The sequence below is a fragment of the Tamandua tetradactyla genome, chromosome 7, assembly GCF_023851605.1.
Source record: "Tamandua tetradactyla isolate mTamTet1 chromosome 7, mTamTet1.pri, whole genome shotgun sequence".
Lineage (NCBI taxonomy): Eukaryota > Metazoa > Chordata > Mammalia > Pilosa > Myrmecophagidae > Tamandua > Tamandua tetradactyla.
Genome location: NC_135333.1, coordinates 143,446,881 through 143,518,969, shown reverse-complemented (window position 1 = coordinate 143,518,969; position 72,089 = coordinate 143,446,881). Strand labels below are relative to the sequence as shown.

The 72,089-nt window shown below is 34.1% G+C and overlaps 2 pseudogenes; both read right to left on the bottom strand.

Moving 5' to 3' along the window:
• Positions 1–5,653, bottom strand: part of LOC143690699 (heat shock factor 2-binding protein pseudogene) — a 6,942-nt pseudogene extending 1,289 nt beyond the window's left edge.
• Positions 5,654–21,921: 16,268 nt separating this feature from the next.
• Positions 21,922–48,326, bottom strand: LOC143690698 (monocyte to macrophage differentiation factor pseudogene; annotated as a pseudogene).
• Positions 48,327–72,089: the final 23,763 nt, after the last annotated feature.

Genomic DNA, 72,089 nt, shown 5'->3' with positions numbered 1-72,089 from the left:
TAACTTAAAGGATAAAAAAAGAAAGAGGGAAAAGAATATATAGAGCTGACACATAAAATAAAAATGATAAGATAGTGGATTCAAAAAACACCTTTTCAGTAGTAGCTTTGAATATTAATGGACTAAATTTACCAATTAAAAGATACAGATTGGCAGAATGGATTAAGAAATACAATCCAGCTATATGCTGCTTTTAAGAGACTCATTTTAGACACAAGGATATAGATAGATTGAAAGTGAAAGGATGGAAAAAGATTTTCCATGCAAATTGTAACCGAAAGAAAGCAGGAGTAGCTATAATAACATCAGACAAATTAGAATTTAAATGTAAAGACATTATAAGAGACAAAGAAAGACACTATATATTAAAGGGATAATTCACCAAGAAGATATAACAAACAAATATATATGCTCCTGATCAAGGAGCTCCAAAGTACATGAGACAGACATTGGCAAAACTGAAAGGAGCAATAGATGCTTCATCAATAATAGTAGGAGACTTCATTACACCACACTCCTCTGTAGATAAAACAGCCAGACAGAAGAAAAATAAGGAAACAGAGAAGTTAAACAACTTGATAAGTGAATTAGACCTAAAAGACGTACAGATCATTGCACCCCAACACACAAGGATACACATTCTTCTCTTGTGCTTATGGAACATTCCCCAGGATAGATCACATACTGGGGCACAAAACAGATCTTTATAAATTTTAAAACTTTGAAATTATTCAAAGCATTTTCTCTCAACACAATGGAATGAAGCTGGACCTCAGTAACCACCAGAGAATGAGAACATTCACAAATATATGAAGATTAAATAACACAATCTTAAACAACCAATGGGTCAAAGAAGAAATTGCTAGAGAAATCAGTGCTATCTGGAGATGAATGAAAATGAGAACATGATTTATCATAACTTATGGGAAGCAGCAAAGGCTGTGCTGAGAGGGAAATACATTGCCCTAAACATCTATATTAAAAAATAAGAAAGAACAAAAATCAAAGACTTAGTTGCTCACCTGCAGGAACTTGAGAAATAACTGCAAACCAATCCCAAAGCAAATAGAAGAAGAGAAATAAAAAAAATTCAAGCATAGTTACCTGAATGGGAAAACAAAAGAACAATAGAAAGAATCAATAAGACCAAAAGTTGGTTCTTTGAGAAAATCAATAAACTTTATGGCCACTAGCAAGACTGACAAAGAAAAAAAAAGAGAGAGGATGCAAATAAGCAAAATGAGAATTGAGAATGGGTGTGTTACCACAAACCCTGAAGCAATAAAAGCAATCATAAGAAGATACCATGGAAACTATAGTGAGAAACTCACTTGACTGTGCCTATTTGCACTTACTCCCCACCCTTGAGTCTAGTAGTGTCTGGTCAGCCCAGTTCCTGTATGTCAGGATGCTGTGGACTAGAATTTGTGAAATCCCTTGCCACATTGGGAACAGGGTGACATGGCACAGTTCTGATACATTTGTTGCTCAATAAAATTGGACATCTTGATCCCACAGCCTTGCCCCATTCCATACAGGAACCCATGGTGCCTGGAGTACCATTGTTTGCAATACTAGTGGTCAGTAAGAGGGAGGGATAATATGTTATGAGATATTTGGGGTTTTCTTTTACCTTTTAATTTCATTTTCTGGAATAATGCAAATGTATTAAATATGATCCTGCTGGTGAATACAAAAAAAAAAAAGAAGATACCATGAACATCTGCATGCCAACAAACTAGACAACTTAGATGAAATGGACAAATTCCTGGAAACACACAAAGAAGCTACACTGATTCAGAAAGAAATAGAAGATCCCAACAAACAAAGAGATTGCATCAATCATCAAAAATCTTCCTACAAGGCCCATGGGTTGTTCAGTGGTTAGCATGCCTGCCTTCCATGAAGGAGACCTGGATTTGATTACCAGGTCATGATCTGCCCCCACCCCAAAAGAAAAAATTCCTATAAAGAAAGCCCAGGGCCAGATGGGATCACAGGGGAATTTTATCAAACATTCCTGAAAGAATTAACACCAATCCTGCTCAAACTTTTCCAAACAATTGAGGAAGAAGGAACTCTACCTAACTCATTTTATGATGCTAATGTTGTTTTTTTGTTTGTTTGTTTGTTTTTTTTTTTGGCATGGGCAGGTGTTGGAATCAAACCCAGGTCTCTGGCATGGTAGGTGAGAACTCTGCTGCTGAGCCACCGTGGCCTACCCCCCCCACCTTTTTTTTTCTAATATCGTTTTAATACCCTATTGGATAAAGATGCCATAAGAAAGGAAGACTGTAGGCCAATCTCCCTAATGAATTTAAATGAAAAAATTCTCAACAAAATAATAGCAAATCGATCCAATTACACATTTAAAGAATTATACACTATGACCAAATGGGGTTTGTATCAGGAATACAAGGATGGTTCAACACAAGATGTAATACAGCATATTAACAAGTTGAAAGGGAAAGAGCATCATCTCGATTGATGCTGAAAAAGCATTTGACAAAATTCAGCATCCTTTTCTGATAAAAATACTCCAAAAGATAAGAATCAATATGGAAACAACCTCAATAGAACAAAGGGAATATATGAAAAACTGACAGCCATCATCATACTCAATGGAGAAAGACAGAAAGATTTCCCCCTAAGATCAGGAATGAGACAAGGATGCCCATTGTTACCACAATTATTCAACATTTGTTAGAAGTTCTAGCTAGAGCACTCAGGCAGGACAAAGAAATAAAAGTCATCTAAATTGGAAAGGAAGAAGTAAAACTTCCATTATTTGCAGATGACATGATACTATACCTGGAAAATCCTGAGAAATCTACAGCAAAATTACTTGAACTAATAAACAAATTTAGCAAGGTGGTGGGATATCAAATTAATGTGCAAAAATCAGTAATGTTTCTATGCACAAGCAATGACATAACTATGAAGTCAATTAAGGAAAAAAATTCATTCAAAATAACAACTAGAAGAATCAAGTACTTAGGAATGAACTTAACTAGGGATGTAAAGGTCTTGTACACAGAAAATGACATAACATTGCTAAGAGAAATCAAAGAAGATCTAAATAGGTGGAAAGACATTCCCTGCTCATGAATATGAAGACTTGTATAGCTTAATGCAATACCTGGATACATCCTAGAGTATATTAAGCACGTAATCAAAAAGTAATGGCAAAGTCCTTTGAGGGATGGGAGAAAAAACATAGAACTCTTAAACTTTACCATCAGGAAATCACCAATACTGTGTCAAACCATAGGGACACCCAAGTGAATAGGCCACTTCCTTGATCTTGAGGCTTACTCTCATGATGCTTATGTAGGTAGCAAAGAAGCTTAGCCTACCTATAGGTATGCCTAAGTTACTTCTGGAGGACCTCTTTTTGTTGCTCAGATGTGGCCTCACTCTCACTAAGCCCAACTCTGCAAGCGAAATTCATTGTCCTCCCCGCTATGTGGGTCATGACACGCAGGGGTGAAAATCTCCCTGTAAGATAGGACATCTGAAATAAAAATGAGAAAAAAAGTACATAGAGATAAGAATGGAAAAATTTGAGCAGCATCTCTGGGAATTGAATGATAACATGGAACTCAAAACATACATGAAATGGGTTTCCCGGAAGGAAAAGAGAAGGGAGAAGAGGCAGAAAGTATATTCAAGGAAATAATGGCAAAAAATATTCCCAAGTCTTATCTCCCTGATGACATAGGAGATGAATCCCAGGGATGAATCCACTCCTGGTACCATGGAATCAACAATTCCCAAAACGGGGAAAAGAAGTGTAACTAATGAAGTAGCAGTGGCAAAGAGAATTCAGATCGAGTTGAGAGGCTACTCTGGAGGTTGTTCTTGCACAAGCTTCTGTTAGACCTTGCTACCTATCATTACCTGCCAACCTCCAACCAGGACCATTCCAGCCAATCCTAAAGAACACCTAGGGCAATATATAAGATTCTACACTGCTGTCAGAACTATAAATTGGTACAAACTCTTTGGAACTTTAGTAACAAGGAGTAAAATTGAAAATATTCTTACTGTGTGGCTGAACATTTCCGATCCCAGATTTCCCCTGCTACCCTTTAGAAGTTTTCTTAGCTGGATAATTTTCTATTAATACTGTTGCACATGTGCATCAGGATGCTTGTATAGGAATACCACGTATAGGAAGTGAAATCTAAAGGTATATGAAAGGTATACCAACAGAAGAATAGACAAATATTTATGTTACATTCATAATCTTCATTCAACGAAATACTCTATAGTAATAAAATTGAATGGTTCACAGCTGCATATCATTATCCATGAATCTCATAAACATAATATTGAGTGAATAAAAATTATAGAATGCAAACAATAAAATAAATTCATATTTATAAATTCATATAAATATATATAAATTTTCATATGAATTTTTCATATAAATTCATATATGAAATTTTGAAATTTTTCATATAAATTTCAAACACTTGCCAAATTAACTATAGATTTTGTAGATACATAAAATTGTAGATACATAAAATTTTGTAGCTACATAAAATACTATAGATTTTGTAGATACATAAAATTGACATGAAAATATAAAGAAAAACAGAGGAAGAATAATTTTAAAAAATTCCAGATAATGGTTCCTTCAGTGGAGGGAGAGGAATCCAGAAGGTATGTATCTTTGACCTGGGTAGGAGATCCCATAGTCTATTAATAATTTTTTTATAAAATGTATCATTATGTATGTGTGTGTTAAAATGACTTTAGCTTAAGACATATGTTGTGAATTAAATTTTTAAAAATTTAACCTGATATTAAATTGTGATATCTCTTATATGCTTGAGTTTGTAAATTAAAGTTCCTATGCCAAGCACATCTGTTTTGAACTTCTGCAAGTTCAAAACATCATTGGAGCACATAAAGATTCATTTTGTGACATATAATTTGAGCTAAAATCTTTTATATGATCTGAGATTTTTAATAAAAAGCACTTGGTTTCAGTTTTTTTGAGAAATAGTGGTGTTTTTGCCAATGTAATTAAAAGTAGTTTAAATCTGATGACTGAGTATTTTTAGTTTCTCTTCAGATGAGATAACTTATCTGAAGTGGAAGTCTTCTTCCACAATTTGTAATTTCAGTTTTCCTTAGAGCAGCTATATCCCATATTCGCTGAATCCTTTCCAATGGGCAGATTCAGAAGAGTATTGATAAGACACATAGAGTACGAAGCAGTGCTAGGTAGCGATTAAGTGTTTTGGTAATGGGTGGTGGTGATGATAGCACAACATTGTAAACGTAGAAACAGTACTGAACTGTATATCTGAATGTGATTAAAAGAAGAAATGTTAGATTGTATATATGGTAACAGAATAAAAATCTTTAGAAAATCCATGGAACTACACTACACAGTGAATGGTAAGTTAAACCATGGACTATAGTTAACAGTACAATTATACAAATGTGCTATCATCAAATGTAACGAATGTTCCACACCAGTTCACATTGTTAGCTATAGGGAAGTGAATGGGAACCTGTATTATGTGCATGATTGTTCTGTAATTTTCACCCTAGGATTATTCTTTCTAATCTCACCACCATCCACCCTACTAAAAAACGTGAAAGTTCCTTTTACGTACACCGTCAATGCAACCGTCATGTTAATCACCTGTGTTCTAATACCTCCTCTTCTAATTGACACTTCCATTTTCACGGCCTTCATCTATTTAAAGCATGATGAATGAGCCATGTTCCTGCTCAATTATCTATTGATGATGATGTGCTTGTAGAAGATACTTGATATTGTCTTATCATAGATGGTCCCCTTTCTGCAATTACTGTTTGGATGCTAAATATTTTAAATAAGTAGGTAGTGAGTTTTTTATCTGCTACCTCTTTTTTTCTCCTTGTTTAATTAGAAGTGAAGCAGAAAATCATTGATCTAACTTGAGAGACATGTCTTAGACATTTTCAAACTTTCAGACTATTTAAGATTTAATTAATCTCCTTTTGGAATATTGCAACATAACTATTAAGCCTGTCCTATAAGCTGCCTTATATTTTTACTAATAAATGAGGACTTTTCATGGTTTTAGTAAGAATAGAGTGATTTAATGAAGAAGAGAATTTCCCCCTCACACACAAAAACTTGCAAGCTAAAACATTCAAACATATCTATGCATCAATGATTTTTGTGCTGTAAATGATATTTCTCTGTGAATATTCTTTGATTAATTTTATCTCCAAAAATAAATAATACAGTGGAAATATCCCTTTTCAAGATATCTGTTTTCATTCATAATAATTTGCTTTATAAATCTAAATAATTTTAAAAAAAAGAAAAAATTCTAATGAAAATAATGAATTCAGTTGTTATTGCTTCCTATAGCTAAAAATCACATTTCAGCTGCCTGATTTATATTAAAACCCTTTCCAATATAATTTTAAATGTATATTACTGTGCTTTTTAACTAGATTATTATTTTAAAATTTCTAACTGTTCTTTTATATTCACTTGCTCCAGTATTTTTCCCAATAATTTACTATGGAAGAATAATTTTCTCAGATGTAATATTTTTCCAAAGATTTTAAATAATTACTTAGGCAACCATAAACTGGATTATAAAATTAAGGTTATAAGTGATATGCATATGTGGTTAAATTGATATTTATGTGTTCTTTTATACATTCATCTAATTTGTTTCTACTTTCTAGAGGAATCTGTAAACATTATTATAGTATCTATGATTTGATTTTACACTGTTTTCACAGACATTTAAGGAAAATCCAAGTTGACACTACTTCCTTACAATGTCAACAGGGTGTAATTCCCTGAGACATATTTTTATGATATATAAGTTCATTGTTTCCTAGACTAACAGGAGCAGCTGCAGTCACCAAGGGAATGGTGTTTTTTTCAAAGTGCTCCCCTCTATGCTTACACATCACTCCACTCTTGATGTGACTGTAACTTCATTAACCTTGATTTGTTAATGAAGCAACAAAATTTGAAAGTGGACAACAGATTGCCAAATGTAAGCAATAGCAGGCTTGATAAACCTGAAATTCAAACTGTTGCAAAGAGGGAGCTCTCGGCCTTAGAACTGTAAACTAGCAACTTATTAAATTAAATTCCCCCTTTTAAAAGCCATTCTGTTTCTGGTATATTGCATTCCGGCAGCTAGCAAACTAGTAACAGTGACATCTAATTTTTCTAATTTCCTGGTGCTGGACAAATGCTCACCACTCATACATCCCACCCCTTGCCCCAGCTGAGGAGTGGATAGTTATTCTCTGGAGAAGTTGAGCCACAGTAATTTGGAATCAGGGAGAGAATAATACTGAAAACAGAAAGGTTTTTTTAAATGTGAGAAACTTGGGCATTTTTCTTCAGTCAGTCTCTGAAAACAGGGTTAACTAGGTGTTCACCAGCCCTCTCGTTCCCCTGCTCCTGTCTGCCTACTTTGGCAAAAGAACGGAAGGTTCCTCTCGGTGAAATTGAACAGTCCTGGAAAGCAGTTACTGAGACATTTCAGACAACAGCCCATCGAGCACTCTATAGGAAAGGCCACTAGTTGACAAACCTACTTAGGCATGTGGTTTGCAAGAAGGGTTCATGCCTTTCTCTTACATATGAGGGAGGACCCAAGAATTACCATGTAATTAAAGAAATTCTGTAACAGTAATATATGAAATAAAAATTGCAAAAATATTTGCAGAGCGGTGGTGGCTCGCTCAGTGGCAGAGTTCTCTACTGCCATGCGGGAGACCCAGGTTCATTTCCCAGTGCCTGCCCATGGGAGAAAAACAAACAAGCAAGCACAGGAAGCTGTAGAAGTAGAAGGGGGGGGGACATTGACATATAATTCATTTTTTAAAAATCGTATTTTAACAAATATATATCCCAATATTTCTGACACTTTTATTCAGGGACTAAAAAAAAAAACAAAAGCCTTTTTGGAATCTATACAGTATTTCACAAATTTTAGTATTTATCCTACTGATATAATAGATTTTTATTAGGGGATATTAAAGCCTGTATATACTTTTTAAATTTTAGATTCTTTTGTATCTTTTTATATCTTTAATATCCTTCTTCCTTTCACCCAAATTGCTTTTTACATTTCAAATTCGTATTTGTATATAATTCCATTTTGGCTCTCAGTTCCTATGAAATAGGAACATGGGAAAAGGGGCTAAGTCTTTTTAAGTCATAGTGACATTCTTTTCCTAAATTTTCTTTAGCTTCTTATAGTAAATCATTTTCATAGTCTGCATTTCCTCTAAGCCTTCAAAGGTGTGGCTTCCTTCCCTTGAAATATTTCTTCAAAACATGTTCTGTTTTATTTTTGTTTCTCCATTTGTTCTTAATACTCCCAATGAGGTAGGGATTAAGCCAGTTCAGTACATCTGATCACTCAGGTTGTACTGATCACTCTTTGCTCAAGTATTTTTTCCCTCCCTGAAAGATAGTTTCATCTGCCTAATGTTGCTTCCAATGAAACGGAGCTTGAAGGATATTAAAGAATGACGAGAAAGAAAGAATGAAAGAAAGAAAGAAAGACATGGGTTCAGGGGGTCTGAAGCTTAACTTTTACAGACAACAGACTTCATACAATTTTATTCTTAACCAGATCCTGGTTATATACTGCAGAATGACAAAAGGCGTGCGTGCATTTCCTGAGGGAACAAAGTTCTCATCTCTCAGTGTTCTTCCTTCATACTTAAAATAACCATTTGGGGTAAACAAACATTCTCTCATAAATCAGATAACGTAAAGCAGCTTACTGCCGCCACCACCCTAATGCCATCTACTCCCTAGTAGTTCCGCAGGTCTTATATTAATCCTATCTGCTACAGTCTAAGACTTCAATCTGGACATCAGGATGTTCATAGGTATTGTTCAGTTATCTGAAGCATTCTTCTAGAAAGTTGTGCTGCTTTTAGATGAGATGGCTACTTAGGAACAATGCCCAACAGTATCTGAGCTACGCACATCAATTACTTGGCAATACAACAACCCCTGATAGACACTGCTTTTATTTTTGTCACATTTCTTTTTTGGGGGGAGGGGAGGAGAGCCTCCATAACTTTCAGGTTGAAGTGTAGCAGCCCACTTTTGTCTGCTTTCTCAGCTGGGAGGTACAATTTCTGATCAGACACAGAAAGAGGTATTGATATAATAGAAGAGTTCTGTAACTTCTGATAAACTTTCAACCATGGAGTACAGAGGTGAAGACCAGTTCAATCTTATTTTCTTTCTTCCTTTTTTATTTTTAATTGCATAAAGCATCTCGAATGAGAGCACGATCTGCAGAGGCTCATTCTCTAGGATATCCAAATGAATGGATTAACACAGTTCAGATTTATTCCATGCCATTCTAGGCAGGTAAGTCACTTCTCACAAATTTAGAACTGAATAATAGCATGCTTTGGAGAGACCCAGGTAATTTACACTCATTTAATAATGCACATTTGAATAAAAGAGAGCTGCAATATTCCAAAAACGGAAGTAGTGGGATAGCAGAGGTCCTAGCTGTGAAGAGGAGATCATTTCAAATGTTATCATAATTATACGGGTGAGAGATAATAAAGGATTTAACTAAAGATTGGAAATATGAATAATAAAATGAGATAGATTCCAAAGGCTTTGGGGGTAGATTTGTCATGAATCTGAGATTAAGTTTGGCAGATGAGGGAAAAGGAGAGAATGATTTCTAGCTTGGCTCATGATAGATGATCATGAACAAAATGAGAATCAGTATGTGGTATATTGGAAAGATAATTTGTTTCTAATATTAGATTGGCCTCAACAAACTGTATGACCTTATACAATTCTATGTAAGACTTGAGCCTGTTTCGTCATCCAGTTTACCTCAAGTTCCTTTTGCGCAGTAAAGATCTAGTAATCTTAAAGTCAATTAATCACCTTCACATGATCTCTTCCAAATCTTGATAATAGGCATTGATTAAGCATACACTTGTGATCATTATAGCCCTTAGAATTGAGAGAAACACAAATTTAAGAAATTACATAATATAATGAAAATAGGAGGAAAATATGTACCTGCTATAATAAGTAATATGAAATAGTAATAATATAAAATAATAGTCTTAATTGTCAAAAAGTACTGTGTGATATAAACAGTCTATATTATAGTGGTTTAATAAGAAAGGAACAATTATATGAAAAGTCATATTTTTCAAAAATGTTATTTGATGACTTATGTGAAAAACTGCCCAAAAGGAGCCAATTGTGAACAGATTATTTAAGAGATACAATCTATATCTATAGATATAAATCTATATAAGAGATATATAGAACAACTTCCAAAAGCAAACTTTCTAAGTTTGATCCCTGGTAAAGAGAATAGCCAAATTTAAATTCAAGGCTGTCGGATTCTAAAATTCACGCACTTTATACTGCATCTTTGCACACTTTGGCATTATATTGCTTTCACTGGTAAGAAACACTGTTGATGTGTTACTTAGAGCAAAACAAATACACTGACCTTATTTTTGAGATTATATGCAACTATTATTTCAGACCAACTAAAATATTATTCCTATCATTATTTTCATTAAAGTTCTTGAAACAAAGACTAATCATTAAAAAAAAAAAATGACCGGTTGAAATGTATTTTACAAGAATTGAGGTTTGCTGCCATCTAGTGATCATTTGATTGTTGTTCTTCCTCTTCCTCATGTTTCAGAAAAAGTCAGGGAAATTAAAAATTTTTGTTTGCAAAGTGGGCTAACAAAGCTACTGAATAAGCTAACATAGATTAGTTGTGTATTTATAAATTCCATACAATTTGATGGCAGGGAAAATCTATTTTCTAAAATAATAATGAAAGAAAGATACAAATGAAAACTTCTATTATGGTTGAAATTTCAAAAGTGGAATCTGTCAGTTTACATTAAAAAAAAAACCATAACAAAGCCCTTTAGTAAAGCCTCTATACCTTTTATTTTATGGTTTATAGTTTTTTTGCCTTATTATTTGAAATGATAATTCTTTCTAATTTACATCTGGTCTCAATTTGGGGAGATTATATTTTAGGAAAAGCCGTATCTTTCAACCCAGGCTGGAAGTAAGAAGAAGAGTGGTGAGCAGTTGACTGGAGCAGGGTGGTTTCTCCTGAGGGTCACAGGGAGTGGAAGAAGCAGCATGGAGAGTGGGGTAACAAACCAGATTTGCTATTCCTATCACAGTATTCTGGGGAAACCCAATATATTACTAGGGCTAATTTAAGGAAGAATATAATGATAATCAAATAGTAGGGTACTCGAGGCATTGAAGTTTGGCATGGTATACAAACTCAACATACAGGATTTGAATTCCAAAAAATCATATCTAAAATACTCTTGACATATTAGATGGTGATTCTGGTTAACTGGGACCCTTACCTGAGCGTAGAGTTCTGTAGGCATAAGGGCACTCAGCATAGCCAACAAATAATAATGATGATGGTAATTCACCAGTTCTGTTCTAAATACATTCATTTACTCATTCAAAACACTGAATTTACTGAGAACATAGGAAATATCAAACTTCTCCTTGCCTTTGAAGTTTCTGGCAGAGAAAGCCATCTATAATTATTTATTGAATATGCCAAATGAGGAAGGTGTAAGAAAGAGGCAGCTTGTTTTGCTTTGTTTTCTTCTTTTACCTCCTACCTCTGTCTACTACTCACTCTTCTGGATCTCCATTACCCATCCCATAGCAGCATTTCAGGCAAATCTGTAACATTCTGGTAACTTTGGGTATCAGAACAGTTTCATTACCAGGTTTAAAATTCATCCTAATCTAGGTTAAAATCTTACTCTCTCACCTGGGCACAGGGATGAACAGAAGGGACAAAAGTTTTGCAATATATATATATATTGCTCTCCTTACTTGATATTCTTCTTCATATGACTTCTTCAGTCAAATCAGAAAAAAGGATGATAGAAGTTAAGGTAAATGGCCTTTGCATTTATCTTGTCCAGTTTATTGTCTGCTGTGATGTGGCAAACACTCAAATGATGACTTTCTATCAGGGCAAATTCTGGATATTTCAGAAGCTCCCATTCCATATTCTGTTACATATAAAAACATTTTTTTAAAGTTGTGACTTTAAACATTTAATATCTTTTGCACCCTCTTGAGTATAAGCTCCATGGGGACAGGGTGTGTGTTATTTGTCACTGTTACACTCTCAGCACCAGTATAGTGCTCTGTTTGAATATTCCAATATCTGGAGAATCATCTTCCTACGGAAAAAGGCTTTAAATGAAAGAGAAGGAAAAAGGGCTCTAATTCAGGTCTAAGCAAACTGGGGACAGTTAAACTAGAAAACTAGAAAAACATGAGTTTATGCTCATGCTTTTATACATGGCTGCTTATGGATTTTATTTGGTGAGCTGATAGATCAAGTCTGCATTCCATTCTCCATTTTCGCATGGAGCTTCTTCGGCAAGACATTTCCTGGAAGGCGGCAAAGGAAGCTTCCTGGAAAACCTAGAAAGTCCACCTCTATGGTTTCCCAAGGAATAAGAACCTCCAAATCAAAATTCATTACTGCACTCAATTTTAAATTCAAGAAGTCTTATAAGACTCCATTAAAATTCTTTCTTCATCTCTTTTATTTACTTCTTCTCTCTTGTCTATTTAATTTGTCTCTCTAACTTTTGAGTGGCTTTCTTTAAAGGGCAGAAAGCATGGCTGCAGTGTCTAAGGGGAAAAATCAACATATTAACACATTTTCATATTTTGATTACAGAAATCACTATTCTTCTAATACTCACACAGCTTCAAAACTTCATAATTACCACTAAACATCCCTGCATTGCTTCCATATGTAATTAGCATTACAACCTTCTTTATTCTTACAGGTGTCCTTAACTTTCCATTCCAACTAACAGCATCCTAATTCAAGGCTATTCTATTCTTCCCCTGACTTCTTACTTTGCCTTCCACCTCCACAGCTTTTTCTCTTTCCCTATATTGATATTAAAATTAAAAGTATTAAAAATCTTCTAATCATAGAAGTCTTTCATTTGCGGCTTCTTTGCAATAAGTGTATATGGTCATTATTAAGAAGAGAGAGGTGAAGGAGGGGTGTATATGGGAAAAATAAAATAAATTTTTAAAATTAAAAGGAAAAGAAAGAAACTAGCATTTGAAAGGAGAAAAAAAGAATTGACTTTTTGCAAAAGAAAAAAGCAGGATATAATATTTGACCTTTGAATTACATGAGTTTCATTATAAATGAATTTATTAATTTCTAGCCTTCAGAAACTTAATATAATCAGAAGAAAAATGTTATATTTAAAGTCAATTGATATTGGAATAAAATTTCCATGAAAAGAATAAAGGCAAAGTATTATTGAATCTTGGAGAAAATCTTTACTTATAAATACATATTCCAATTTGGCCACATCTTCTGTACAGTTATTTGGTGATAGATGCCTGTGCTTGATAAGCCAAGAATGGAAACAGAACTGTTTTTTTTTTTTTTTTACAGCTGCTGAAGTGATGAAAACACAAAGGAGAAAGGGATCAATTTCACTAAAGTTTAAACTACTAACTTAGTACTTTCATGGTTATTATTAATATTTTCGATCTATATGTTTCTGTGCGTGATTTACCCCCATTGTCTTCAATAAGGTGAATTGCTTTTTAATGACGTATCATTAGGTAATACCTGAACTAGTTACCATAAAATATACATCTAATGATTAGAACTAATGTGCCAGCTGAACAGCATCAATATTAGTTGACATTATCAGCTGAAAAGAATGACTTTGCTATCTAGATGCTCTTTATGTATTTATAAAAAGAGAATCTTCTTAAAGTGTAACAACAGATTCCTTTAAACAGAGTTTGGTTTTAGTTTTACTAGAGTGAAAATACTTGCCCCTCAAGACTTTCAGACAGTGTCCCAGCTGAAAAGATATTTACTGGAGGGGGGCTGGAGTTGGGGACGATGAATTAAAGTCCAACAGCTCAAATCAGGGACTAGACTGACTTTGGGCAAGGAGCTAGGTATGATCTTGGGTTTGATTTTAGTTGGATCGAGTTTTCTTTAGGAAGGTGTCAAACTATATTCATCTTTGCTTTCTTCAGAAATGTATTTACACATTGTTTGGTGTGTTCCAATATATTCATTTTGACAAATTTATATAAAGTCCTTATAATAACTCAATGAATACAGTGAAAGTTGGTGGGACACCTAAGAATCATTCTCATTTCTGGAAATAGGACATGGAATAAAAGGAATAAGTTTGATATGAATTATTATTATAATTATCTTGTTGGAAGAATTTGTAGACCATGTAGTCTTTTTTGTAATGGATAATTTTTTTTAATTCATAGCCATCTAGTCTTTGAACCTCTGACTACATTTGGAGAATTCCTTACTTTAAGATATTGTTAGGGAACAAAAATACCATCTTTTTATCGAAGAAAAAAAAAAATCCTAGCTACTCATGATTCCAGTTTCTCCCACAGCAGACTTCGACTCCGTAGCTTGTGAACAGGCAGCTTCTTTGTTGACTTGTTGGGTTAGTAGGAAAATATGTCAGGCAACATCTGTGAAAGCAGAAGTGTCTTAGTGCTTGAAGGAATTTTCTTCAACATACACATTCTTCAACTATATTTTGTGTATTGATCATGGAGATTAATCCCAAATTTGGTTCTTTTGTCTTTCCAGTGATTCTATAAGCTACCTGATCTTTTATTTTTTTCCAAATAAACTCACTTCCTGCCTCTTCTTTTTTCTTTTTTTTTTCTTTTTTCATGGGCAGGCACCGGGAATCGAACCCAGGTCCTCGGGCATGGCAGGCAAGAATTCTTACCTGCTGAGCCACCGTGGCCTGCCTGTCTTCCTGCCTTTTCAATTGCCATTTTTGCTAATTGTAGCCAAAATCCTGACCATCTCCAATTGCATACTATACTTCACTGTGAGTTCCCCTTTGGGAAATTGTAGTCAATATAATTTTTATATGTCTTTGTTTCTCCATTTAATCATAAATTGCATGAGCCAGAGCCCTTTTCTTGTATCTTCTTTGGAACATGCATAGTATTTAGCAAAATATCTTCCTAATATGGTTGATTTAATGAATGTCATTATGTAGAAAAAAACATAGGACTGAGAGATACTGAAATAAAACCCCACTCTGCTGAATACTGTACCTTGCATAAGTCACAGTATTTCTGGGTCACAGATTCTTCATATATAAAATAAATTGTTGGATAAGATTTATGGTCCTAGCAATCAGCCTATCTGTCTTAGCCTAATTTTTCTGTAGATCTTAAACTCTTTATAATGATATTCCTATACAAGGTTTCAGGAATAGGTGTGCATAAAATAAATATGCAGCTCAAATTGAGTTCATGTTTGTTGTTTCTCCGATCGTGTCTGAGGACTGATTAAACAGATGCTAAAATAACCTCAGCTCAGGAGGAGAGAGACTGAGTGTCCCTGTTCCAGGACAATACCAATTCCACTGCATTGTTCCTCCTTTTGTTATCTCTATTTTTCCAGTTCCTCCTGACAACTAACGCCTCAACAACTGTACCAACTTAGGATCTTCCAGATCTTACTTTCCTTTAAGTTTTCATCTGTCTCAGATCCTAGCTCTTACTTCCAACTGCCTCTTTATTCGCACCTTTGCCTAAGGATGAAACGATAACACCCAAACTCTCCCTCTCTGTATGTAAGCAGATATGACTAATGAATTATGTCACTTTTTCTTGCTGAGCCTGCATATGTTCAGGCAATCCTCAGAATACCATGCCAAGAAGTCAATACCAATTAAGGTTGACACAATTAATTGTGGACACTATATAAGCTCACTCACCACTCATTTCAATGCTTTTTTGGCTTGTTTTCTTTTACAACAGAGGCTGGAAACCCATGGGCTGCCTTTTTAAAAAAATTTCTTTCTTTTTTTTTAGGGCGGAGTACCTGGTCCAGGAATCGAACCTGGGTCTCCCGCATGGAAGGCGGGCATTCTAACCACTGAACTACCCTTGCACCCAGCTACCTTTGTTTAAATGCCCTTTTAACTAGTATGCAAGCATGGGATTTAGATTATGCTGAACATTTGCACCTACATTAACCATGAATAATAAAATAAAGAAAATGAAGTGTTTGCTGCATATGGGTTTCATGGGGCGACTATGGTGGAATATCTAACTTCTGATTCCTATTATAGGGGCAATAGCAATGTTTTTGTTTTTGTTTTTCCCATTGCAGTGTGTGTGGTCAGGCATCTTTTTTGCATATGTTGTCCTTCATATATATCTCCTGATATAGCTTAAGTGCCATCCCAGCAATTCAGTGAGCTGTGTAACTTCTATCAACTAATTCATATTGGTATAAACCAGCTGGAACAGTTTCTATAGTCTACCACTAAGAACCATGACCTATACAAAGTTGAAATGCACTTGCTGTCTCTGTCAGTTAATATATTTGCAAGTAACAGAAAAGCCAACAGTTTAAAAGCAGGGCTTATTTTTTCACATGGTGCTCAAAGATGTCAACCAGGAACTCTTTTGAGCGTGTGACTTTGACTTCGTTATTTCATGATGGCTTCTGTACCCCTATTTTGTGTGCACACTAGGCAGGGGAAGGGGTGGACCTAGAGCTTCCTTCACATTTCCTTATTTTAAAACAGAGGCCCTTATTTTAAAACAGAGGCCCTCCCCATACTATTTACATCTCATTGGGAATAGCTGTGTCACATGCCCTCCCTGAGGCTGGAAGCTGGTGTTTCGTAATCCTGCCTTTATAATAGATAAATGCAAAGGAATGGAGACTGGAAATTGTCTTGAGTGAGGCAATTGCAGGGAAAGTCAGGGGCATACTTAGCAACCAACTCCCAGAACTCATCTATCTCACTGCCTTTTCTATAGTGTGCAGATATTTCAGTTTGTTTCCATTTCACAACCTGGGGAAGATGTTGGCTTAATGAAAAGACCTGCCCACACCTTAAATCCCTGAAACTTGGAACAAGCAGCCCCAGACACTCATCCTCGTAGGAACTCTCTTTGGCAGGGCCCCCTTCTCCCGGGGTTGTATAAATATCCTACCCTCAGTCACCACAGAGTGTTCCCTCCTCTCAGACAGGAAGTGGTTCTTGCAGATCTGCCATCCATGGACCCTGACCCTTACCTCTGTGCTGGTTTGAAATTGCTGTGTACCCCAGAAAAGCCATGTTTTTTAATCCTGGTCCAGTCTTGTGGGGGCAGCCATGTTTCTTTTAATCCTGATTCAATATTGTGGCATAGAAAATTTGATTGGATTGTTTCCGTGGAGATGTGTCTCCACCCATTCAAGATAGTTTGCTTACTGGAGTCCTTGAAGAGAACACCGTTTTGGAAAAATTTCAGCGCTGACACAGACAGAAATAGTTGGAGATACAGAAAGAAATGCTCCCAGGGAAGCCATTTGGAATGAGAAGCCAGGAGAGAAAGCTAGCAGACATTACCATGTGTCTTCCTAGCTGACAGAGAAGATCTGGACCCATCAGCCTTTTCTGAGTCAAGGTGTCTTTCTCTGGATGCCTTAGTTTGGACATTTTTATGGCCTTAGAACTGTAAACTTGTAACTTAATAGATTCTCTTTTTAAAAGCCAAGCCATTTCTGGTATATTGCATATTGCATTCCAGCAGCATCCCCCAGGAGACCAGCCACAATGGGATATCTTAAGTTGCTCTTTTGGACCCTTTGCGCTGTGTAAGTAATAGAGTGGTCAATTAGTGAGACTCTCTACTGCGCCTGAACCTGTGTCATGGCATGCCAAGACTCACTTCATAATCTCCCCACTTGTCCATCAGATAAGTCATTCTCACTTAGGGTGAGTGAAGAAGTCAGGGCAAGAGGCTATGAGTGTCAGGCTGATTGAAGCCCTTTGGAATGGAAACAACGATTCTTAGAAATTTAAAGCCAGAGAGTGAAAGCAGATTGTGAAAAAGTAAGTCAGATAATAACAGCATCATTGTTAGTATTTCATCATCATCAATGATCAGTCATAGTATGCTGTTATAATTATGCCCTCCTATAATGTTTAGAGGAATAAAGATTTTAAATGCTGAACATATATTATGCCATCAGGTATCAATCCACAAAATTTCCATTTCATCTGTGAAGTGAAATAAAGGATTAAAAAAAAATATATAAAAGCATGGGTCCCTGCATATCTTTCTAATCTCAGCTCCTTCTTGTTACAAACTTATTTTAAAGTCTAGTCAGAATAATCTGCCTATAATTATCTTGGCACATTTCATTCTATTCTGTGCATCTGCACTTTTGCTTATGCTATTTTCTCTCCCTGAAATGTATTTTCGTGCCCCTTGTATCTAACTTAAGTGTCCTTCAATCTCAGTTCAGACATTGTTTTATTCTACTTGCGAGCCTTTCCTGAATCTTCCGTATGCACTAAATGGTCATCTTCTGCTATTTGATAATAGCACTTTTCACAATTTTGAAATTTCATGTCATATATCTGTTAGCTGCATGGAAATATAGATGATTTAGGTTGAGGATTATTATTTTAATTAATTTTTGTGTTTTTAGCAGATATCTTGTTCTATAGTGGGAATTTAATAAATGTTTTTTAGTTGTTGAACTGAAGAGGGACGAGAAAATGAAGGTATTGGGACAGAAAGGGTTTTCAGAAAAGGTCAAATGGTGCACGAAAGCATATTTAGCCACAATATATATTAGAAGTTTGGGGAATAGATCAATTCTCTATTCTGCAGGTATTGAAGTTTTCACGTGGTACATCAATCCTTAAAAGTCTTAAAAGTATTCAGTAAAATTTTTAAGTGTTAAAATATTTTGACATTTAAAAATAAGCACCTTTGAATGAGGCAGAATTATTTTTTAAACTTTGTTTTCAAAGGAATTGTTTTTAAAAACATGGTTTCATGAGACTTGAAAATGACCAAAGTCCTTAGATTTGCGTTTATACTGTTTCATTTCATATCAGAGCATTATTAAATCTTTGATGTTTAGAGTATAATCACTCAACATGATGATTCAGAATGTATAAATTATGCATACTAGTGAGCTCAAGTACAGAATGGTAAAGAATAGATGGCATTTACATTTTGAAGTGTATCCTAAGAAAACTAAGACATAACAATTTGGATATTTTTCATTCCTTCCTGATCACATCAACATATGATCAAGTCAGTGACTTCCTATTAATGGAACATCTTTTGAATACATTACAGGTTATAATTGAATACATTGCATGTTATAATTGAATGCATTACATGTTATAACTGTACAGACTGCAAGTACAATCCTATTTCTCAAATTGTATTGACACAGTGAAAACCCATAAGAACATTGCTGGGCAATAAGAGGTTAGACTTTGATATCAAATTAAACAAGGAGATATTTTGTCCTATTCAGATCTGATGAGCTTGACATTCTGCAGCTCAGCTCTCCCATCTAAAATATAGAGAGGCCGTACTCTACCTCCATATACCCATATTTAGACAAAATCATTTACTGACTACTGTGGTTAAGGAGGAACAAAGTCACACATCCTCAAATGTTTGGTTTATATTTTAACATACTTGAATTCTGGCTTGGGTTTAGGTTCAGTATTCTTAGTCTATAATTCTGTCATATTTATTATTTATTTAGAGATATGAATCTATTTGTAGACCTCCAAACCCTTGGATGAGATTTCAACAGGATTGGTGTTTCGACGCCTATAAAATATTAGCATTTATTCAAGAAATATTGATTTTGAGTCTTATTTCCTTTAAGATTTATAATTTACTAAGACCAAATCGGATGCTTGTAGTTAATGTTAATCCATAGAAACCAACATGTAACTCCCACTTCCCCACTTAGCAATGCTAAAAAAAATGATAAAATCAGTATTTGCCTAATTAATCATTGCTGGGACCAACTATTTATTTGAATTTGTACTTGCTAAGTTATTCATTTGCAATGAATCAGTCTCAGAATTGCTCAGTCTTGAATAAGTTTGACAAATGTTGTTCTTAGAAACAGCTCTGTTTTCCCCATTGCATATTTCATACTTCTCTATTTTTTATTACTAGGCATATTTGCATAAAATGACATCAAATTAAACAAGTTGCCAATTTCATTTTAATGGACTTATCCTGTTGAAATTATTACAAGTCAACAAAGTATTATAAAATGTTTGCATTCACATATACATGTGAAAAATAAAATAAAATATATATCCAACTCTCGTCCCAATGGTGCCCTTCTAAAAATGCTGCCTTTTCTGTTTTTCAAATAAAAAGCTGTTAAATATTGCCTAAAAACTGCCTCAACTAATTTTTAAAGCACAATTTTCACATACACTTTAGTGGTTTTGACAGTGTTACTTTTGAGCAGACTTTAAATGAATCCACACAAAGTTAATGTAGTAGAAATAAAATATACACAGTGAAACAATAGGCATCCAGATGTTGAGAATCATGCATACAGGTATGGGGAGGTTGGTGCTATCACTGAGTACCTTGCCTACTAAAGAATTCACCAGCAAACACCAGTTCTTCTGCGCCTTATTCCCATATAACTCACTAAAATCAGAGTTCTAAATATATACACTCATTATAAGCCCTCTTTTAAACTACTTCAGTACAAAAATTAGAAAACCTAAATAAAAGTAATAGACAAATCCACTGATCAAACCAGTAACTAGGAAAGAGACAACATCTGGCATCTGATCTAAAAGCAAGATTGTTTAATTTATTAAAACAACAATGGGAGAGATTAATCAACAAAGCAACTGATGTATGAATCTTAATATGAGACACCTAGACAAAACCAAAATAACACATTAAATTTCAGTCACTGAGTCAGAATATAACACATGGACTATAGGCACATGAGTTTCTTTTTGGCAAACAATGCTTAAAATACTTTTCTATTATACATATGTGTATATATATATATTGTGTATGTATTTCTATTATACATATGTGTATATATATATTGTGTATGTATTTCTATTATACATATGTGTATATATATATTGTATGTGTATTGTGTATATATTTTCTATTATACATATGTGTGTATATATATATATATGTAGATGGAGATGCAAAGGAAAAGTAGAAAACTGAATTTATGCATTTAATTTCAAAATTTAATATGAACATCAAACTGGTCATGTAAAGCTAAGTGAGAATGCCTTAACCATCCAGCACCAAAAGGAAATATAACTGTTCACTGCAATACATAATGCTTTTCAGTTTTCAGCAGATGGTCCACACAGCAATACCATCTTAACATGGACGCAAACACTCATCCAATGTTGAAAGGCCTTGAAGAAAACATGGCAAAAGCATAGAGAAAAAAGTTAGATCTTTTGAAATAGTTAATGATATCAAAATACTTTTTTCATTACTTTAAACTTCACTAGACTGAGTATGTAGCCCAAAGAAGTACTGAATTCAGAGCCAAAGTTTGGTAGAAAAGTTTGGAAAACTTCCACTTTTAAAAACTGGCAATTTCTCCACGCTTAATAAAGCTATCAGTGGAGATATCATGTTTGTTTATTTGTAGAATGTTGATTGCGTGCTGCAAAAATTCACATGAATGAAGAACCACAGAGATGCACTTCAGTGGAATATTTTTTAAAAATTTATAAAAAACTAAAGCTTCTAGTTAAAAAAATAACCATGTTATGCCAAGATGAAACATGGTAAAAAGTAATGTAAATTCTGTTTAGAATTCTTTACACAGCTAATGGGAAAATGACAGAACAATTTTTTTAAAGGAAGCTTTGTTATTGTGCTGACTTTTACAACCTGACCTAGAATTTAGGAAAATCATGCAGTAAATTGAAAATACAAAATTCTGATGTCTAGACATCAGTTGGCCAAGTCTATCAAAAGCCCTTCATGATAGTAGAATGGAATGAATAATTCATTCACTATCTTGTATATTTGCTGTGAGGGGGAAAAATTTCAGAACACAGTTTGATATTTTCACAGCTATACTCAAAAGATATAAAGAAAGGCACTGCCGTTTTCTTGCTTTTTTTCTCTGCAATTTTCAGCTCTACCCTACTTGCAAGTGCCACACGGTCTGTAGGACTTTGGTAAAGTTGTTTCTAAATGGCAGAGCAATACACTGCAGCTGCTTTGGCCACAAAGAGTTGCCAGATGGTGTGGCGAATGGAATGATGCCACCCCTCTTGAAGGACACAACTCCCAAGCAATAGATGAAGCCCCACCGACAAGTTGGTGAAGTCTACGGGTGTTATTCATTGATGTCACCACTAAAGCATGGAGAAAATCCTATTAAGACAGCAAAAGAGTGCAACCACGTTATACTTTTCATGGTAGAGAAACATAAATGGTTCCTCCAGCTGCCATGAGCAGATAAACCAAAGCATATGAGATGCCAGAGGTCAAGCATGAAAAACAATAATGAAGAAATAGTTAACCATTCTCAACACACATGTGAAAATGATGGTCCACTGTCTCTAAGTGGATTTTTCTCCATAATACAATGTGAAATGCTTTGGATACGATGAAGATGGCACAGATGCCCATTCCATAAAGCCATGCTGTTATCTTTCTCCATTGTGTTCTTTTTCTCCATCAGACAGCCGAAGGAGGAAGGCATTGCCGGAAATGGCTGGAACAATCAGGAATGCACTTGTTCTAACAGCAGCGTGTTCATAACAGGTTGCTTTGAGGCTGGTTTGTAGCCGCCATTAGCTGGGCCGGGATGGCTCAGGAACCTGGCAGGGTGCAAACAAGCCTCCTCCAAATCCTCCTGAAGAATCACTCCTTTGACCTTCAAAATGGATTCCAAAACGCTCCACCTCTGTACGCTTCCGCAGTTGCTACCTTTGATCACGACACTGGTATCTCTGATCGCTGAAATTGATTCTTGATCCGTGCTGATCCTCCGCACCTCCTTGGGGGAAGGAGAGCTCTGTCTAGTCTGTACCCACAGCCGAGTGCGCGGGCCTCCCCGACTGGAGCTGCTCCGGGTGCAGCCCGCGTGCCTGGCAGGCCGGCCAGGTTGGGGGCAGAGCTGGAGTGGGTCAGGCCCGGGTCTGGACACCGCCGGGACCACACCGTGCGACTGGAGGCTGGAGACAGCCTAAACGGCCCGGGCATCCGCGACTCCTCAACTAACTTTTAAGTTAATCTCTGGAACTGCAAAACAGAAATATTTGATTTTATGAAAATTCAAGTAAACTTCTAGTAAATTTAGGCCACTTTTTCTAATCAACACTGTGCAAAATTATCTTGAGTAATTATAAGCATTGCAGAGTAGCATTTAAAAACATATTATCTTGCAGCTTCCATTTTTCACTTCTTCATTCCTGTAATTTCTCTTTTAGATTTTTATATATCAATCATTAACACATCAGAGTGGTTTCTGAAAAGTACAAGTTTATTCTTGCTATGATGTTATTATTCCATTTCTTTATCCATTTTCACCATAACAAATATTCAGCCTACTATCTACTTTCAAACTCTGGAAATTTAATTCCCTCAGTTTGCTTAAAAAACAAAACAAAGCAAAATAACCTTACTTTTGAGAGTAATAGATATTTACCACCTTTAATTACCATTCCTACTAACGTAGATACTGATATTTTGGAAACCATGACAAATTGTTTAATTACTTCATTAGGATTTTGCTGGGAAAGTAAATTAGTTATCATGCATTCTTTATTTTCTTCTTCCAAGTTCATCTTGCATTTTCTTTTCTGCTTCACCTTTATCAACATCACTGCTTTCATGTATCCTCTGGTCACCTAATGCAGATCTTGCAGCATCCTTTTAGCTATTTTTAAAACCTCCAAACTCTCTCCATTCATAACGCCAACACAAAATTTATAAAATTTTCTTGCTAAAATATTTTTACTCTTCTGACCAAAATATATTTTTAAAAAACCCTATATCTTACCATAACTAATATAAAATAATTTCCCTGGTTTTGAGCCCATTTCATAATATAGCTAAATTTGTCTCACTCATGGTGCAGAAAAATAAATATTACAGAAAAAATGATAAATGAATTAACTTAATAACATCGCCTTTGTTTTGAGTCTCCCCATACCCTCTAATCTGCCTTTCTGTGTTTTCTCTGGTTAGGATGTAAGTGTGTAGGACCAGTGACTCAATTTTTTCACCATATCTTTTTTTTTTTAATTTTTTAATTTTTCCAGACCTGGATCAATATGTCACAGAGTTGACCTGATTCTGAAAATATTCTTTATTCCTTGTCCCCTCCCAGGCAATGCTTTTTCCAAGTGGTTCAAGTTGGGTGAAGTGAAACCCTGACATTCCCCATTTCCAGGATATTCTCTGAGAATCTAAATAAACATCCAGGGAACCATGAAGAACTGGGATTCTGGAGAGGGAATGTGCTAGATCAGATGGACAAAATCAAAGTGGAAATGGGTGAAAAAAGAGAGAACATGAACATGTCGCTCAGTCACAGAGGATAATGATGAGGTTAATAGAATTTGTTTAATGTCTTCTCCAAGAAAAAAGCTTGTATTGATTCTTAAGTCTTATGACATCTTCCCTGGGATAGTTTCAGAGATGGTAAATTTTCCCTGTTTGTTGGATATTTACCTAGAATCTGTGTTAGCATTGTTTTAACTGAGCTAACTTTTACCTAATTTTGCCTAATTTAAAAGCAGCACATTTAAAGAATTGAAGTGCAAAATATAAGTAGAATTAAAAATATATTCAATACAGATTGAAACCAGTTTCTGCTGACTCAAAAACTTATTTCCCTTTGTTGTGTTAGTTGTGATTTTCCCAGGCAGATGCATCGTGATTGGATGGCTTCTTCTGCATTGCTTTTCTTTGCTAAGAAGTACAACATGAAGTTTGCATACATTGCATATATTTAAAAATAATAATTTAATACACAGATACACATACAGACACATTTCCAAGTACCCAAATTTTAAAGATGAGGTAAAATTCCCCTTCATGACTTTTGGTTACCTCTTAGTCTCAAAATTTGGAAAAACATCATTCTCACCTTTGATGTTTCAATATGTCAGAAATTGTATTCACAAGACCAGAATAACAGTGTTTTAAGAGAGTGGTAACTGACCTTTGGAGCCTGGCAGCATGGGTTAAAATCCTTTATTTCCCATTTACTATCTCTATCCCCTGGGCAAGTGAATTAGCCCCTTCATATTTTAGTCCTTTTAATTATAAGACAGGGATCATTAACATTGCCTAATCATGGTGAGGTAGCAAACATATGCAAAACCCATGGAACACTGACTTATGCAGATGTGCTATGTGAAAGATTAGCTATTGGTGTTATTATTAGTAGTGGATTTATATTTTCTTGTTCCATGTGATGGCTTCTTAACATTTGGAGAAAATGATACAGTGCTGCTATGTATTCATTGGAACCCCTTCTCAGATATAAGTAACTCAACTCAAATTAACTTCTGGAAATAAAAATCTATTGCTCCTTTAACTGATGTGTAGGAGTTGTGTTGAGTTCATGCAAATCTGTCTTCCCCCTTTTTGCTTCTGAAATGTAGGCTTCATTTTCTCATGGGATTTAATGACATTAACAAAACGAAAGATCTTGCACATATTGCTTTATGGCAAAGAATTTACCAGATTCACCAATTCACTAATTTTCCTCAGGATAAATTGAGGAGAATCAGATATAGAATTTTAAGGCTCTTTTATCTTTGATGTAAGAATTAAGGACTATTTAAAGACCCACAACTTTTCCCACACAAAGGATATTGGTTCCTAACCATCAATTGGTATGAAAGATACTGCATACTAATACTACAAAAGATAATACTAGCAAATTTCTGAAGTCCATCTGTTTTCAAGGAAAAGTCTTACAGACACACTTTGATGGATTTTTAAACAAGAAAAATTTGATTTTTCAATACTGAAAAAACGATTTGAATAATATTTTTGTGTATATTTCTGGCCTAAACTTTCTTTAAATTTTTTTCCCCAATAGCTTAAAATTTTGTCCCTAACTCACAATGTGTCAAAACTCCTTATTTCTGTAGCATTTTCTATTGGTTATCAAGTCCTTATTAAGAAACTTACTGTCTGGTTTTAATTATTTATTGAACAAATGCCTATTAGTATATCCTTTTTGGTAGTTGATATTCTATGTGCTTAGAACACAGCAGTCAACAAAAATCACTGCCCTGTTGAGCCTAGTATGTAGTAGGTAATGATGGGTACCAAGATGATAGACATTATTTAAAATTATATTGTGTGTTTAAAGATGATAAGTACGGATGAAAAAGAAAAAAAAGTGATAATAAAGCAGGTTAGGGAGAATCAGCAATGAATAAGGGGGGTGTGGGGAGAGCAGGTTATAAGTAATCAAAGAGATTACAACAGAACTATGAGAACGTGATGTTTGTCCAGACTTTTAAGAGGCGCAGGGAGGGAGATGGACACAGAACAATCTTGGAGGAGAGCATTCTAGTCTGAGATAATTGGTAGTGAAAAGGCCCAAGGGTTTTAAGAATGCAGGGAGGCCAGAGTAGTTGGAGCAAAGTGAATGAATGATAAGGATAATAGTGGGAGATAAAGTTAGAGAGATGATGGGATAGGGAGAGGTGCAATGGGAAAGGCAGGTCATGTAACAATGTGTCAACCATTTTAAGGAATTTTGCTTCTATACTGAGTGATCTGGGGTGGAAAGACATTGAAGGCAAAAAGGGTGACATGTCAATGACATAAGCAATGCAAGTTCCCAGGCTACATTACCCTTCATTTTCCATTCCACTTGCAATCCTTTTGTGATATAGAATGTGCTTATAATTGACCAATGGCAGATATCTGAAGTCTCTGTCTTGGATCACCAGTTAGAGTTGATAGAAATTTAGAAGAGCAGCAATATTCAGCTTTTGGCAAAAATGACTCATAGCTCCTACTCCTTTAAATTTGTCTGCCTGAGACAGGTCATAGGAATTTGACCATGGCTAACATCCTATGTTCCCTTGCTATCTTTACAGACAGGGTAATCTGGATTTCCCCAATCTTTAGAGGTGGTTACTTATAATTTGTAATTTATACACTTGGTAAATGGTTTAGGGGTTTTAAAGGAAAGTGGAAAAGCAGTCCAAAAAGCAGTTTTTGTCTTGTAGAATTCAAAACTTTCTTTTGGCTGATGTTACAGAAATTATGGGCTTTAGAACAAAAACAAATGAAATAAAGAAAAAGGGAAAAATTTCCCATTCTGGAAATAGCCAATCAAATTTGACAATCAATGAGTGACCTATATAATAGGAAGACATCAAGTTTAAGGACTTTCTAGTTATATTTCCATTTTTATAGCTATTTAATAACACAAGTACATTTTACCTAATGCAACTTAATAAAGTAAAATTCTTACTGATTTAATATGTTTTACATAAAATCAATCCCAAATTGATGGAGAATAAAGGCTCTATTAGCATTCTTGTTTCCTAAATTGAGATTTATCTTTTATTTAATTCATTAAATACAGACAAATATAATTAATAATGAGATCTATACAGAGAGCTACAATGTGTGTCACAACTGTTTCAAGCCCACTCTACTTTTCATACTTAAAATTTACAGTGCCACATATTTCAACACATTTACTATCATAAATTGTCTTAGAGTGGTTTTATTAGGTATGTATTCTCTTTTATTGCTGACTCTGATAATTACTATCTGATTACATGATATTCTAAAGTTTTAATTTATAAGAATGGCAAAATCACTCACCCCCTTTACCACTTTGCTGCAAAATAAATTCCCTTTTCTTTTGAGGTGGATAAAATATACTACCAACACAGATTTTTTTTGGAAGGTAGAAAGACATTCCATTTGTTTTAATGCATGATATGATTTAGGACTTGATGTTATCTTCTATTCAGTCAGATCAGTCATAAATTTTGGATATCGTGTTCATCAATATATCACAACATTTTGAATGTAGATAAATTCATCACTTTTGAATTTCATAAATAAATAAGTCGCCAGATGTTTTCCTCTTGAGTTTTTAAACAATCATTTTCAAGTCCAGAAAGTAATCAGTCATGATAAAAAAAAAATTACCCCTAAAATCATTCCATGACTACCACGGAGTATTAATATAATCACATTTTTTATGAACACATTTAAAATAGATCAGAAATGCCACGAACCACTCAAGATGTTGTCCATTACTTTTAAATGTTTTGCTCGCCATCTAATTTTTAGGATGCAGCATGAGGTAAAGACAGAGCCATGGACTGACAATCATAAATCTGAGTCCTGATGACAGCTGGGCTTATGTCTATTTGGGTGACATTGCTTTTTTTTTTTTTTAACCTGCCTCACAGTTTGTACAAGAAAAGCTGGACTAAAAAGTTGTCCTAGTATCAAAACAACATGATTCTTTTAATTTTATTCAGATATTTGGTAGACATTGGTGCTGCTCCTTACCATTTCCACTTCTCCTCCTTCTAATAGCTTAGCAGTAAGATTATAATTTATTATAAAAGATCATTGTGAGAATAAAGAAAGTTAAACCTTGTAAAGCATCTCCCCCATAATTATTTTTGTTTTTATTTTTGAGTTTCTTATTTTATATAAACCAAACATAATAGAGGGCCTTTGACAACTAGGAATACTGTTGAAAATTTAGTTAAAACTTTAAAGAAATGCAAGTATTTTTAAAATTTTTTTTAAGTATATTTTTTAAGTAGTTAGGCTGGAAATTGGAATAATTTCTGTAGAGGAATATTTGACAATATTTTTCAAAATTAAAAATGGTAGCATTTCTGCTTCTGGAATACTTATTATTCACATTTATATGCACAGGTAGAAAAAGTCTTATGAACATAGATATTAATTGAATGACTATCTGTAATTGCAAAAGATGGAAGACAAACCTATGTAACAATGAATAAATACACACACTGATATTCTAGGAGGACATTTTTTAAATGAGATGATTGTTTAATTTCCTAGGCTGCTCAAAGTAAATACCACGACATGGGTCAAATTAAATGATGGGAATTTATTCACTCACGTTTTTGAGGCCAGGGAAATGTCTAAGTGAAGGAATCATCAAGGTGATGCTTTCTTCCCAGACAATGGCTGCTAAAGATCCTTGGCTCTTCTGTCACATGGCAAGGCACATGACAGTGTCTGTCTCTTATTTCTCTTTGGCTTTCATTTATTTCAGCTTCTTGATTCTGTGGCTTTCTCTCTCTGTCTGAATTTCATTCTCTTATAAAATACTCCATTAACAGTATTAAGACCCATCCTGATTGAGGTAGGTCACACCTTAACAGAAGTAGCCTCATCAAAACGTCCTACTTACAGTTGATCCTCAACACAGGAATGGATTAATTTTAAGAACATTTTTTTTCCTTAAGATACATGGTTTCAAATCACCACAGTGATCTATCTACACACACTAGTATGGAATGATAAACAAGGTATCATATGCTACTATTCAAATGAACAAAACATATATATGAGCATATATACATATCACATCTTTTCATATGCACAGAATGTCTGGAGGATGCACAAATAATTATTAATAGCACCAAAGGCATCTTTGAGGGGCAGAGCTGTATTTGGGGAGAAAGAGCTGAATGAGGGACCTATTTTTCATTTTATCTCTACAGTAGTTTTTGTTTGCATTTTTACCATGCAAATGTATGTTCTATTAACATAAGATACATATCAGAGAAGATCATGTTTCAGATGTACTTTTGTCATTACACTGCTATGTATGAATGAAGTGAGTGATTTTGACTTGAGGTTTTATATGCACCAGAGGATGATTTTTAGACACAGACAATACAAAGTGATCTTCTAAATAAGAGTTACTAAGTTTAAAAACGTGTTCAAATTATTAAAATTAAATGTATGCACATTTTGTGCTTTAAATTTATTTTACAACTTTCATTGTTCTACTAACAAGTTTACCATATTTTAATAATTATTTATAAAAGGTTTTAAATAATGTTTGGTCCTGTTTCAAAACTAAATTATAAATCCTCAAACTTTAAGCAATGAGGCTCTAAATTTATTATATCAAATTTCCTTTTAAAATACTTGTTTCTAGATTAGCAAGCAAAACCCTCTTAACACTTCAAAGACTCTTATAAATCAAATAGATTAAATTTACATTATTGTGTAAAAATTTAGTAAGTCTTCAACTTAAAGCCACAAGTCTAAAACAATTATTCAATTACCTACTTTTTGTTTTTGTTTTTTCGCATGGGCAGGCACAGGGAATTGGACCTGAGTCTCTGGCATCTATTACCTCCTCTTAAATTGTCATTATAAGACAATTTAATAATCAAATAATAATTGATTATTATTATAATTCTAATAGTTCTAATAATATTCTAATAATTATTATTATAATTCTAATAATCAAATTCCCTTAAATACCAAATATGATCAATTTACTTTTTAGCACACATATTAATAATTGGATTATATTCACTTAAACATTGTATTCTTAATTCTAAAACTTTGGGGGATTGCAAAATATACATCCATTTAAGGCAGAGAATGGCTTCAGGAAGAAAATAGCAATTTGGGTTTACTGAGGTAGCTTATCCGCTGAAGAAGAAAGGATTTAGGATTAGGGTTACCCTTCTCAATTAGTTGAGTTTACAAAATTTTTAATCTTCCAGAAATTAACCACATGTACCCATTAAGATAAATTTTTAGCATCCCATTTAACTGGGATTGAGTATTAAGGAATACACTTAACACCCTTAAATAATTGACATTTGATATAATCAGCGATTTTGAAAAGGCATTAGACATGGAGTTACCAACCTTCAAAGCAATGCTCTTTACTATCCTATCATGATGAGATCCTTGCTAGAGTTACTATGTCATGGCCTCAAAACTTGGAAGGCAGTGTCTCTTAGTATATAGGGTCAATTTTTGTGTCCTAACAGGAGACTGCAACTCCCCCCAGCTTGATTATTTAGTTGGACTTATTTTTCGGTCTAAGGAAGAAGAACCTTGAAGTTAATGAAATCTTGCCACTTTTCGTATTCTTTAGAGCATGCAATTCTTATGTAGGTTTAAAGTGATATCCCATTGAATATTGCATTTTTTTTTACATGGGCTTTATCAAATTTGTGGTCGTGATAAAAGGGGCCATTCTACTGACATGTAAATTTATTTTTATTCATCTATAAGTAAAAAATTTTCTATAAATATAAAAAAGGGATTGAGATAATTAGGAAACAAGTAACGAAATCAAAATAATATATGAGAAATGAATGAAAAGTCAGAATTAAAAGAGAAAGAGAGAGAGAGAGACGAAGAGAGAGAAAAAGGGTCAGCAAGTTGCTGTGATTGAGGTTTTAAGCAAGTTTTCGGATCATCAATTAAATGTATGACTATCATGTTCTAGAATTATACCACGCAATTTGCACATCATCATTTTAATTCTCATGATGACTATATGAGGTAGAATCTTGAGTAAGAAGTGTTTCTTTTTGTTTTTAACATATTCAGAGAAGTTAAGTAACTTGACTAATTATGAGTAGCTAGCATATAGCATCACGAGGACTTGGATCCAGATTTTTTCTTTTACATTATGTGGCTTCCTTTCCCAGATGTTAGAGACTAACAAAAAGGAATTTTATTAACTCATTAAAGGGTTTGGCTAGCATCAGGCACAGTTCAATATGGAGCATTTCACTGGGAAAATAGATTTATTTCTTCCATCCCTTTCCTAATAACACTATGATCTTGTATTTTCTATCCTCAGGATTTAAATAATCAATTCACTATATGGATGAATGCATGTGTTAAGGTTCTCTCGTCAAAAATACCATTTTTAGGGTTTAGTATAAGTAATCATAAAATAACTAAATATTGGTGGTGTTCTTATAATATTAGAAATGGTGAAATATAAGGACAAAAAAAAAACCTTGGCAATCCACAAATTAGTTTAAAAACTAAAATATTTAGATACTTGATCCATTGTTGAAGATATTGACTCTAGTCTTTTTCTGAAAATATAGGTCAAAAACGCAAGTAAAGCCTGCAGCATTTTACAGTGACAAACAGAAAGAGATAAAAATCAAGCTCACAATGATGGGGCTTTAACAAAGGGATAGGAGAGCCAAATTAAAGAGCTTACAATGATTGAAGCTGAAATAATTTAAGCAACAAAATAAAGTAGCATTGGATTATAAACTAAGTTATGAAATAAATTTCCAGCTTATTCTGGTATAAATAAATAATTGATTAAATAAATAACAGGGGAGAATAGTTAATCTCACGTACAGAAGAAGAATTCCAAGTAAATTATGTAGATACCCTGCTGTCAGGCACTCATTGCAGACTGCAGAGTATGGAAAGGGAGAAGAAGAGGAAGTTTACTGTGGAGAGATGTAACAGACACTGCCTCAGCCTGGGGCTCAACATCAGCAGTGATAAATTGTGTTGGTAGGTACCCTTGGTATTAGGTGATGAAAATGACATTTTACTCCTATGAACTTCTTTCAAAAAACTCCATAACCCAGATTAATCATGAGGAAAACATAAGACAGATGTCAAGTGAGTTATATTCTACTAAGTATCTAACTGGTACTTTAGTCTTTAAAGCTGCTAAGGTCATGAAAAACAAGAAAAGTCAGAAGCTATCACAACCAAGAGGAGATTAAAAAGGCATGACAACTAAATGTATGGGATCCTGGAGAAAAAAAGACGTTAGATAAAAACTAAGGACATCAGGATGAAGTATAGACTTTAGTTAACAGTATTACATCAATATCAGCTCATTAATTGCAACAAATGTACCATAGTAATGTAAGAGGTTAATTATAGGAGAAATTGGGCACAGGATCATCTAATATTTTTGCAACTTTCTGTAAATCTAAATCCAGTCTAAAAATAAATCTTATTTAAAGAAGATGAACATAAAAGAAATGGCTGGCTGTAAACAAAAAGTAAATCTAAACACATTTAAAATGGCATACCTTTAATTTAAGGTTCATGGGGTTTTAGTTATTGAATTATTCATGGTTTATTACTAAGAATGTATTTTGATTCCCTCAGCAAAGTGATCTAAGACATATTAGGAAGTAAGTATTGCAATTCACATGCATGTAAATATGGCAGATGTTTAGGCCTTTGGAGTACTCTCAAAAAACAATTTTTGACAACTTCTTGCAAAAATAGTTTAGTCTTTAAGGCTGTCTATCAATTTTTCAGTGCAATTACATTCAGCATTTTTCCCTTTAAATGTGTGTTTATTAAGGCAGGCCATCTTCACGTGTAACATGTAAACTGCTTCCCTTAAAATTGATTATTAGGAAAGTTGAATTATAACACTTAAATGCTACATACTCAGATGAGAGACAATTTTAAGAATTAGATTCAACAAATAATTTGATTTGGCCTGTAAAGATCTTCCCTTTTCAGAGGTTGCTTTTTTAAAAAAAAAAATTGTGTTCTGTCAGAAGCCTCTTTTTTTTTGGCATGGGTAGGCCCTGGGAATTGAACCCGGGCCTCTGACATGGCAGGCGAGAATTCTCCCATTGAGCCACCATCACACCACCCTCCCCCTTTTTTAAATAAGCTTGTTTACTTTAGAGCATCTTTAAACTTACAGAAAAATTGCCAAGATAGTAGAGAGTATTCCCACATATCCCGCACCCACATCCTTGAAGGTGGTTGTCAATCATTCTTAATTAGTAATCGATTCGACAAATATTTATTGAAACTCTAGCATTTTCCGGCATTGTGCTTAACATAAGGGATGGAAATGGTGACCAAGACAGACAAGGAAGGATCCTATTATAATGTATCTGATATATTCAGATTAATAAGGGCCTTACTATAGTGGATCTGATATATTCACCAATAATATATTGGCGAAAAACTTTAAGTCAAAGGAAGAGAGAAAATAAAGAGTATACATAAGGCAAAGATGTACAAGATGTAGTGGAAAGAACATTGCACTTGAAATTAGGCAATGCTTTCTGTCAATTTATGTCACTTGATCATAAATCCCCTACCTCTCAAAGACTCATTTTCCTCGGTAGCTCACATTAGAAGAGAACCTTGTTTCCATTGCTCTGGTTTCCAGAGAAGGGGATTTCCCCCTAAATGCCCCTAGTTTGTTACCCTGCCCATACTCCATACTACAGTGAAATGAATTTTCTTCTAAATGGACAGTAGTCATTAATTCATGTTTCTTGATTGAATGAGACTAACCTAAAATTGGCTCTGAATGGGAAATATTTGGTATTTTATCTTTTTCTTCCCACTTCGGAGCAGTGTGAGACAACTAGAACACTAGCCAGAGAATATGCTGTTTGGGGAAAATGCTCCTTTGGGATTCATTTTCTATCTTCCTATCTTCTTTACTGAACCTTCACCAGAAGACTCACCAACACACTGCATAGAAGCTTGGTGATCTGCCTTCCCAGGACCTGAGAAAGCAACTTCCTCCAACTTCATTAACTCTCCGGTAGAAAGGTAAGGTGGTCAAAGCAGTTGTTGATTTGATGTTCCGACACTAGGACAAGAAGTGAGCAGTAACCATTCGGGTCTCATGCTATGCTAAGCCCTCCAGGTTAGTTTTATTAGAAATATAGGAGATGTTTTGATTCCCCTTCTGACTTTGTCTTATTGCTCAGTTAGTTCCCAACTTAGGTGTGAAAGGGAGGTATCACTTTATTAGACCCTTTAACCAACTTCAGCAGTTTCTAAGACCGAATGAAATCATTTATACGTTGGTAGCTTGAAAACCGTAATTCACCGTATCATTTTAACCTGTTATTGTAAAAATAGAAGCTTGTGAAACTAGTATCTACGTGTATCTACATCTAAGTAAAGAATATTGAATGGTTCCTAGCTTGATACTATTGAAAATAATGATAAAATTCTCAACTTGGTTAAAGTTGGTTGCAAGCTTGCTAACCTTTATAGAGTGGATACTTACATATTCTTAATTGCCAATTATTTTCCTTCTCTTTCTTCCCAGTTCATGTTCAATATGAAACTATACTTTTAATTAACTTCTGCTCAGTAAATAGGTATTGAGATGCACATTTTGTGCTTCAGAACCACAATTAAAGCTGTTGGGTTAGTTTTTGCAACGTTATTCTAATTAAAATACTTTTAGCTGTATTAGGCATGCATTAAAATGTCAAGTAATTGACAGCCCGTAAGTGAAAAATTGATCCAATTATCAAGCCAGCTAGAACTTTTTCTTTTTTCAACTGCTAAGATTTATTATGGCCATTAGAATTACAGATGTTTATATGTTTGCTTTTAGTAATTGGAATTCATTTAGCTTTGCCATGCCCTCAGTACTGTTTCTTAGCTCTTAAGTGGGATAGACAATTCCTCAATCTTTGAAGTGCACATTTAGAAAAGGCCTCCCAAATTGCTCTTCACGTGGAGTAGATAATCATGGTTTCATTGGAATTTGGGAAATAGATTTTTCTTTTCATGTCTCCATATGGTCCTTTTAGTAATGAGTCACAGAGGAACACAGCTTGTCCTAAGATATAGCTTCTACACAATGTCTCACTTTTTAAATTAATAATATAAATCTTTAAGGAATTAATTCAAGACATGCAAATAGAGTAAAGCAAAAGAAAATATAACAAGTGCGAACTTTTGATTGCAGCCATTTAAGCAGTCTTTCTGAAATCTAATGAAAGTATTTTAATCCTCTCAATAAAATTTCAGCAATGCCACTCCCCCCAAGTATCAATTCTATATAGTCCTGAAAGATACTTAGTTTAGGACAATAATCAATTAATAAATTCATTACAAATTCAACTAAAAAGTTAAAAAGTTGGAAGCATTAATATTCACTCGGTTATTTATACTGAATCGTTACATCAGCATTTTGGGAAGAGCATTATATATTGTTTATCAAGAAACTTCATCAGTAAATATTAACTAATTATAAAACAAATCATTTCAGAGTGCAGGTTGTAAGTGTTCAATTTATTTATACCTGGTTCTACTAGTTATAACTGGAATAAATATAAAACTGATTTATGTATCTGATACAGTAGAATATTATTCTATTGATTGTCTCTGGTGTAATGCTAACAGATATAACTAAATCCTAAACAGTCATTCCTTACCCAAGACCTCATAATAACCTGTATCTCTTAAATTAAATTCTGAGTTCTATTATTATTCAGTGCCTTGGATCACTAGTTCTTTGTCCCCGCACGAATCCAACTATATCCCCAGACTCCTGATATAGTCACTTCACAACATCCAGCACATCTTTTTGCTACCATCCCTTTGCTTATTCCTCTGCTATCTTCTTTTGTCCCATAGTCCTCATTTTTCTTTTGTTCACAGCTCTAAGACAACCAGACTCAAGATTTCCTTTGGCTAAGAATAGTCCCCGATGAATCTGTCCCAGAATTAGTAAGTGTTTCTTTTAAATTCCAAAGTGGTCTAGGGCTGTATTTATATTTCTTAGTTGCTTTTACCATTTTGTCTTGTCTTCAGAATTATACCACCCTCAATACCTATGAGAATCCAATGCAATATTTTTTATACAGGCTTAAAGGCCTCTGGGTAAAATATTTTTTTGAACTTAGAATGCAAATATAAAGGGATAATAAGCCTAATTTATAGCAGGTGATAACTTTAGAGGTAAATATAATGTCAAGGCAGTATTATTTCAGTATTGGTAATATAATTTTTAGATAGCACACAGGTCAGAGACTAAAGGCAAGTTCAGCAAAAAGAAGCTATTGCCATGATTAGATTTGAGATGATGGGGAATGAGGAGTAGTTTAGCTGCAATACAAAAGAGGGGCTATTTGAGAAGATTTTTAAAGAAGTGACTTGAAATTTTCTCAAAAGACCGATATCAATCCCAAAGGAAAATAACACCTACTCTAGTGAAAAGAGAGAATATTATTACTAGTGAAAGAATAGGATAATATTTAATAGACATGATTTTCATTTTGTTTAAAAACACTAGAAAGCTGAGGTTTTCCTAAGGGAAACGAACCATGTTCAAATGCTTTTTAAGCATCTTGCTGATATTTTTGAATTTCTACTTATAACTATGGCCTTGGGGGCATATAAATGAAACCAGCAGATGTTAGTAAAAATGACTGTAAGTTAACAAGCTTCTCGAACAAAAAACTAACAAGTTCCTAAGTCCATAATAATTGTTTAGTTGTGTGAGAAAGTTTTTGAATCACGCATCTTTTCTTTTCTACCTCTCAACGAAACTGATCCTGTATAGATACTAAGCATTAAAGATGCTGCCAAAGTGAAAAGGAATTGCTTTTTTACTTGATTTTTTATGATTTGTGGGGTTTTGATTTTGTCCATCATCAAATGCAATGGATGGTTTTCATGAACCTAATTTTTTCTTAAAGTTAATTATGCCACATCTAAATTTGCCAAAAATGCTATATTGTTTCATTTCATTAATGCATATATTCAAGTTATTCACCAAGAAGCTTTATATCTCATTTCCTTTAGATAATTAAAATGCAATCTAGTGACCCTAGTGGGAATATTCTCCAACTTCCTGAATTATGCAGTGATTGGCCATATCTGGTTTATTTTGTAAGAGATATAAAGTGAAGCTGATCTTTTTAATTTACTTTTTATTTTTTTCACTTGTTTCTCCCTCCATTGGGAGGAGCCATTGCCCTTTAGGAAGATCAAAAAAGCCTTATTTCAGTGAAAGCTGTTTTGTTGGTTTCAGCTGGTATCTGGTCTTTTGAGGCTCTGAATCAAAGTTCATTCTAGGAAGCAAGGGTGTTTCAGTGGAATCTGTGTTATTGCTAACTCTATTCATAGTAACCAGCTCCACAAAGCAGTTCATTTTCAGTGGATGAGGTCTTTACACCTACCACAATATATGGTACAGTATTATACAATTTTGCTGCTTTGGAAATAAATGAATCGGACTGAGTTAGATGTTTATTTAGAAAAACAAAGTAAAAATGCTCACTAGGAAGCTGTGGGACAAATTGTCCTTAACATATATATAACTCTCAATTTCCATAATTTTTCACCACTATAAATATTTAAGCACTAAAGATGGTCTTCTCTAGAAGAATTTTTAAAAGACCTCTAAACACTTGCTTGGTTGCAGTGATTATACTGAATATATGAAAGATAAGAATCAATCGTATGCTTATTGCTTGTGCAAAACCTGAAAGGATAGATCCAGCTTGATGTTGGCAAATATCATATATTTAGAAGCTGAGAGTTGCAGTCAATATGTTTATTTAGGAAATGATTTTTATTGTTTTTCTGGAAAACTATTTATTATGAAAAGTATGCATAATGTATTAACACTTAGACACAATACAGCGTAAGAATTTTTAAATGATGCAATTTACAAACATTAAGGCACTCAGGCCCAAGTTTCCCAAGTGTTCCAGGAACTTAAAAATATAACTTGTTGACTTTTAAGTTTGAACTGGAGCAGTGACTAACACAATAAAATTCATTGCCAATAATCTCCTTGCAGTTCTCATCGCTACAGGTTAAAACAAAACAAACAAACAAAAACAAAATAAAGCAAAAACAAACAAAAATACCCTCGATTAAAAAAGTTTACATAGGGTGGTGTGCACACACACATATATTTCCCATATTCCAATTAAATAATAAATTCCAAATTAATAACTCTTAATACCTAACATTTATTCAGTGCCTACCACATGCCTCAATGGTACTGAATAAATAAACATATTCAAAATATGCGAGTGTGTGCGTGTATAAATATAGAAAAGCAAAAAAAAAAAGAAAGCTTAAGCAATTTGAATAAAGGCACATGGAATTTTTTTCAAATCTAGATATCTCATTTCAAATTTAGAGTCTATCTACTTAAATTCATTCCTCTAATATGCAAAATCCAGTTTTCAGTTCTTAGATCTCATATTCATTGATACATCAGGGACATTTGACACAGTTGTTCGCTCCCCCTGGAAACACTTCCTTCATTTTCTTCTGGGACAGCCCCACTTTCCTGCTTTACTTCCATCTTACTGAGCTCCATGAAATCACAGTTTTGCATCCTTTATTCACTGCTATATTCCTTGCACATAGAACAGGGTGTAAAGAGCATGTAAGCAGAAAGAGAAAAATTTAGCTGCAGAAATTAAAACATTTTTAATTTATTGAAAGCAATGAAAATATACTTAGTTCTTAAATATCTTACTATTTAATAAAATATTAGTGTACCCTGTAAAAAATATAAACGTTATGGCACTAATATTTTCATATAGGAAAGGTTACTCAAGAAACTGATTTTAGATTTTAAGTATGTTCAGCGAATAGAAGGTATTGACACAAAGCTACAGAAGAGTCATATGTATTTTTCTCTAAAAGAAAATTCTCATTTACTCATAAAAATCTACTGAGAGCCTACTTTTCTAGGCTCTGTGGAAATAACATTGATCAGCACTGGCAAGGCCATTTCAGTTTGAAGAGTTAAGCAAGACATGTATGAAGAGCTGTCATTTGATCAAAGACCTAAATGATGAGAAGGAGGTGCCATGGAGTAAACTGGGAAACAAGTATTCCAGGGAACAAGTGGGAAAGCCTTGATAGGGTTTACTGAGGAATTCACTTGAGGGAGAGAGAAGAGAGAAAGAGAGCAATCAAGGATGCTTGAACAACTAACTCAGTGGATTTTGGGCTGAGCAATTAGCATAATGATGAGTGAGAGGCAGGTTAAATGGTCATTAGAATTTAAAATCTCTTTGGTTAAGTTAATTTTGAGATGCTTAATAAATATTCATCTGGATATGTTTATGTGGGGAGATAGGGATAAAGATATAAAGATAAACAATTTCAGCAGTAACACAGAAATGATATTGAAAAACCACTTAACTGAACGAGGCCTCCAGTGAGAGCATATAGATAAAGGATAAGACAGGATGACAGTGAGCAATTGAGCTTTGGAAGAGCATATTTAGAGGCTGAACAGAGGAAGGCTGTGACGGAATAGCCACTGAGAGAAGAAACTCAGGAAAGTGTGATATCCCAGAAGCCAAGGGAAGAGTGTATTTTATGAAGGATCAGATGGACAATAATAATAAAAATCATTTATCATCTTCTCTTATGTGTCCAGTCCTGTTCTGAGCAGTTGACATTTGCTAGTTAAACCTCATATTACATATAGTAAGTTGGTAAAAAAAAAAAAAAAAATACTTGCCTCTTCTGGCCCAGGCACTCTTCATTGAGCTTTGTACATGATAACCGACGCAAGCATCTCAGTTACTATATGAAATAAAAATAACAAGTTTTGAAGAAAGATTAAAAAACTTGATAAAAGTTCCAGTTTGTAAGTGAAAAAGCTAAGGTTCCAGTGTTGATGAGGTGTTAAGGAAGCAGAGGACAGTAAATTGACTAATAGGTTCATGAAGATGGAAGTGGTTGATAATTTTAGCAAGAAAGGTTTCAGTGGAGTTCTGGGAATGCAAGCTTGATTTGGTGTCTGTTAAAAGGATTTGAGATACGCCAAATGAAGGCAGTCAGTATAGAAGCTTCTCATTTTTTATATTATACTTTACAATTTAAGTGAGGGAAAAAAAGCTGAGTAGAAATGTAGAATGTAAATATTGCAGACAGTTGTTTCAATTAAATGCAGAATTAACAAAATTCTATTTCTTGATTTAATTTTTCCAATTTTGGTCTTCATGGAAAACCAGGTTATCCAAAGTTGGGATTTACCACTTTGTTAATAAATATAAGAAATGCCAATGCTGATTAGGATTTTTGCTCCCTGAATAAGAAATTTAAACATTACTGATCATTTGAATAAAGGTAAACAGAAAAGATAATTTTTGTTTAGTTTTTAATGTAGCGTCAAATTAAATTATGTAAATATTCCTTAATTTTCTCTTTGGTGTGAATATTTATGAGACCGCATATTATTATTTAAGAACTCTAGAATATGTAAGCTTTTCTAAAACTCTCCTGAGTTGGGTTCAGATTACTTTGCCAGGTTCGCACAGGACAATATTTAAACAGCAATTTTTGTGTGTGTTCTTATTGTTAAAGTCTTCTTCATCAGAAACTAAAAATCAGAAAAAAAATGGAAGGAACAGTATAATTATCTGATATTTTTGGAGTGTTTAAACATTGTTGTAAATTATACTTTCTGGGTACTGGATTATTCATTTGTCTAGCTACATTGCCTTATTAAGTGAATTATGGTTTAATCCTATGTAATATCTATTTTAGAGGCATTTCTCTTAGCTAGATACAATTTTTAGACTTACTTAGACTGACTTATTTTTTTAAACTTTTTTGTTCTAGAAGTTGTGGATATACAGGACAATCATGAATAAACTACAAGATTTCCATATACCACCCCACTATGCTGTACAAACAACAGCTTGCATTGGTGTGGTGCATTTGTTGCAATCTATGATGGTGTCAGGTCTCAGAGAAAGAACCCAAAGGTAAAAAGGGACTTTGGACCAGGGGCTCCTCAGCTTCCTTTGCAGAGCCAGATGTGACAGCAAGATAAACAATCACAATGTTTACTGTGAAGAGATGTTTGAGGTCCCCAGACATGCAGACGCCTCAGCCACCAGAAGGCGAATGAAGCAAGAACAGATATGCCTATAAGATAAACAACCATAAATCTACGGTCAAGGACTGTTCCTGCTCCACAACCCCTGTACGTGCTATTGCACATCACACCCTCCAGCCCAGCGAGTTTTTTTTTCCTTTAAAGATCTGGCTCTCAGAAAGAGAGCTCGAGCCATTTCTTTCCTTTCACTGGTGACTCCCACCTACTTTCTCCCTGCTTTCTCACCCCAATAAGCCCATTAAGCTTTGACTCACTGTCCTGTGTTGGAATCCTTAATGACTCAGTGCCTAACAGATAGCACATTCTTATAATTGTACTTTTAATTAAATTCCATAGTTTAACTTAAGTTTCACTGTTTGTGTAGTGTAGCTTCATGGATTTTTTAAAAAAACTTTTTATTCTGTTACCATATATATAATTTAACATTTCCCCTTGTAATCATATTCACTTCTATATTTCAGTGCTGTTAACTGCATTCACAATGTGGTGCTGCCATCACCACCATCCATTACCAAAACATATTCTGTCATTCCAAATAGGAACACTATACATTTTAAGCTTCATCTTCCCATTTCCTAGCCCCACCCTGTCCTCTGGGAAACTGTATTCTGATTGTGACCCTATGAGTTCACTCATTCTAAAAGACAATGTTTGTCTTTTTGTGTCTGGCTTACTTCAGGCAACATGATGCCTTCAAGTTTCATCCAGGTTGTCGCATGTATAAGGACTTCATTCTTTTTTACAGCTAAATGGCATTCCTTTGTATGTATATACCGCATTTTGTTTATCCAGTCATCAATTGAAGGACGTTTGGGTTGCTTCCATCTTTTTCAATTGTGAATAATACTGCTCTGAAAATATATGTTTAAATTCCTGTTGTCATTTCTTTGGGGTATGTAACTAGTGGGATTGCCAGGAAATAATGGCAGTTCTATAATTAGCTTCTGAGGAACAATCAAACTGTCTTCCACAGTGGCTATACCATTTTGAATTGCCACCAGTAATGAATGAGTGTTCCCTTTTGTCTGCATCCTCTCCAACACTTGTTATTTACCTTATTTTGCAAAATAACAGTCATTCTAGTGGGTGTGAAATGAAATCTCATGGTGGTTTTGATTTGCATTCACTGATGGATAATGATGTTGAGAATCTTTTCATGTGCTTTTTGGCCATTTATATATCTTCCTTGGAGAGATGTCTAAGTTTTTTGCCCACTTTTTAATTGTGTTGTCCATTTGTTTAAGTTGAAGGATTTCTTTATATATTTGGGGTATTAATCCATCATCGGATATGTTTTTTCCTAATATTTTCTCCCATCATGTAGGTTGTCATTTTATTTTCATGATAAAGTCTTTTAGGAATAAAGATTTTAAATTTTCATACAGTTTCCTTCATCTGTTTTTTCTTTTGTTGCCTTTGTTTCAGGTGTAAAATTTAAGAAACATCATTTAACACAAAGTCCTATAGATGCTTGCCTATGTTTTCTCCTAGGACTTTCATAGTTCTAGCTCTTAAATTAAGATCTTTAATCTGTTTTTGGTTGATTGTCATAGATGGTATAGCATAAGGGCCCTCCTCCTTCTTCTTCTATTCTGAAAATGGAGAGCCAGTTTTCCCATCAGCATTTATTGAAGAGATTATTCTTTTACATTTAAATAGTCTTTGCTACCTTGTCAAAAAGTAGTTGGACATAAACATGAAGGCTATTTTCTGAGTGCTTGGATCTATTCCACGGGTCTATATGTCTATCCTTGTGCCGGTACCATGCTGCTTTGACCACCGTGGCTTTGTGATACGTTTTAAGATCGGAAAGTGTGAATCCTCCAACTTCATTCTTCTTTTTCAGGATGGCTTTAGATGTTCAGGGCCGCTAATGATTCCATATAAATGATTGGCTTTTCCATTTCTGAAAAAAGGGGTGTTGGGATTTTGGAATAAATTGCTTTGTGTAGAATTGACATCAATAACATTTAATCTTCCAATCGGTGGAACTGGAATAGCCTTCCATTATCTAGGTATTCTTTAATTTCTTTTAGAAAAAAATTTATAGTTTTCTGTGTACAAGTCGTTTACATCCTTGGTTAGGTTTATGCCTGGATATTTGGTTCTTTTAGTTGTTACTGTGAATGGAATTTTTTTCTTGATTTCTTCTTCTTATTGTTCATTGTTCTGAGTAGAAACATTACTGATTTTGTGGTATTGATCTTGTTCCCTGCCATTTTGCTGAATTCCTTCATTAGCTCCAGGATCTTTGTTGTGGATTTTCAGGGCTTTTTCTATATGGGGTCATATCATCTGCAAATCAGGAATGTTTTACGTTTTACTTTCCAATTTAGATGACTTTTACTTATTTTTCTTGCCTAATTGCCCTGGAAAGAACTTCAGGTACAAGGTTGAATAACAGTGGTGACAGTGGGCATCCTTGTTTTGTTCCTGATCTCAGAGGGAAAGCTTTCAGTCTTTTATCATTAAGTAGGATGCTAACTGTGGGCTTTTCATATATGCCCTTTATCCTGCTGAGGAAATTTCTTTCCATTCCTAGTGTTCCAAGTGCTCTTATCAGGGTACTGTATTTTGCCAAATGCCTTTTCTGCATCCCCCCTTTTTTTTTTTATTAATGTGATGTATTACATTGATTGATTTTCTTATATGTTGAGCAACTTTGCATACCAAGGATAAATCCCACCTGATCTTGGTGTATAATTTTTAAAATATGCTATTGGATTCAGTTTACTAACTTTTTTTTTTTTTCTTTTGCATGGGCAGGCACCAGGAATCACTGAGCTACCATGGCCCACCCAAGTTTACTAGTATTTTGATGAGGATTTTTGCATCTGTATCCATAAGAGATACTGGTCCGTACTTTTATTTTCTTGTGCTATTGTTCTCTGGCTTCGCATGAGGGTATTTTGGTTTGCTAAAGCTGCCAGACTGTAAACCCCAGAAACAGGTTGGCTTTTACAAAAGGAATTTATTAAGTTATGAGTTTACAGTTCTAAGGCCATAAAAATGTCCAAGTTAAGGGACCAGCTAGAGGATACTTTCACTTAAGAAAGGGTGATCATATCAGGTTTCTCTGTCAGCTGAGGAAGCACGTGGCTGGCATCTCCTGGTCCTTTGCTCCAGTTTGTATGACTTTCATCTTCTGATTCCAGTGCTTTCTATCTTGGCTCTCCAAGCATCTCCAAATGCCTGTGTCTACATTCTGCTCTCTGTGTTGGCTCTATTATGGACTCCAGTAATAGGCAGGGTCACATTTCCATGGAAATAATCCAATCAAAAGGTCTAGAATATGAGCAACTTCACATCTTTTATTTTGTGTTAAATATTTAGTTCAGACATGTCAAGGTATAAGCCACTTTTCACTAATTTTTCTGGAAATATGTCAACACTTTCATCCATATTTTAATTTCCTGCTCAAGATAGTTTTTGTCAATTGTGACTTTGTTTATAGTCATTTTAAAAGTCCAGATTTATATGTTAATAACACATAATATGCCTGGATTAGATTCTTATGTTCTCTTCATCACATTTATCCTCCTTTCAATAATAGAATTTAAATTTATCACTTACATATTTTATCACTATTTAATATGGTATTGTATCACTTTCGTTCTCTATTTCTTTTATTAGTATTAATAATGGTTTTATTTTGGATTTTCTGCTTATTTTCTCATTTCATTTCTCCTGTTTGTACCTCTGCCATATTAAGCTGCTTATAGCAATTTATTACTTTATATCAGAATACTTGTCAATTTAAATGTTCATCTTCAACAGCCTTGTTTTGCATTTTATTACTTTAATCTGTTTTTAAAATGGTTAGTAAATTTAAAAATAACTAAAGAATCTTTTGCATATGTCCAAATAAGAAATCTTCAAGTTCTCATTATTGTATCGGAATTTTTAAAATTTTCTAAGAAAATTGCAATAAAAATGGAGCATTACAAAGTCTCAACAAGAGCCCCAGAATGCCTCTGGCCACTTTAATGCTACTTGACATGAGCATGAATGCTCTGGAGCGGAAGTTGGACTGGAAATAGACAGCGGTCTTAACAGACTGGATTTAACAGATCCTACTTTCACAAGTTTTACAAGTGCTTGATCATGTGAATTCATTGTAGGGACCCTCCCAGAGCCTTTGAAAGTGGCTGTGTTAGTGTCCTTAGGACCCAGGGCTTTAAGATTCAGTTCGATTTCAAATCCACCTTCATTCAAGATTGTTTAATGTTCTTGATTGTGTTACTGTTTCACTTTTTCCGTAGATTATTTGTAGATTCATAAACTGTATGCAAGATCTTTCTACACGCTTACCTTATAAGCAACCGTATATGAAAAGACTACCGATTCTCTCTCTCTCGCTTCTTTATTGAGGATGTGTTGTCATTATCATTGTGCTCCTTTACTTCTGAATTACACACTGCATTTTGGGAGGGTAATTAGTCTTTGAAATAGAATGTAATCATAAATACTAATGTGCATGTATCCATGCAGTAAGGTGAAACTTCAGGAACAAGGACAAAACATGGCCTGCTGCCCCTTCAGCTTTCCATGGGCACTAGGAACAAGAAGGTAGAAAGGCCCAAATGAAGGAAGAGGATATAAGTAGGGCAGATGAGGACAGAAGCTACAGAAAACAGAAACTTGACCGTGTAAGGCCTTCTATATCATCATCAGGAGTTTTTATTTTACTTTGGGAACGGCTGGACACTTAGGAAAACTTTTGAATTATTAAAAGAAGTTTAACTTTATCTAGTTTGTTGTTTTAAACTATCTATTAAGTGTTGCATGGAAAATGTTTTGTAGAAAGTCAAGATGTAACATGCAGGAGGAAATCCTTATATTCCAAATGTAAGCTGATGATGGCTTGGACTGAAGAGTTCTTAATACAGATGGAGAACACTAGGCAGTCTGGTGGTACATTTTGAAATAACAAACAAGACCAATTGATAAATTGGATGTGGTTGGAAGGAAAGTCTTTGAGGAATAAAAGAAAATGTCCAAATGCTTGGCCTGAGCAGTCACATATATACTAGAGCCAGATGAACAGATGGGAAGGGCTAGAACAAGAATATTTGAGCAGCAATTGAAGGCAATAGAAAAGAACTGTCATTAGAGGATGCTAAGTTTAAGATAGCCATTAGATGCCCACCTGAAAATATCAGCAGGTTATGGTATATAGTCCAAGCCAACCTGGACTATAGTTAAGATGTCAGGGTTGGAGAATTAAAAAGAGAAAAGGTGGGGGAGTTGTCAGCATCTAGTCATATAGATCATGTTCAAATTCGTGGAATGAGATGAAAACACCTAGGGAAGGAAAGTAAATGAAAAAGTTGTTTATTTTGAAAAGAAAATTTTCTATGGGGAGAGTTAAGGACAGAAATAGAGCAGAGTGCATTGAGTTGGAGAAATCAGAGACAGCAAGCATTGACCCATAGTTGGAAAACTTTTTTTTTTTCTAACATGAGCAGGTACCAGGAATCTAACATGGGTCTCTGGCACGGCAAGCGAGAACTCTGCCACTGAGCCACAGTCGCCCACCCAGAAAACTTTGTTTTAACATGAGGATAAACATAGGTCTATATCTAGAGGAGGAATGGAGTCAAGGAGAGATTTTTCAAAGATGAAGTACAGTAGAGTATATTTGAATGATTCACTTGAGACAGTAGCTTCTAGTACCAAAGGGTGGTGATACCGTGGTTAATGTGAAGAGGTTACGGGACCCAGGGCATCAGAAGAAGTATAGATCAGAGGGTGCATTTGCAAGTGGTTCTGAAGATGCAGCAGTAGTGAAATGAGGAAAACTCCCTCTAATTTAGTTTTGTTTTGCTGCTCTAACAACATTCACAAATAGAATCGCTTAAAACAAGATAAATTCATTAACATTCTGTGGGTCTGAAGTCTGAAATCAGTTTCACTGGGCTGAAGTTAAGGTTATCTGCAGTTCTCATTTCTTCTAGAGGCATTGATGTGCACATTTGTTTCCTTGCCTTTTTCAGTTTCTAGTGTCCCCTTATATTCCTTCACTTGTGGCACTTTCATACATCTTCAAAACACATCATTCCAATCTCTGCTTCTGTCATATCACATTTTCCTCTTCTGAAGTCAAAATTCCATCTCCCTCCTAAAACTACACTTGTAATTACATTGAGGGTCTTAGAGTTGATTCAGATAATCCAGGATCATCTTCCCATGCTGAGATCCTTAACTTAATTTCTTCCCCAAAATCCCATTTGCACATATAAAACAACATGCACAGGTTCTGAGGATCAGGACATGGAAATTTGGCAGGGGTGGATTATTCAGCTTAACAACCCTCCAAAAATCTTCTATTCAATAACTTATTCAATTATCCATTTACACACACACACACATATACATCTAATGTTTATTGAACTATGTGTACAGGGCACTATGTTACGTGGTGTATTTTATTAGGGAACAATGCAGACACCTTGCCTTTGCCACCAAGGATCAAGTAGAGGGAATGAAGAAAAGTGATGACAAGATGGAGCTGTAACCTGAATGTCTCAAACAGCACATATTTTACAGAGAAAACATTGCTACATATTTTTCTCTTTTTCATGTATTCTGCCTTCGACTCTGGGGGCAGAAAGTGAGAAAAGATTAAAAAAGAAACATATATACATATATATATATTTGTATAATGGAGTTGATCTCTCTCAAGTGATAAGTCATTACCTGTGAGCTTGATTTCACCTTCAGCTTAATAAACCATGCAATAATCGCTCTCATTTTCACAACAGATGGAACAGCCATCATAGTTCTCCATGTTATAATAAACTTTTTTGTTGGGACTTTACATTTATATTAATAAGAAGTTGATGGAGAGTGGGTTTGGACAACTAGCCCAATACACTCTTATATTTATAGTGGTTTCCCCCACCCCTTTTTAATTTTCTAAAGTTTATAATATGTGTTTTAGTTTGCCAACCCTTCTGGAATGCAACATATCAGAAACAGAACAGTTTTTAAAAAGGAGAATTTATTAAGTTGAAAGTTTATAGTTCTGAGGCCATGAAAATGTCTAAACTAAGGCATCCAGGGAAAGATACCTTGATTCAGGAAAGGCTGATGGGTCCAGAATATCTCTGTCAGCTGGAAAGACACATGGTGATGCCTGCTAGATTACTCTCCTGTCTTCCCCGGGGGTGTTCTCCTTCTGCATTTCCAAAGGTCGCTGGTTGTATGAGCTTTCTCTCTGCTCTGTGTATTCTTTCCAAAATGGCTCCCTCTCAAAGGGCTCCAGTAAGCATTCCCACCTTGAATGGGTGGAAACACATGTCCATGGAAACCATCTAACCAAAAGTTACCATCCACAATTAGCTGGGTCACAGCTCCATGGAAACAATAAAAAGATCCCACCCAGCAATATTGAATGAGGATTAAAGAACATTTTTCTGAGGTACATAATAGCTTCAAACTGGCACAATATGCTTCTATTATTAGTGCATAAACAATTTTTTTAGTAAAAGTGTTTGATAAAGTGGTCATTTATCAGTCATTCACAATGGGGAATTTTTCCTGTATAATTAAAAAATAAAATTACCATGCTCTACTTTTGTAGTTTGGATAAATGAAGGACAGCAAATTTGCTCATGGTAAATAAAGGACATATAATTATTTCTAATAGCATTTATCAAATACATATAGAAATAATCATCATGAAAGAATTACATAATTGATATTGCTGTAACTGTTTTGGAAACAAATGTCTCTGATAGCCATTTTTCATCTGTTAGGTCCTGTTTATGTATCTATGCATTTATGCCTCTATCTATCTAAATCTCTATCTAGCTATTCCATTTGTCTATCTTTTCATTTCCCTTGCTCTCTAATATATAGTGAGGTGATTTTACTAGGGAATTTAGGAGATGAAAAAAGAAACGGGGGAATTAAATATTATAAGTATATGCAGGGCAGTGGAACGGTGGCTCAGTGGCAAAGATTTTTGCCTGCTGAGCCAGAGACCCAGGTTTGATTCTCAGAGCCTCTGCATGCAAAAAAATAAATAAATAAAAATAAAAAATAAATATGTGCAGTGTATTATCAAAGATTCTACACAACAAACTATTACAAAGGTAGAATTCCAACATTATCTTCCAGTCCTTAACTGAGGATTTAGTGCCAACTCTTAATTCATGCAATACTGACACTCAACGTGCATACAGAATGTTAAAGATTAATAATTCTAACTCAAGCTCTCAAGTTCTCAGCTCTATCTGAATATCTGAAGCTATTCTCATCTGCCTCCTCAGTTTTTGAAGAAGAGGTGTCCTCCTTCGTGTTCACAGATAAAACCTCTGCTCCTTTTGTGGATCACTCCCATTATCATTTGGAGACCTTATTTTCTCACTTAGCAATTCACCACAGGTCCAACATTTCCTCCTCTATGTTTTTTTTCTGTTAAATCTGAGGGTATGTTTAAATTATCCCCAGTTATAAACTATATAAAAGGAGGATGAGGAAAGGGGAGGAGAGGGAGGAAGACCCCAGCTTCTGGATTTCATTACCTTTGGATATCACTTCATTTGTCTCTAGTGCTTCATAGCCCAGTCACTTAAAATGTTGTTTACACATCTGTTGCCAAACTCAATAATTGCTTTATACATATCTCCTTTTACCTTTGTCATTTTCATTCTTGGTCACTGTCATTTGTTTAAAAAAAAAAATCTCTTTCCATGGCTTCAAAGCCACCATTCCTTCAGTTTTTTTAAAGATCTTTCTTCTTCATTATCTTGAGAATTTTTCCTTCAGTTGTCTAACCTGACATGCACTGTTCCTCAGGATTTTGCCTTTTCTTATTATTATGCACACCACCCAAGTAATCTAATCTTTAGCCAAAATTTAAACTGATATCCAATGCTAATGAAACCCAGGCTAATATTTATCCTACAGTCTCCTGAATTCTTACCTGTTTGCATAAAATACTTAAAAAGAATACACTTAAATCCTTTACAGGCAGCTAGAACTCAAAATATCAATAAATAACTCATCATATAGAGACGAATCTAGGTGTATAAACCAAATTAAAGATCTAATTAGCTCAGAAAAACCAAGAAGCATTCAAATTTGGACATTCATAAATAAAGAAAACTATCTCCTCTCTTTAGTCTCTATGTCCAATCTGTTGTCAGATGTTCTAATGACTTTTTTATTCTTTTCCATTTAGCCACTCCAAAACAAGCATATTTCCCTGAGAATCTGGATTTTCTTCCGCCATGATTATTTTCCCTGTTTGCAATCTCTCTTTGTATCTGCCGCCAAATTAATCTATCTGATCAAACATTTATATCATTTTATAGGTCAAAATTGTTAAATAATTCCCAATTTCTTACTAAATAAATGCTAATTTCATGATGCTGGAATTCAAGGCTTTAAGCTGAACTTATCATCATATATGCTAATATTTCCTTTGTTCAAAGCATACATGTTTAACATAGATGCCGAAGACATCTTTTTGTCCTGCCCCCAAAGGATTCACCCACCTATAACACCCAAACTCCAAATTTTATCTGGGGAGTCACATGTTTCTATTGAATTTAACCCAAGTCCTGGTTGCATTGTTGGACATACAATGACATTTTGGGCAATAGTTCCTCCTTTCCAAAGCAGGGACGGGTCTGTAAATCAGAGTTCAGGGACAGACATATAACCTAAGTCAGACTAGTGAAAGTTCTATCCAGTACTATTTTTTCTCAGTCACTAGGTGTGGTAGGTTGAATTATGCACTCCCCAAACACATATTATTGGTTTAGTCTGCATTCTTGTGGGTGTGAATCCATTATAAGTATGATGTTATTGCTAGTTATAGTGTGACCAGACTGCGTGAGGATGAGCCTTAATCCAATAAAACTGAAATTAGACATACACACACACACCCCCCACAGGGAAGAGACAAAAAGTCAGTTGACACTGAGAAGAGAGAAAAGGCATTGCCAAATAATCCAAGGATTGCCTGCTGACCAGATTGAATACTACCGACCCTGGGAAGGAAGCAAGTCTTCACCTAAATCATGAGACGATAAATTCCTTTCGTATAAGTCCACCTATTGTGTTTTGTCATAAAAGCCTGTAAACTAAGACCCAGGTGAATTAGTTTTTTCATTAGGATAGCCAAGCCAGTGGTTAAATTGTAGCTCTAGGCGTCATTAAACCGTCACTTGGTTAGAACCAACTAACTTCGTCAGTTCTTTCCATCTCATTGAAATATGACCTATGATCATCACATATTTGAAAATTAAAATCAAATTTCATCTCTTCAGTGAAGTCTTCTATAATTGCCTTAGCTTTACATGTTCTGTTGCTCCTACTTCTGCCATATTACTTTACATATATGTCATATTACTTTCTGTGTCTTACCATGCATTAGGATTACTTTTCTTTCTGTTGGCTATAGCAAGGTAATTATACAGCAAATTAGGTTGGAATTCAGATTTTTTTCCAAATGTTTAGTGTCTAATCCTCTGAGATACTTACTTACTCTGCACTTCAGTTGTTATGGTGTTTAAATGAATTACTGTATGAGAAAATATTTAGTGTTAAAATTGTTAAAAGACATAGTTTAGCAACATACATATCAAAATTTTAATTGAGCAGATATATATCAAACGTTATGTACCAAACACTGAACTATGAATGACATTGTGACTGATACAATATACTCTGTTCAATCAACATGTGTAAAAGACACCTATTATTTCTCATCAGAATAAAACTACTAGAGGGAAAGGTTCATAACCTGTTTTACCCATCTAAATACTTGCTATTTTGCCTTTAATATATTCAATGATGTATTTAATAAAACTTTAGAAGAAAAATAGAAAAGATTTGAGTCAGAAGAGTTGCCATCTGATTAATGGCAATATGACAAAAGCAAATGTCATGTTTCTTTCTATATTGCTTACTCTAAAGATTTACTGAAATGTAAACATTAATAATCAAGAAACACTCTTTAGGGAATGGCTATACATAATACCAAATCTATCTGTGGGAAATTTTCACTTGTGCCCATGGAAATGAGGTTTGGAAAAATTGAGTTCAGTAGTTGAAGATTATATTGTTTTCAATGCATTCCATCAGTAATATTTTCTTTTTTCTATCATGTTCTGGTAGGGAAATTGAATTTTATATCAATATAACATTTCCCTAACCACTAGAAGTCAAAAAAATAAAAATCTTCATTAGACTTCTCATCTCTCTACTATTATAAATGCTCATGGCAATGACTGTCAGCACTCTGAGCTTGTCAATGAAAATAATAGCCTCAGGGGTGACTTTCATTTCCTTGAATATTTGCAAATAGAATGGGGAAAATAAAGCACTATTCTTATTATAAATATAGGGCGATATGTATTTGCAGAGCATTTTCATAATGGATGTGGGCATTTCTAAGTATACTTTAGAGACAATAAATATTCTTTTTCCAAAAGGTATGCTTTTTATCTTAGGTATGTAGTATCCTAAGGTACAACCTTTTAAGCATCTACATATTTTTAAAAATTAGTACTGTTTTTACTGGCTCAGGTACTTCAAAAAGTCTTTTATTTATTAATGTATTTTACTTGCTATATTCACACTTTATTGAGAGAACAGATGAACATAATATCTGTAGGAATTATTATTTCATAAAAGTTAAGTAAATTAAATGTACTATTAAGCAAATAAACTTTTAATTTATAAGTTTCTTTTTAAGTTTAGATATGTAAACTATGTATTCTACATTATATGTATACATATACACACACACATGCACACATACAAAGATTGTATTCCTGGTAGTCTCTTCAATGACAAACATAGTTATTTTGTAAATGAAACCTGAAAGCAAAGAGGAAGTGACCTCAAATACATTGCATGTGTTCTGTGGCACAAGCATATCAGCATGAATTATAGTTACATTCACCTTTAGGCTTAAATTGCATAATATTTGTAAGACACTACAAAAAATGCACTAGATAGAGACCTTTGAAAATATTACTGTGTGTTTAATGTAGTCTTTTTCAGAAATCAAGACCAGACCACTAATACAAAACAAAATTTGGCCAACAGTTCCCTGGATAGCTACATTCAGCATCTCAATAAATATTTAAGTAGTCTTTAAAAAACGTAACTCACAATACCAAATACTATTAGCTAAACACCAGCAACTACCTGAAAGGACTTTTCATTCATTATTAGGCAGGATAATTGGACCATGATATAGTATTTCACTGAAGAACATTCAGTGTTTTTATTATAAAATAAATGTTACCTAAAGATACGTAGAAAATTATTATGTAAATATTGTCAATCACCTGACTTATATAACCAATATTAGTAGAAACCTTACATGTTTTTGCTATTCTGGGATGGATAAAAGAGCAAAAGCATCAATTTCCTACATTCTAGACATCTTTTTATATCTGAAAGGGATAACAATTCTCAGAAAGTAAGTAGACATAAACTAGCTTGCTGATTTGTCATTGAAGAGATTCCGGGAAGTGAATTACACAAAGATAGGTAACTTTAGTCAGGGAGCTGAGTTGAAAAAACTTCTGATTGTAATGTATCCTAAAAAATGTAATTCTTAGCATGACCCTAAGTACTTGATTGGGTCAACTTCCCAAGCACCAGAAAATTACAATTGAACAAAACTCAGGAACAAGCTCAAACCATAAACGTTTTCTATTAGTAACATTGTGAGTGTACAAATTAAAAAGCTGTAAAAAAAAAAAAAAGTGCCATTGGGAAAATAGTGTGGAGGGTGGGGTAAACTAAAAACCAGAAAAAGAGAAGAAGCACATAGCTCTAAAAATAACCTACTGCAAAATCTAGAAGAAAATGTCAGGAATGTTATTTGCATCCTCAGTGGATTGGAGACTAGTTTGGCCTCTAAAAAACAGAAACAGAGGAATAGGACGGAAGAATTTGAAATGGAAAATCTCTAGGATAAGCTAGCAAGTCAATAGGATGAAAAGGATGCTTTCAGAATGAGCTGAAACCAGGATTTGACATGATTCTGAAAGATTACAAGAATACTAACAAATGTTATGACATAATTAAATCCCATTGGAATCAATAAAGGGTAAAATTTACATTTTGAAAAGTCAAATCAGGATCTAAAGGTCAAACTTGAAAAGTTCTCTAAGATTGCATAGGAAGAGGAGAAAGAGATAAACAAGATGGGAGATTATGTTAAATAAGGAACAAAAAGACAGGAGAGAACATATTCTGAAGAAGAAATGAAAACAAACACAATAAAATCTAAGGTAATGTGGAGATACCATTTTTTTAGTTAAGCAGGATCTGTATATTCAAGCTGGAATTTTAACCCACTCAGAAGAAAATCAAAGGAAAATATTCGTAAATATTTTGGAATATTTTTGAATGGCAGTATAAAAACAACATCCGTTAGTAAAGACTCACAAAAATTTTTGTAATAGGTTTTCTATAGAGGAATAAAACTAAAGGTGGCTTCAGACTTCTTGTTTGCAGAAGACAAAGGATAAACAACTGTGGAAGAGGGATTCTTAGACAAATCTTTTAGCAAGGCTAAGTTATTTTTCATATAGGAACCTGCAGAAAGATAGCTTAACTGTAGGAATACAGAAAATATTTCCCATTGAAGAAATTTTAGAAATTCTACAATTGATCACAAAGACAAATCAAAATACCAGAACCACAGTATAGATTTTTTTTGCATAGGAATCACAGTAGAAAGCATCACTTTAGAATGCCACTCTTTTGATATGTAATAAATCAAAGAGAAAAACAATAGTCAACTTATAAAGAGCCAAAGATCATCAGCAGAAAGTAAACAAAGAAAAGGAGACAACTATATGATCTAAATTGCAAATAAACAATGACCAAAGTAAGAAAGAAAAATTACGTTCTGGAGTTAAGAAAGATTGTGTCCTGGAGTTATGAAATCCTGAGAACATCTTTTTAATCCCTTCTCCCTATTTTAGAGAGAAGAGGATTGAGGAACTGACTAGGAAGCATAGGATAAAAGTGAACCATTTAGACCTTCTTGCCTGGTCCACGTGGCTATTAAGCAATTGAAATGTGGCTTTTCCACATTGAGATGTGTTGTAAGTGTAAATCACACACCAGATTTCAAAGACTTATTACAAAAACATAAAATTTTACATTATTTTTTCATATTGCTTATATCGTGAAATAATATTTTGGATATATGGAGTTGAATAAACATTGTTGACATTAATTTCACCTGTTTCTTTTTACCTATTTAAAGAGCTACTAGAAAATGTAAATTACACATGTGGCTTAAATTTGTGACTCATGTTAGATTTCTGTTTTACATCACAAATCTGTTACTCCAAATTCAAACCCTAGGGCACGCACAAGTCAATCTATTTAGGGCATAGGAAGAAAGTAGGATGATTTTCATTTATGTTACTTTTTAAATACGAGAGAAAGTAATTCATTTTTACTAATGCTTAATATAGTGTATAAATTAACACTGGAATTTCCACTTATTAATGTCTGTAATAGTTTGAAGCTGTTATGTACCCCAGAGAACATTCATTCCTGTGGGTGCAGATCTATTGTGGGTGGGACCTTTGATCAGGTTATTTCAACTGAGATGTGACCCACCTCATTCAAGGTAGGTCATAATCCTCCTCCGGGAGTCCTTTATGAGAAGATGAAACACATACAGAAGAGAGAAGATGAAATTAGGAGAAGCTCCTAGGAAAAAGCTCTGGAGAAGCTAAGAGAGGACCGGCGTAAACTCAAAGAGGAAACCACTGGAACCAGAGGCTGAAGGCAATGAAATCCAGGAACAAAAGACCAACAGCTGCCAGCGGTTTGCCTCCCCAAGTCACAGAGGTGTTGCCAGTACTCTGTTTTCAGAGTTCGGGTATTGTCCTGTTGATGCCTTCAATTGGACATTTTCATAGCCTAGAAACCATAAATTGTGAGTTAAAAATCCCCGTTGTAAAAGCCAACCCACTTCTGGTATGTTTTATTCTGGCAAACCGAAAAAATGTTCCAGCCTGAACATGATAAATCCTAAGTGCAGAGTACCCCATTAAGGAGAAACAGTGACACCCCCACTTGTTGATGTGCTTTCACCCTCAAACCTATTTCAACATGTTGCAGTTTATGTTAAGTAGACGGCAAAATCAATTATTTTAATTAATAACATATTTATAATAACATCATAAAACGAGTAACCATATGCTTATTTTACAGCCACATAGATAATTGGTGATAATCTCATGGTGGAGCTCAGAAAGGAACATTAAAATATAAAAATGCATTAAGTACTTTCATCCTATGAAAAAAAATAAATTTCCTATGAAAAGTGGCTGTCAGTAGCCTACTATATAACAACGATTTAATCTGACCCTTTCAGGTAAAGTTGGCATTTCAACAACTATTTGGTAGAAAACAAAGTATGGAGAGAATGCTATGAAAGCAACTGTTAAGAAATACTCCTCTAAATAATAAATGTTAAAAATATATCATCTAGCAGAATTCTCACCTGCCATGCCAGAGACCCAGATTTGATTTCCTGTGCCTGCCTATGCTAAAAAAGAAAAAAATAAAGAAAGAAAGAAAGAAAAAAATATATGTATATCATCTATAAGAAGCATATCAATATACTTAGGAAATCAAAACTATACTTTTCTAGTCACTTAAAAATTTCCAAAAATATAGTCTCAGTGAATTTTGAATCTAATTGTCAAAAAGAAAAGTGCAACATATTTTTATCCATTTTTGAGGTTGATTGACATCAGGAAATAGCAAAATTGAATGTATTTCAACTGAAACTAGCTTGATTGGTGGAGGAGACTGAAAATGATTACAGCAATTTAATAAATTTAGCTAATCTTTTATTTCTACCAGATGATTCGACGTAACTATATAAAGTATCTTCCTCAACTACTAGGTCAGGTTGAAAAGGATTTTAACTGTTGTGTTACAATGTGTTAAATTGCAATTTTTAAAAATAATGCAGCATAGCTGGGTGTATCTATCGTTTAATCATAAAGTCACTACGATACAAATTATTTAATCTTTTTTTGCTCTTTAAAAATATATTTGGTATGTAAAATATGCATCTATCACATCAATATAGTTTTACAAATCATTTAAATGATGACACAAAACTTCCTCTAAATATCTCTACTTTTAATTTATTTTTTATTAGAGAAGTTATAAAGTTTACAGAAAATTCATGCAGAAAATATAGAGTTCCTATACACCCCTCCTCTTCCCATTACTGACCATGCATTAGTGTGATACATTCGTTACAACTGATGAAAGAATATTATTATAATTGTATTATTAACTATAGAACATGGTTTACATTAGCGTTCCTTGTTTGTGTTGTGCAGTCCTATAGGGTTTCGTTTGGGGAAGGATTTTTATTCTAGTAACATATATACAACCTAAAATTTCCCCCTCTTAACCACATTCAAATATATTTCAGTACTGTAAATTGCAGTCATAATCTTATGCTACCATCACTACCATATATTAACAAAACTTTCCCATCACCCCAATAGAAACTCTGTGCAGTTTAAACCTTAACTTCCAAATCTGTAGCCCCACTCTAGCCCCTGGTAACCTAAATTCTAGTTTCTGACTCTATGAATGTGCTTATTCTAATTATTTCATATCGGTGAGATCATAATACTCATTATTTTGTGACTGGCTTATTTCACTTAAATGATGCAGCAATATCAGAACTCATTCATTTTTTTTGTGGCTGAATACCATTCTATCACATATATATATATACCACATTTTGCTGGTCCATTCATTGGTTGATGGAATCTTTGCTTGCTAACCTCTTTCGGCGATTGTGAATAATGCTGCTATGAACATCTGTGTGTGTTTATCTATTTGAGTCTCTTCTTTCAATTACATTGGGTATATACCTAGAATTGGGAACACTGTATCACACGGTCATTCTATACTTAACTTTCTAAGGAACTGTCAAATATCTTCCACAGCAGCTGTGTGATTTTACATTCCTACCAGCAATGAATGAGTGTTCCCATATCTTCATATTTTCTCCAACTCTTATGTTTTCATTTTTTAAATAATATTCTAGTGAAGGTGAAATGGTTATCTTATTGTTTGATTTACGTTTCCCTAATGGTTAATGATTTTGAGCATCTATTCATGCATTTTTAATTTTTTTTTATTTTTTGCCTTTTGTGTATCTTCTTTGGAGAAATGTCTGTGCAAAGACTAAAAGTTTTCCCTCTAATATCAGGACCAAGACAGGGATGCCCACTGTCACCAATGATCTTCAATATTGTACTTGAACTCTTAGCCAGAGCAATGAGGTAAGAGAAAGAAATGAAAGACATCCAATTTGAAAAGAAGAAGTGAAACTGTCCTTATTTGCAGATGACATGAACTTAAACACAAAACACCCTGAAAAATGTATTAAGCTACTCGAGCTAATAAACAAATTTAGCCAAGTGACAGTGAACAAGATCAACACACAAAAATCAGTAGTGATTCTGTAGACCAGTAATTAACAATCTGAAGGAAAAATATTTTAAAATCCATTTACAATAACAACTAAAAGAATAAAATATTTAGGAATAAATCTAGCCAAGGACGTAAAGAGAACTTTACACAGAGAACTGCAAAACGTCACTGAAAGAAATCAAAGAAAACCCAAATAAATGGAAGGACATTCCAGGCTCATGAACTGAAAGATTAAACATTATTAAGATTTCAATGGGAAAGATACTCATTTTGAAAATGAAGAACGAAGTTGAACTCATACTTACCTATCTTAAAACTTTTTACAAAGCCACAGTAATCATAACAGTATGGTACTGGCACAACGACAGACATGTAGACCAATGGAATTGAATTGAGGGTTCAGAAATCAGCCCACACATTTATGGCTAACTGATTTTCAAGAAGGATGCCAAATCACTCAATTGGGAATGACTTGCCTCTTCAACAAAATGGTGCTGGGAACACTGGATGTCCGGATGCAAAAGAATTAATGTGGACCCCTACTTCACACCATATACAAAAGTTGACTTATAATGGATCAAAGTCCTAAATATGTGAGCTAAAACTATAAAATTTCTAGAAGAAAACATAGAAAGTATCTTCAGGACCTTGTGTTAGACCGTGTTTTCTTAGACTTTACACTTAAGCATGAGCAACAGAAGAAAAAAAATAAGTAAGGAGAATCTCATAAAAATTTAAAACTTTGTTCATCAAAAGATTTTATCATGAGAGTAAAAAAGACAACCTACTCAATGGGAGAAAATACTTGGAAACCACATATCTGACAAGGTTTTAATATACAGAATTATAAATAAATCCTATAACTCAACAACAAAATATCTCTGCTTTCAGGAAAAAAAATATATGTGTATATATATATATATTTAAGAATTTGATTTTTTCCCCAAGTATCAGGACTTTAAAAGAATTTGGAAATATCCCTAAATCTAATCCTTATTCCAGGTCACTCTGCAGAATAAGGTGAGCAGCTCAAAGCCCTCAGGGGAGAATTATATCTCTTTTTGAGAGGTTGGAATCTGCCACAGAATGTACAGTAGTCTCAGAGGAGATTGATGAATCTGGATAGTTCAGCTAGGATGCACTCAGCTGCAGCTTGCCTCTTATCTTCCCTTCTCCTACTCTACATTGGGCTCACAGAAGAGGGTTGAAAGTAAAACTGAACTTTCCGACTCTCCAGAGAGATGACTGAAGCCACACAGGTAGGAAGAATATCCAGGATCATTCACCTGTGACTTATCAGCATAAAGCAAGTCTGAACAGAACTCTGATTTTAAAAAGTGAGCAAGATGAACATGTCAAATTAAAACACTTAGAGAAAAAAAAGATTAAAGGATTGTAGCACAGAAGAACAGTAATAATGTACTGTTTTCTTTCTTTGTGTGTATCTTGAGTATTTCATAATAAGCATATATCATTTGCATGAAAAGTCAAAGGGTGCAAGGGTAGTTCGGTGGTAGAATTCTCACCTGCCATGTGGGAGACCTGGGTTCAATTCCCAGTCCATGCACTTCCCAAAAAACAAACAAACAAGCAAAACAAACCAAAAACAAAACTAAGTTCAACAAATGGTGCTGCACATGGAAAAATAATGAAATGTGACCTCGCCATACAACATCCAAAAAAACAAAACAAGAAAGTCATAGTATAAGACAGGGAAATAGAGTCCTGAAATCTGTAAAAAAAGAAAATTGTCAGTAATTATTACAATCTTGTGGTAAAGTGCTGCAACTCAAAATTATTGAAAGGAAAGACATACTATAAAACAATTAAATGACCATCTGTACGTCAAACACATTTTTAATTTAAAAAACTGGAGAAGCACATAATTGAGTATGGTGGTTTGAAGCTGTTTGTATCCCCCAAAAAGCATGTTCTTAAACCTAACCCATTCCTGTGGGTGTGAACCCATTGTAAGTAGGGCCTTTCGATTGGCCCACTGCAATCAGGATGTGTTCAATTTCCTATTACTGGAGTCATTTATAAGAAGAATGAATTCAGATATGAGGGAAAATTGGAAGAAAGAAGCTGAAATCAATGAAACCTGGAAGAAATGAAAGAGACCAGCAGATGCCCCGCTGTTCCTTGCTCTGTTCCGGAGGAGCCCAAGATCACCAGCAACTAGTTGTCAGCAGGAAAACTTCACCTTGATGCTTCCTAGACTTGCATAGTTTTAAAGACTTAACAACTGTAAGCTAATAAATTCCCATCATACAAGCAGAACCACTTCATGGTATCTGCTTCAAGGAGTCTAAGAATCAACACAGAGGGAAAAGTAAAGATCTGTAAAACTTCTGACTTTTAATAATTTTATTAGGAAATTATTTCCGCTTTAATTATTAGAGAAATGTAAGTTAATGCATATTTTTGAAGAACTGCAAAAGTAACTTCCAACAGATTTAAGAAGAGTACATATAAATCTGAAAGAGTGAATAAAAGCATAAATGTAAATATAGGCACTATACTAAAAATACAAAAAGAGTCAACAAAGAAAAGGAATAATTAGAGTTGTAGCTTACACAGCTTTCTTTTCCTTGGGCTGTTGCACTGCCTGGCTTATATTAGTCATTAAATTAGTATTTGTAGAGAAAAGGAAAAGAAGGAAGGAAGGAAAGGGAGGCATGTCTTTCTTTTCCTTGGGCTGTTTCACCGCTTGGCTTATATTAGTCATTAAATTAATATTTGTAGAGAAAAAGAAAAGAAGGAAGAAAGGAAGGAAGGGAAGGGAAGGGAAGGAGGAAGGAAAGGGAGGAATGGATGGACGGTATTGAACAGAAAGGGAAAATGAAATTATTTGCTGTGAACTACATTTTTATGACACAGCAGTAACGTAAAAAAAATAGCCATAGCTATCTATTGCTTTACATTTCTTACGTTCACATTTATTCTAGAACTTTATAAACTCATACTTGGAATATCATCTTACAATATTAATATTAATTTTTCAAGTTTTCCTAATTTGTTTTATCCACTTTCTCAAGTAATCTTCCTTAATACCTTCCATTTTGGCATAAAATCCCTTAAGCTATGTCTTTAATTTTTATCATACTCATTTAGAAAGGTAAAACTCCAGTCTCCTTTGTATGGCATTCAACTTGTACTGCCACTGTTGGATTAGAATGTGCGCTTGATTTTACTGTGTAAGATCAATTGCCTCAAAAATATCTTTAATATCTTTATATCGGCTCAAAGATCATTGAGAAATAAAGGAAATAATGTTGATAAATTTCCTAATACACAGAAACATGTTGAAAGTTTTAGGGGAGATGAAGTATCAAAAAGCTCAGAAATGACCTGTAGAAATGAAAGGGATAAAAAAGAAGATAGTAAAAGAAAGATCATGCTCTCAAACATTTTGGGCTTAATTTTTTTTATATATTAAAATTAAGAAATCTTGAAATGTTCAATTGGCTAGTTGCTTATGTGTATTCAACAAATATCATTACTTTGTATCAATGTGGAAAGCAGACTTGTTTCTTATAAATCAACATAGGTATCAATCTGATACATATTAGGTTTACATTAGAAATAAATTGTTGAATGCAAATTCTCATTCCTTTCAAATGCACATGCTTCAGCAAGGTATATGAATTTAGGAGAATATTAAATGGTTGCTTTTTAAATATTTTTAATAATTCTGTATATTTTTAAAAGAGTGGAAAATACTACTGAATTGCTACTTTTTCTTATAGTATTTCACAAATGGAAAGAGTAAACGCTAGAGCCCTTAGCTATGCCAAACACTGATGCATTGGCCTTTTATAACTAGTAAAAACAATTTCAAGTGAAATTTACTGCAAAAAATGTACATTAGTTCTTTCTTTTAAGATAATTTCCCATGAGTTTCACTTGTAAGCAGAATAAGATGCAATGACCTTTCTCACTAACTATTTGGGACAGAATCAATTTGTGTTCTCTTTGTCTGATTTCTGGGATGCATCACTGAATGATCATCAGCCTGAAGTCTAAGTTACATGACTATAATTAATTGCATCAGAATTGACCTACTGCTCTGATCTTCAATTCTCCATTTGCCCTTGTCAACCGGGACCCATAATTTCCTACTGACAGACAAATTACATTTTGTACTCCTCTGCTTTAATGGAAAAAAAAAAGCACAGTGACACAAATGGCACAGGTATTGCTTGAACTACAATCATGGAAGGTATAGTTTACTTTCTCCAAATGACATTAATATAGTCAAGTCAAATGCAAAAGAATACAACATTCTACGAGAAGCCTCACAAGAAAACTAAGTGTGAGAAACCAAAATGGGACTTACATAGAGTTTATGAAGGGAATTCTGAGGGGATTTCATGAATGCCACTGGGCTAACGAAATAAGACGAGTGAAATGAAACACTATTGCTTACAATAACTCCCAGAAGAAATAAAAATATTCAATTTGGGGCCAATGCTTTGTCAGTTTACTAAATTAGCAGGAGGAGGCAAAATTCTAGTCTAGATTTTTAGTGAATGAATACTATTGAGTATGATGCTTTTTGTTTCCAGGTAATAATTATGTCTGATAATAACATAATACGTACTTGTTCAAAATGTGTAAGGTATCATAAAAGTTAAAACAAAAGGAAGGGTGGGCTATGGTGGCTCAGTAGGCAGAGTTCTCGCTTGCCATGCTGGAAACCTGGGTTCTATTCCCAGTGCCTGTCCATGAAAAAAAAAAAAAGAAGAAGAACAATAAAATAAAAATTAATATTACTAGTATACCACCATGAAAATGCAGGCACACTTAAAATTTTCAATTTTTATGAATGTCACAGTCACTCTATATAAACTTTTGTATTCATTTTATAATTTATGCAGACTTTTATCCCCTCTCGTTTTCCTTTGAACACACGGTTTTTAAATTCCTGTTCATTTTCTGATATGTGGATAAACCATTAAATGGTCCCATTTTAGCACTTAATATAGTACTTTAATTATAGTGAGATTCTGAGAATTTGTCTTTAATTCTTTATTTTGTTTTGGGCATTTTTTTTTTTCTTTGCATGGGCAGGCACCGGGAATACCTACCCGGGTCTCCAACATGGCAGGGGAGAACTCTGCCTGCTGAGCCACCATGGCCCCCCCTTGGACATTTTTTTTATTCAAAATTATCTGCTCTTATAAATAATAATTTAATGGAAATCATGAGTATAAATATTATTCTGAATCTCTAACTCCTTGGAACAATTTCTTTGAAAGTTGTATAGGATGCAACCTATTTACGGTTCTTGATACAAAATATTTGTAAGTTATCCATCACACTATTGTTATTGATAGTATCATTTTTATCTATCTAAATGTTTCTATAAAATTACAGGAAAATATAGCCTTTTGATTTAACTTCAATTTCTTTGTTATTAGTAAGATTGAATATTGATTTGTTTCCATTTTAATTTTTCTTGGAATTATTTGTATTTAAAGTTTCATTTTTATTTTAGGACATTCATTCAGACTTGGCTTCATGGAGATCTAAGGATCCAGGATCGTCTCTGGGAAGGCACAAGAGCAGGAGAAAAACAGAGGCTGAAGGAGTATGGAAGGTGGGTTTGAAGACCCTGGCCAGACTTCAGACTTTACAGATCTGCCCCTAGCTACTTTACAATTCAGACTACATCTAAAACTAAAATGTGTAGAAAATGCTTTTAGTAATTCTATATTTTGGTGTTAGTAATTGATAACTGATTTCTAAGAGCCCTGTATACATTAAACATCTCTTTTATTTCTTATAGATATTTTCTGGCTTAGCTTTAGCTGTATTTGATAGCTTTTAATGAAAAAAGATTCTGTTATTTTTAAGTAGCAAAGTGCATTAATATATTTAATTCACAACCACAAAAAAATAGAAAATACCTAGATTTAGAAACTGAAAACCATGGGAAGAAAAACATAAAACATTCCCCAAAAATGTAGAAAAATTGTCTTGAATAATAGAACAGATATGTTTATGAATGGAAATATTAATAATTGATATGTCTTAGATTGGATTCCTTTAGAAAAAACTCAGAAAGAGATTTGCGTGTAGACAGATTATTGGAAAGTGCATTCAGTAACACCTCCCATAAAGAAATGCAGGCTTAGGTAAAGGGAGAATTTGAACTCTGATCTATTGTAACAAAGTCGTAAGCCAGTCCATTGGAATTGTCCTTCAGACATATCCTTACATGAAAGAAGAGGTTTGGATCTTTATCCTTCCACAGTGACCAGTTATTGGGTAAGGGCGCCCTAGGGAGGGGGCCTTTCCCTTGAATTGTGTACCTCTGTTCGGGCATATTCTTGGTCATGGTCCACATTACTTTCTGATGGATGTGAACCTATTGTAAATAAGAAATCTTCAAGATATTACTGCAGTTAAGGTGTGGACCAAAAGAATCAGGTTGGGCTTTGATCAAGAATACTGGAGTCCTTTATAAGCAGAGTGAAAATCAGCCAGAGAATAGTCATAGCGAGCAGCCAGAACCTGGAAGTTGATGGAACCTAGAAGAGAAAGGAAAAGATGTCACCATGTGCATTGCTATGTGGTGGAAAAGCCAAGGAACTCCAAAGATTGCCAGCCAGTCAGAAGATACCAAGCCCAGGTGGAAGCAAATCTCCTAACCTCTGAAACTGTGAGCTAATAAATGCCTGTTGTTAAGCCAACTCATTACAGGGTATTTATTTTAGCAGCCAGGAAACTAAAAACAACTGTCATCCAATTTATTATAGTTGTAGTCAGTCTCTCTCTTTTCTTTTTAAACTAAACGTGACTAGTCAGAATCCGAGTTCTATAATTCAGTATCAATGGCATGTCTGTTTTACAAACACATTCATTGGGAAACAGGATAAATTAACAGCATTGTATTTGCTCATTCCTTGTGCTAGGTTCCCGAGACTCTTCATTCTGCAAAGTGATTAAAATTAAAAGATAGAATAATAAGCAATTTCACAAACTCCCTGAAATGGAGATTAACAAAGCAGTTTTCTTCAATTAAATCTGAAGGTTAGTAAAATTAAAGGGCACTTTGATACATCCATTTCTGTTTATGACATGAGCAAATAAATTATCTGACAACAAATGGAGAGTACGTATCACCCTTGCTTCATTTATAATGTTAAATTGTGAAAAGCAATTATTTTTTCACAACCCTCCTGGAAATAGATGAGAATTTGGCTCAGTTTCTGTTTTTTTTTTTCAGAGTAGTTGTTTATATTATGTATTACACAATGTATTTTAATGGATCGTCATGAAAAAAATGTTTGCATGCCAACAGAATAACACAACTGCTGCTTCATTCATTCCCTCTTCCTGGTTAAAGAAATAGCCTGCGTTGTTAATCAGGTGGCTTAGTATTTTCAGCTCCAATATTACAAATTTAGGTCAGATATTTAAAAATATATATTATTATTATTTTTTAGTTCTTGAAATGTGACAATCTGTTCAAAAGAAAATATTATAAGACTGAGAATTAGGAGTGATGGCTTGAGAACAGGTTCATTTCTGATTTATGTAATCTTGGTTAAACCACTGGCTTCTCTGGGTTCTGCATTTTTTACCCGTAAAATATGGCAAAATCATCTTTCAGTTATTTCATTTTTTACTCCTAGCTCAAAAAATGTAACATTCCTACAAAGTACATGACTAAATCAATTATTTTGGAAATTTAAAAGGTGATGATCTTTCAGGAGGCTTCTCTTTTCTCTGATGATTTGATCAGGCATAAACTATATGTAGGTCTAGATATATCAATTCTATCTAGGTCTTGCATCACTTTATGAATTTCTTTTGCATGTGAGGGTATTTGGGGAGTTATAAAGAATATGTGTAGGAATATTAGGTGGAAATTGGGAGCAACTGGAAAAGATGTAAAGATAGGTAAAGAGCTTCCACTTGTTTCCTTTATTATAATACATATGGAAGCAGAAATAAATACAGTAATCAGGAGAACATCATGAGTATGTCTATTTTCCAGTTCCTGCTTCTATTGGAAATCAGGAAAATTCTCTCATCTTTGGTCCTTTCTCTACTTGAAATAATTGTTTTACTTTATGTTTTTACAAATTCTTTTTTAAGCCTATGGCAATTTTAATTGCCTATGCACTTTTCAACAAAAGCTACAGAAATGTTCTAACCTTAATGAAATCATTAAGGATTGCATTAGGATATGAGTCAACTTGCAGAAAAAAAAAAAAGGTGCATTCACTTACGATGTGTGCTTTTGGGAAAGGACTATTTGCATTAAAGGTTTGAAGACTTGGAAATGGGCTCAAACTTGCTACTGATAGTCTCGAGCATTGTTTCTGTGTCAGTAAAATTGGTACACAAATAAATAACAATTTTTATAAAAATCAAACAATCTAAATTATATTATAATGTTTTTAAAATGTTGGTTAAGCTATAAAATATCTAACAAATAAAAGATTTTGCCTTATTAAGTCTAAAATATAATTCAGGTTTTTTCTACATAAGCCAAATGTGACCAAATAGTTGAGGCAATACACTTTCTCTGGCCTACATATCTCTATAGTTAGAGCAGGAAAAACATTTATGTGGCAGCTCTTCTTGTGTTTCATGCCATTTCATAGCAAACTAATCTTTTGGCCTGTGGTGAAAATCCGTTTCCTAAAAATATGTTTATCTTTTTTACACTAGTGTTCTAAGCAAAAATTTAAAGTGCAAATATGGACCTTGACTATGATGATGTTGGTATTATTAAGAAGATAACAAATCTAGGGGAAAATGTGTTTGAGGAAAGAGAATAAATATACAAACGTGGGAAGACGTAAAGAAAGTAATGTTGAGAGCCAAAAGATTGGTGGGAACTGTCCCTGGCAGAGCATGTTTTGACATATGTGGAATTATGTAAGGAAGAATCACTTCTGCATGGCTTGAACTCATTGAGAAGCAGCTTAGGGAATTTTTTCAAGGAGACCAGGATGATTGAGGGGAAAAAGACATGAAAAAAAGGGCTAAGAAGAAAAACTGCTGGGAAAGACAGCAACCACCACATTAAAGTAGAAATGAATCCTGAGAATTCGTCACCTAGGGTTCAAGAATGACAAAGAATCTGCAATGGGATGGCTAAATTAGCTAATGACAGGTTTGAAATTGTTGTACAAAAAGTAGAGTCCTTCATAGAGACTTAAAGAGTACACCATAAAATAGACGTCATAAGGTTTTATAAAATAGACTTTATAAAACAAACTTTATAAAGCTTTCATTAGTAGAAATGAAAGAAATTTTCTCATGTCTTTACCATTATCTAATTTACACTTCAATATTTCTTCAGAGTTAAAATAATCTAATTTGATGAATCATGGATTGGCTTGAAGAAATTGGTGACTTCTGGAAGAGAAGAAAAGCAAAAGATTGCAGTTTGAAAGCTTTGCTTCTTAGAATAGAACTTTTCTGAATCTCCATCACCTATTCCTTTCAGTGGTGGTGACATCGTTAAGAATCCCCGAGAATCTTCTGTTCTTGCACACCATATAATATCATTATAGTTTCAGTTTAATAACTTGGGAGTTAAACCACATGACAAAGGTATACTCAATACTACCGCAACTTAATTTCATAAATTGATAGTTTTGCAATGGCTCTGTGTGTTCATAGATTTTCTTGTTATTCGTGTTTTCAATACTTAACATATATAATTTATTTTGCTTCAATCATTTGTTGTTTAAAATTTTGAACTAAATTATCCCTGCTAAATTATAGCACTCTTTGGGCATAATATATTAATAAAAGAGAACTAGTAGAAAACAATAATCGTATTAAATTCCTGGTTTTATATTTTGTTTTGTTCAGGTTTTTAAGGTAGATCAGTGTGTATTATTTAGGTTTAGTAAGACTTCAAAATTCTAATTTCTGCATTGGAGAAGACAGTGTTGGATTTTTATCCAGGTTTTAAAGTAGTAATGCCTAATTTAAGTCTGATGTAAGATTTCATATATTAACTGAAAATTCTTATAAAGCTAAGTTTCAATTCCTACTAATTCCAAAATTGCTATATATTGAAATCTTCATAATAACAGTGGTAGTTAGGTTCAGGTGTCAACTTGACTAGGGGATGATGCCCCTTATTCTGTATCTGTGGACTTAAATTATCAGTATGTGAAAGTCATCTATGGCTGATTACATTTGTAGTGGGTTAGGGGGAGTGCTTTCCACAATGAGTTAGCTTTAATTTAATTAGTTGGAGGCTTAAAAGAGAGAAGTCAGAAGACAGCTCAGAGAAGCTCAGTGCACCTCATTTCAGCATCTCACAGCTCAACCCAGTTGTTTGGAGATGCAGAAAGGAATTGCCCTGGGGAAAGCTGTTGGAACCCAGAAGTCAGGAGAGAAGGCCAGCATTCATTGCCACGTGCCTTTCCATGAGACAAGAAATTCAGAGGAAAGCTAGCTGCCTTTCTTCTGAAGAACTATAAATTTGTAACTAAATAAAACCCCTTATTAAAAGCCAATCCATCTCTGGCATGTTGCATTCTGGCAGATTTAGCAAACTAAAAGAATGACCTTATAAAAATAATGATGAAAGGAAAAATCTAATGAACAGTTAAGTATTTCCAGTATGACTGTTCCTTAGAGAACTTGCCTTTTCCTGCAAGCCCAAGTTCTTATTTCATGATAGCAGAGAGGATTATTTTACAAGTCTATCTTTTCAGTTTAGTCTTACATTAATATGTGGCAATAGTGAAAACTATTTTAAATTATTTTATTGCTTGTAGATGGAATAAAGGAGTTCACAAATTATCATTATAAATGTGATTGCTTTACCTTCTGTATTGTGCTTAAAATCAAACATATTTAATACTATTATATTGACAGTTTGAGTACTTTTGAGTTTCTAGCTATTAGACATTTACAATATTCTTTTCCCATAATTTTTAAACTTCCGGTTTTCTGTGAGGTCAACAAATGATCTAATTAGAACATGGCAGCCCCAATGTTTAACTTTTTTCATAATCCTAACATGACAGGGAAATCTGCCTTGAACTTCCTTATCTTGAGAAGATTTTCGGGAAGGTAGGAATCGAAGGTTATTTGTGGGTCAATGACTCTTGCTTTTTTTGCAAAAGGATCTAAATTATTGAGTTCAGTGTCCAGGACAAGAAAGAGAAGACACTATATGTATATCTAACTCTGTGCCTGGCATGTTTTAAGGTATCGCATATATTATTCCTTTTACTCCTATCAGTTTATAAAACAGAGGACCATCAGGATTATCCCTTTTAAACCTGAGAAAATTGAGGTTACATCATTTACACAAAGTCATGAACTGATAAAGACTGCACCAGTATTTCCAGAGTTCCCCTTCCATAACCACTATATTATATTTTTCTCCTATATTAAGTTACTGACAGGAGCCTGAATAGATAGGCAAAGAAGGAAGATAAGGATAATTTACAAGACTCTAAAATATATAGCTGTTAGAGGTATCTGGGGTGACAAGACTCAGTTTTGGTGCTTCAAATTCATCAAAGATTTTAGCGAACAATTTATAATCGAAGTACCACATGGCCACTATGGATTCTATTCCTGGACTATAGGGCCTCTCCAAGATGGAAATAATTGCAGATAAAGTAGGTAAAGGCTTAGTAAAATAATAAATTATTTGAATTTATAAAAAACTAGGTGAAGTAGGATTGAACTTCATGGGAACAAAGGAAGGCATAATTCTCACCATTTTTAGCCCTCCCAACAGAAATACTTCATTCTGGACTTCAGAAGATTATTGTATTGCTTTAACATCCATATGAAGATGTTAGGCAGAAAACTGAGAGTTTTCCACCTCCAAAATATTAGGAATGTCATTATTGCTTTGGGTGTCTTCTCCAGGTAGATGAAGTTCGGCTATAAGAACTATTAACATATACTATTCAATGAGATACAAAGATACCTGCTCTTAATGCTCTTCAAGTGCATGAATAGCAGAAAAGAGTGTATAAATTTCTCATTAATTTCAGGTAATTTTCTATCTAGAAAACTCAAGATCATCAGCTGAAAATCCATTACAATTAATCAGTAAGCATAGAAATGTAGCTAGCTATATAGATTCCTCTTGTTTCTCTTTTGCATAAATGAAATCATATACATATCATGCATTAAAATAGGGATATATGTGGACATTCATCCAAATGTTAATGTGTTGTCACCTTTAGGTTATGAGAGCGAATAAAGGTGAAAGAATTTTCACAGTTGATTTTCATACATAGGCACTACTTGAATTTTACAATGAGAGATGTATTGTTTTATTTAAAAATGTCTAAATGATAAAAGGTGTTTGGGAAAGTTGCAGTTAATTATATGTGGAGCACAGTTAACCTAGATTGAATGTGATGAAACATAGCTTCACCTCTGTCCCTTCATTCCTTCTTGCTTAATCCACCAGGTTGGGCCCCAGGAATATGTGTTTTATCAACCTTTCCACATGCTTTTTATGTACACTACATTAGAGAATCACCATTCTAAAGGGTAGTTAAACACAGATCTAGGATGAAAAATCAAATTGGGATGGAGGAGGGAGTGAATTAGAGATGCCCCTATTGAAGCAGAGAGCAATGAGCTGTAGGGAGAAAGGGGAAGGAGATGGGGGATTACAATCATGCCAACTGTAAATTGCAATCCGTGATTTTTCATTAATTAAGAAACCAAAATTTATTAAGAATCTTATCTTTTAAACCCAAGAAACAAAGGACTTTTGTTTGAACTGATTTTGTATAATTTTAGAAAGAGCCTGAAATAATAAATCAAAGGAGTAGTAGTTTGAGTTGCAATGTGATGTAAGCACTGGAATATATTTTCTTTCCTCTGTCTTTATTTCATTTCTCTAATAGAGAGACACATTTTATTTTATTTTTTATATGTCTCCAAATTACCTATTGCAACCTTTTCCCTTAAGTGGCAATATGTGTATTTTATCTCTATTAATTTAACAGAACTTGATATTTTTGCTCTTTTCAATATGTGGCAGAATCCAATAGTTTCAATAAATCAAACTCTGCTGATTCTCTTTGGACAGCTGGCATT